Here is a 64,146-nt window from a genome sequence, read left to right as displayed (position 1 = left end):
ATTTGTTATGAAGGATGCAACTGGTCGTTTATTTCTGTATTTATGGAGGGCTGGGCATCCCCTTCGTTGGTCGTGGCCCCTAGTTGTTTCACAGAACAATCTATCAAGGGTACGTGATAAACAATCGATAGTTTGCATGATGAATACACTGCAAGTTGTCATCTTAAATAGGTAATCCTATCCAGTTATGTTTCGGATGGATGTTACTTTGAAAGCTCGCTAGAAGCACGGGTGATTTAGAACTAATGTTCTTGGTGCGCATTATCATAATCATGGCAAAATGTTAAATTGTCGACAGCAATGTTTAAGAACTGAAAGTGTCAACAGGACCTCATTTTAATGCTCTACCCGGGTAATCTACAGAACCGCGTGGCTCCTCTTAAACAGGGTACGAAAACCGGTGCATATCATTCCTCGTTCTAGACAAGGGACGTAGTCCCAAAACCCCTTTCCCTCTAATGCCCAATTGTGTCTTTAACTCCCCGTGACTCCCCGTGACCTAGTGTTATAATGCCTCCTGGGGGCACGGGTGGCCCAGTCGACTAAGGCGGCGCAATTCGCTGTGCAGAATTGCGCCCCTTTGGCACACCAAAAACTTATATTTGTGGTTCGAATCTCGGTCCGCCCCGATTATGATAACATTGTTGTAGTATTCACATATATACCCTGGACCTATTCGTCACCGTACCTTAACAAATAGTGACTTTTTTGCTGCATCTCTCTTGGCAGGGTTATCGTTCGATTTCAAAACTCTGGACAACCCAGGTGAATCCGTGTTGACCGAGGTATGACCCAAGCTGACCTTGGTTGGCTAGTATCTGCACATGTTAACTGATTCACGTCATACGTCGGTTGCCAAATATTGCACTGAACCCCGGGGATACGGTTCTCTGGTCAGCAGCCTCAATGTGACGTCATCGTTAATGTTGTTTATTTATTTATTTATTTATTTATTTATTCATTTATTTATTCAATCATGAATATAGTACTTATTGATAGTGGGTATGTCTTCTGATATAATTCAGGGAAATTTTCGGCTCCACCTAATAAGCATACCACATGACGTGCTACTCAATGTATAACTCTCTAATATCATATACTGAATTGTATAAAATAAATAATTAAAAAAAACATTCGGCTGCTGATATACATACCTTAAAATCGACAATGAAGCTTTGATGTCACTAAAAGGTGAAATTTGCCAATATAGAAAGCTACTTTGTTGAGATAATGGTAAAATTATATGCATGTTTACGGAGATAAAAATTGTCGTGGACAAGAGGGCGAAAACATTTGCAGTGAAAAAAGCAGACTGCGTGTGCACTGTGCTTTTATTGCATAGATAAACGAGATGAGGGGAAACATGAAACACAGTCATCGGGAATTAGGCATTTTCCCCGTGAGAACAATTTAACAATTGATTGGACGTCTATCTATAGCGTCATGTCATTCGAACCGGACTCAAAACAAGGCTATGGTGGCGATGGGTCCAGGGTATTTATCGGAATAGCATGGAGATATATTAACCTGGATTGTCGAGGATGTATCGACCCTACTGCAAGGCTTTAAGACATTGTTTAAATGGATTGTATTGATGGGTAAAATATCAAATCCTTGTCCACTGGATATAACAGCTTAATATTCTAAATCATGAGGTGTCAATGTAGAATTTCTTCGGTTTCACGGTTTCAATATACATGCAGCAAAACCCTATTAATTTGTATGGAACCATTATCAGTCTTAAGTAGAGTCAATGTCACTCTAGTGAGTAATTGCCCAGATGACGGATATTCCGGACTAACGAGGTTTCACTGTATGAAATAATATGAAATGAAATGTCTCGTTTAGGGAGTTGCAAGTGGCTGTGAGATGCGTTTGCGAGAGATGCGTTGGTACCGCTCTGCATAATTGAGTCACTAACAGCATCGTCGTTTCGATTCCCAGACTCAACCTCGGTCTTTCTGTTGTTACGACCTGAGACCCACTGGGCTTTTCTTCGACATTGAGCGGGCACTTGGTCATGTAACTCAACTACTGTGACGCTTAACGCAACTCATCTCTGTAGGAGACTACAGATAATCCGTGTCACCGTCATTAAGTGAAGACACGGATGTTAGAATTTTATTGCCACAGTGCACGTCTATGAAATTATTTATTTGTACATTCCTTTAAATTATTTCATCTCGTTTAAATAAATCAATGCTTTGTACACATCAACTTGTTTGTTTTTACATCGATGCAGCACAGGCATGCTACTAGCTACAAATATAGTCGTCCTGATTCATATACCCACTCTATCATATGTCCGTTTCCCTCTACTGTCTCTCTCACTGTCTCTCTTGCTCTATTTTTGTTTCTCGTACTCTGTCTGTCTGTATGCTTGTCTATGTCCGTCCATCTCTCTTTCCAGTCTCTCTCACTGTATTTATTTTTATCAAATTTCTGGGGTTTTAAAATTATTTTCTCGCAATAACAATTTTTTCTCGTTGCTTCGATTATTTTCTCGCTGCTTAAATTATTTTCTCGTTATTTGAAATATTTTCTCCTTGCCTCGAGTTTTTCTCTCGTAATTTCGAATATTTTGTCGTTATTTCAAGTTTATTTTAAAAGAAACCTCGTAAATTCGATATTTTTCTCGTCGCTTCGATTATGATCTCGTATAAATTAATTTCGAGTATTTTATCGTTATTTCAAGTGTATTTCAAAACTCGAAATTTCGATTTTTTTTCTCGATGCTTTGATAATTTTCTCCTTGCTTCAATTATTTACTCGTAATTTCGAGTTTTTTCTCGTTACACGTAATTTCAAGATTAATTCAAAACTTCTTAGAGAGACATTTACAAGTTGGACTGCAAAGTAAGGATAAGATATATGGATGAACAACTTGTTAATTACAATTAGTAGCAACGTTTAGGGGTAGATCATAACATGGTTCTCAAGCAAGTGAAGTTCAGAGTATGGTTTACAATCAGATATGCAGGTATGAGTCAAAGTTTAAACAGTTGAAAAGATTGGGATGTATACTAGCCACATAAAGAAACTGTGCACGGAGAAAATATATTCTGGATTGAAATACAACACAGCAAGAACAAAATGATGCAGACGCTGTAGCAGCTGAATGATCGGACCATAAGAAAATGTCAACGGGACCTGAACAACATCTGTTACGATGACGTCAGAAGATCAAAATGGAGTAGGGGGTCAAACGACAAAATCAGAAAGTCAATAACGGGTATGACCACCCTGTGCGAGAATCACAGCAGTGCATCGGCGACGCATGGAGTCCACCAAATGGGCATGGAAGGCCTAGGGAATGGCCTGCCATATCCTCCTCAAATCCTGTGCCAAGTCACGGACGTTATCTGGAGGACGTGGAAGACGACGCAGACGGCGCTCCATTTCATCCCTCACATGCTCTATTGGGGAGAGATCTGGAGAATTTGCAGGCCATGGCAGTAACATGACATTGTTATGGTGAAGGAAATCCATTGCGACCCTAGCCGTGTGAGGACGAGCGTTGTCCTGTTGAAATGTCAATCCCGGACCATGACGTTGCAGGAAAAGAATGACCACAGGCCTCAGAATCTGATCTCTGTAGCCGGTGAGATTGCCCTGAACAACCACCAAAGGGGTTCGGTGCCGTGCTGTTATCCCACCCCAAATCATCACAGAGCCACCTCCAAAACGATTCCTCTCCACAATACAGTTGCGTGCATAACGTTCTCCCAAACGCCGGTAGACACGTTGGCGCCCTTGGGAAATGTTGAACCTCGATTCATCTGTAAAGACAACATTTCTCCACCATATTCGAGGTTGGCGAACATGATTTCGACACCATCTTAGACTGTTGACTCGATGACGGTGTGTCAGGATGGGACGTATGGCAGGGCGTCGTGTTCGAAACCCCTACTGACGTAAACGATTCCTGACAGTGTTGGGATGGATACGGCGCAGTCCAGGAATTGTCTGGGACGTCGTTACTGCCGTTTGGAACCTGTGTCGGAGGTGTGTAACTCGAATCCATCTGTCCTGTCTTGGCGTCGTTACTCGGGGACGTCCTGAACGTGGGTGGTCGGCAACGTCATTTGTGGTCTGATAACGCCTCACCAATGCCGATATCGTGTTACGATGGCATTGGAAATGTGTTGCCACCTGTTGTTGCCCCATTCCCGCTCGGATCATTTCAACGGCTTCATGACGCTGGGCAGCTGTGAATCTTGGCATGATTTGCTTGTGATATGCTTGTGTCTGCGCCTGAGAAGTTTTGAATTTTTGAAGGATCACAGATCATGCTTTCCAAAGTGACAGCGAATTTTGAGTTGCACATGCTGTGTACGGCTGCACAGGATGCACGTGCAGTAACACATTGCACGTCCATAGGCCCCATCAATGACGTCATATCGCATGGCACGTGCATGAGCGTTTGAATGTCTCCAATAATTGCTGTGTTCAAACCTATGTTTCATATGTGGACGGTGTGCCCTTATATCTATATTTTCTCCGTGCACAGTTTCTTTATGTGGCTAGTATAGTTACACTGGATTGGAGAAGCCTGTGAGGTACGCAAACAGGGTGATATAAGGTAAATATCTTAACAGGCGAAACCAGTAGTATATGAACAAAACGATTATGACTGATTGGGGTCTTTGAGAGAGTTGAGAGAAAAATCGAGTTTTTGAAATAAAATTCAAATAACGAGAAAATAATCGAAATTACAAGAAAATAATCGAAGCAACGGGAAAATATTCGAAATACAAGAACATAATGAAATCCACGAGAGAAAAAAATGAAATCTCAAGTTTTTGAGAGAAACTTGAAATGACGAGAACATATTCGAAGTCACGAGAAAAAACTCGTTATTGCGAGAAAATAATTTAAATAATAGAAATTTCGATAAAAATAAATAGATAAATGCCACCACAATGGCACCATTGGGCTTTCGAACGCCCCTGCTTCTTAGTCTCCCAGTTTCTCACACACTTATCTTTCTATGTCTCTATCCCTTTGGGGGCGGTCGGGTAGCCTAGTGGTTAAAGCGTTCGCTTGTCACGCCGAAGACCAGGATTCGATTCCCGACATGGGTACAATGTGTGAAGCCCATTTCTGGTGTCCCCGCCGTGATATTGCTGGAATATTTCTAAAAGCGGCGTAAAACCATACTCACCTTCTCATTCACTCTATCCGTTTGTATAATTCCCTTCCCCGATCGAATACAAAGCCATTATTCCCCTTACTTTGACTGATCTGATCCACAAATGACAGGTCCCACTTATCAAATGTTTTATTTTCTATGTTCTAGAACTGTGACCTTCTTGTACTTTCTAACCTTGCGATCGTAAAAGCCTGTGATCGGCGTCCAATGACCCTTCACTGTTCCTGCGTTGCCTCGACCTGGAGGTGTCAACACGTCGTCTAACGGAACAAATTCATTATCACATGTTTAGATCTGAGACCTGACAGATATATTCCCACCAAGTGTCCCATGTGTCTCGTGAAAAACCAAGTGTTTTTCACAGCATGTGACATTTTCGAAGGCATATATATATACAAATATATGTGTGTGTGTGCATGCGTGCATGCGAGCGAGCGTGCGTGCGTTCGTGCGTGTGTGTGTATGTGTGTCTGTGTGTCCATGTGGCATCCAGGGAATTAAGAGGGCTAAAGTACAAATTTTGAGACGTTTTCATTTAAAAATATAAAGAAGTTAACGATCGCCCGATTTTTTCATTTGACTCTAGTTAAGCATTACAGTAACTCTGTAGTTAGAAAATAATTTAAATAACGAGTTAATAATTGAAGCAATGAGAAAATAATTGAAATAACGAGAGAATGTAGTTTTTGAAATAAACTTCAAATAACGAGAAAATAATCGAAATTACAAGAAAATAATCAAAATACAAGAACATAATCGAAGCAACGAGAGAAAAATCGAAATCTCAAGTTTTTGAGAGAAACTTGAAATGACGAGAACATATTCGAAGTCACGAGAAGAAAAATGTTATTGCGAGAAAATAATAGAAATAAGAGAAATGTCGATAAAAAATAAATAAATAAATGCCACTAAAATGGCACTATTGGGCTTTCGAACGCCCCTGCTTCTTAGTCTCCCAGTTTCTCACACACTTATCTTTCTATGTCTCTATCCCTTTGGGGGCGGTCGGGTAGCCTAGTGGTTAAAGCGTTAGCTTGTCACGCCGAAGACCAGGATTCGATTCCCGACATGGGTACAATGTGTGAAGCCCATTTCTGGTGTCCACGCCGTGATATTGCTGGAATATTTCTTAAAGCGGCGTAAAACCATACTCACCTTCTCATTCTCAAACTCTATCCGTTTGTATAATTCTCTCCCCCGGGCGAATACAAAGCCATTATTCCCCTTACTTTGACTGATCTGATCCACAAATGACAGGTCCTACTTATCAAATGTTTTATTTTCTATGTTCTAGAACTGTGACCTTCTTGTACTTTCTAACCTTGCGATCGTAAAAGCCTGTGATCGGCGTCCCATGACCCTTCACTGTTCCTGCGTTGCCTCGACCTGGAGGTGTCAACACGTCGTCTAACGGAACAAATTCATTATCACATGTTTAGATCTGAGACCTGACAGATATATTCCCACCAAGTGTCCCATGTGTCTCGTGAAAAACCAAGTGTTTTTCACAGCATGTACCATTTTCGAAGGCATATATATATACAAATATATGTGTGTGCATGCGTGCGTGCGTGCGTGCGAGCGAGCGAGCGAGCGTGCGTGCGTGCGTGCGTGTGTGTGCGTCTGTGTGTCCCTGTGGCATCCAGGGAATTAAGAGGGCTAAAGTACAAATTTTGAGACGTTTTCATTTAAAAATATAAAGAAGTTAACGATCGCCCGATTTTTTCATTTGACTCTAGTTAAGCATTACAGTAACTCTGTAGTTAGAAAATAATTTAGATAACGAGTTAATAATTGAAGCAATGAGAAAATAATTGAAATAACGAGAGAAAAATGTAGTTTTTGAAATAAACTTCAAATAACGAGAAAATAATCGAAATTACAAGAAAATAATCGATGCAACGAGAAAATAATCAAAATACAAGAACATAATCGAAGCAACGAGAGAAAAATCGAAATCTCAAGTTTTTGAGAGAAACTTGAAATGACGAGAACATATTCGAAGTCACGAGAAGAAAAATGTTATTGCGAGAAAATAATAGAAATAAGAGAAATGTCGATAAAAAATAAATAAATAAATGCCACTAAAATGGCACCATTGGGCTTTCGAACGCCCCTGCTTCTTAGTCTCCCAGTTTCTCACACACTTATCTTTCTATGTCTCTATCCCTTTGGGGGCGGTCGGGTAGCCTAGTGGTTAAAGCGTTAGCTTGTCACGCCGAAGACCAGGATTCGATTCCCGACATGGGTACAATGTGTGAAGCCCATTTCTGGTGTCCCCGCCGTGATATTGCTGGAATATTGCTAAAAGCGGCGTAAAACCATACTCACTTACTCATTCACTCTATCCGTTAGTATATTTCTCTCCCCCGGGCGAATACAAAGCCATTATTCCCCTTACTTTGTCTGATCTGATCCACAAATGACAGGTCCCACTAATCAAATGTTTTATTTTCTATGTTCTAGAACTGTGACCTTCTTGTACTTTCTAACCTTGCGATCGTAAAAGCCTGTGATCGGCGTCCCATGACCCTTCACTGTTCCTGCGTTGCCTCGACCTGGAGGTGTCAACACGTCGTCTAACGGAACAAATTCATTATCACATGTTTAGATCTGAGACCTGACAGATATATTCCCACCAAGTGTCCCATGTGTCTCGTGAAAAACCAAGTGTTTTTCACAGCATGTACCATTTTCGAAGGCATATATATATACAAATATATGTGTGTGCATGCGTGCGTGCGTGCGTGCGAGCGAGCGAGCGAGCGTGCGTGCGTGCGTGCGTGTGTGTGCGTCTGTGTGTCCCTGTGGCATCCAGGGAATTAAGAGGGCTAAAGTACAAATTTTGAGACGTTTTCATTTAAAAATATAAAGAAGTTAACGATCGCCCGATTTTTTCATTTGACTCTAGTTAAGCATTACAGTAACTCTGTAGTTAGAAAATAATTTAGATAACGAGTTAATAATTGAAGCAATGAGAAAATAATTGAAATAACGAGAGAAAAATGTAGTTTTTGAAATAAACTTCAAATAACGAGAAAATAATCGAAATTACAAGAAAATAATCGATGCAACGAGAAAATAATCAAAATACAAGAACATAATCGAAGCAACGAGAGAAAAATCGAAATCTCAAGTTTTTGAGAGAAACTTGAAATGACGAGAACATATTCGAAGTCACGAGAAGAAAAATGTTATTGCGAGAAAATAATAGAAATAAGAGAAATGTCGATAAAAAATAAATAAATAAATGCCACTAAAATGGCACCATTGGGCTTTCGAACGCCCCTGCTTCTTAGTCTCCCAGTTTCTCACACACTTATCTTTCTATGTCTCTATCCCTTTGGGGGCGGTCGGGTAGCCTAGTGGTTAAAGCGTTAGCTTGTCACGCCGAAGACCAGGATTCGATTCCCGACATGGGTACAATGTGTGAAGCCCATTTCTGGTGTCCCCGCCGTGATATTGCTGGAATATTGCTAAAAGCGGCGTAAAACCATACTCACTTACTCATTCACTCTATCCGTTAGTATATTTCTCTCCCCCGGGCGAATACAAAGCCATTATTCCCCTTACTTTGTCTGATCTGATCCACAAATGACAGGTCCCACTAATCAAATGTTTTATTTTCTATGTTCTAGAACTGTGACCTTCTTGTACTTTCTAACCTTGCGATCGTAAAAGCCTGTGATCGGCGTCCCATGACCCTTCACTGTTCCTGCGTTGCCTCGACCTGGAGGTGTCAACACGTCGTCTAACGGAACAAATTCATTATCACATGTTTAGATCTGAGACCTGACAGATATATTCCCACCAAGTGTCCCATGTGTCTCGTGAAAAACCAAGTGTTTTTCACAGCATGTACCATTTTCGAAGGCATATATATATACAAATATATGTGTGTGCATGCGTGCGTGCGTGCGTGCGAGCGAGCGAGCGAGCGTGCGTGCGTGCGTGCGTGTGTGTGCGTCTGTGTGTCCCTGTGGCATCCAGGGAATTAAGAGGGCTAAAGTACAAATTTTGAGACGTTTTCATTTAAAAATATAAAGAAGTTAACGATCGCCCGATTTTTTCATTTGACTCTAGTTAAGCATTACAGTAACTCTGTAGTTAGAAAATAATTTAGATAACGAGTTAATAATTGAAGCAATGAGAAAATAATTGAAATAACGAGAGAAAAATGTAGTTTTTGAAATAAACTTCAAATAACGAGAAAATAATCGAAATTACAAGAAAATAATCGATGCAACGAGAAAATAATCAAAATACAAGAACATAATCGAAGCAACGAGAGAAAAATCGAAATCTCAAGTTTTTGAGAGAAACTTGAAATGACGAGAACATATTCGAAGTCACGAGAAGAAAAATGTTATTGCGAGAAAATAATAGAAATAAGAGAAATGTCGATAAAAAATAAATAAATAAATGCCCCTGCTTCTTAGTCTCCCAGTTTCTCACACACTTATCTTTCTATGTCTCTATCCCTTTGGGGGCGGTCGGGTAGCCTAGTGGTTAAAGCGTTAGCTTGTCACGCCGAAGACCAGGATTCGATTCCCGACATGGGTACAATGTGTGAAGCCCATTTCTGGTGTCCCCGCCGTGATATTGCTGGAATATTGCTAAAAGCGGCGTAAAACCATACTCACTTACTCATTCACTCTATCCGTTAGTATATTTCTCTCCCCCGGGCGAATACAAAGCCATTATTCCCCTTACTTTGTCTGATCTGATCCACAAATGACAGGTCCCACTAATCAAATGTTTTATTTTCTATGTTCTAGAACTGTGACCTTCTTGTACTTTCTAACCTTGCGATCGTAAAAGCCTGTGATCGGCGTCCCATGATCCTTCACTGTTCCTGCGTTGCCTCGACCTGAAGGTGTCAACACGTCGTCTAACGGAACAAATTCATTATCACATGTTTAGATCTGAGACCTGACAGATATATTCCCACCAAGTGTCCCATGTGTCTCGTGAAATATCATATATACATACATATATATATGTGTGTGTGTGTGTGTGTGTGTATGTATGTATGTGTGTATATATATATATATTCCCACCAAGTTTTTCACAGCATGTACCATTTTTGAAGGCATATATATATACATATATATATATATATATATATATATATGTGTGTGTGTGTGCGTGCGTGCGTGCGTGCGTGTGTGTGTCCATGACACTGTGGCATCCAGGGGGTTAAGAGGACTAAAGTACAAATTTTGAGACGTTTTCATGTAAAAATATAAAGAAGTTAAGGATCGCCCGATTTTTTCATTTGACTCTAGTTAAGCATTACAGTAACTCAAACAGGGCTAGGCCTGATCAAACTGTGAGTCAATATATTGGGTTATTATCATCACATGTGACTGACTGAAGCTTTAAACATGTGTTTATAAACGAGCAAGACTACATCTTATTCAATTTTTAATCTAAATATCTTTATTTGACATCACAAATGAGATCTGGAACACAGAACAGGAAACATAACTTAATACAAAACACACTTGTATTATGTAATTTATGTAAATGTACATAATCCTCTTTATCATATAATGGGTAGGTTTCTCGACAGGATAAAGCCATATAAAAACGATATCCGTTGAGGTCTTATGCAGATAGAGATGCAAATATCAAAGGTCAAGTAGGGACTTTCACTGTTTATAAACAAACATGGCGTCGCCCTTGTCATTCGTCGATCGAGTCAGAATTAACCATCGGGAATCTGGATAAACTACAGGGATAATTCCTATCACTATCAAAAGCACAGTCTAATAAACTGAAAATCGGTATCTAACTGTGACGTAGCTAAGGCATTTTATAAGTTTTGGCAGCTTTGGAGATATTAATTTCGAAACAATTTTGCGAGGGCACGAGGCCTAGCCAAGCGGGATCAGTAGCCATATCTGTGCTTGTTGACCTCTGCGGCTTGAAACCTTCTCCACAATTAAAATAGCTGGATTTGGCCGAAATATGTTTGAATTGTTACCTTGTTTGGTTTTTTCGCTGTGTGTACATCTGACTACACTTCTTAACGTTATGACATGACAGACCGACTGTCAACAACGTCTGACCGTGGCCGTGACGTCTCATAGACTAGGGTTAGAGTAGCTTCCCTTTGACAAAGGGCAGTTACTCTAGCGGACAAACCAATGGATTGCCGCGAAAGGCAATTAAAAACATATTGTTGTTTTGCGTTGATGTTGCTTCGCCAGTGTATAAGAAACAGATTTCAGCAGGAACTATTGGCTACTGTCGCTGTCCGAGTGACACATCACTTACCCTGTGACGTAAGAAATACTAACATAACGTCAAGGCTCGCTAAATACAATGTCACTAAGCCACGAGGATGCAATCTGTCTCCGAGTAGAATGTCTAGGTTCAACGTCCACTGGGGCAGGACATGGGGGTGATAGTATTTTTGTATTTGGTGTTGTTGTCAACGACGGTGCGACAGGTTGTTGAAGAGCAGTAGTCTTGTGTTGAAAGCCGGGTAGTTCCGATGACAGGTCTGAGGGACTCACAGTAGTCGTTGCTGGCACGGCTGAGGATGATGGTTCCATCAAGTTTAATTTCTTCTGCGAGGGGGCAACAGGCTGATTACTGTTGGCATTGCTGGGCATGGATGACCATTGAGACCAGATGTGATTTTGAATCAGAAAGGCACTTGTCTTGGGGCATTTCCAATGTTTTTGGAATAGCCAAAATCCAATTCAACCTTTTGACCAGTCTGTAGCAAGGCACGGGGGCTTGCGTTTGTCAAATATTCCTAGACCCTCCTCAATCTCAATGAGTGCCTTTGATTCCTGAAACAACATGTCTAAGTGATCATCCCATCAAAAAGGTGTCCAAGTCAATAGCTGACAGTATAGTTGCATCATTTCTGCCATGGTTGATTAGGCCAAACCGTGACCACATGTCTGTTATATCTTTCGGTGTGTGAAAGTCCAAAATGTCTTGCAGGTACTTTTTACAGGGCCGAACACAGTCATGTGTTCTCTCAAAGCCTGCAAATTCAACCGCATCCCGAGCAAAGACACACTTCTTAGGGTTCAGTGTGATGCCGTTTCTACCACAGATGTCAAGCCATGCACAAGCTTGAAAGCAGCACCCTGAAATGTCATCAGAGGAGTGCATCATCTACGCACTTGGTTTTGTCAGGTACATCAGCAACAATCTTATCGAAACGCCAGGTGTAATCATCTCCTGAGGCAATGTATCCTTGGGGGGCAGTTAGATATCTGTTTCTTCCCAAGGGTGTGGTGAATGTTGTCAGATGTTTGTCTTCATCCCGAATTGGTACGCTATGGTAACCATTCCAAGCATCAAATACAGTCTTCTTTTTGCCTCACGTTACAGATCTGGCTTGGTGGAATGGGGACTGTGTGTGGTGTGTTTCTCTGATTGCTTGTGTGCGTTAAAAGCTTGGAAGTCAACAGTGCGTCTTGGTTTACCATTCTTCTTTGGACAAACAGCCATTCTAGGGCACCATGTGACAGGTTCACATATTGGTACTGGCTCGATCACACCTAGTCGGACGTCTTGATTCAAAGCCAGGCCAGTGGAGAGGGACTGGTACAGGTGTGTGGTAAGCAACTGGTGCAGTATCGGGGTCAGCCATAAGCTTCATTGGAGGGCCCTCCATGAGGGGGAGTGGTTGGTGCTCACAAGGGTTGAATGTGCTTGACTTGTAAAGGTCAAGAAGGTGCTGCTCTAATTTGTCTCTGTTTGCTTCGGTTGCAGGATAGGGCAGTTTAGTCAGAATGGGGGATGGCGTCTGGGACACTCACACTCTACTCTAAGGCAGTTCTCAATGTGTGCCTTGGTCGCAATGCCCTCAGAAGAGTCAACAGCTTCACTCATGCTTCCTCTAACTTCACCGATCATGGGGAGGTTTCTGGTAATCATGGCGAGTGCAATGCAAGCCTCTCTGTTAAGGAAGAATTTGTCCGAGTTGTCTGTAATGTACACAAACTGGCGGGTCTCAACTGAATTACAACAGATCCTTCCCTGTGACCTTGGTATCCTCCACAAAGTCTTTCCACCTGAAGTATGACCAGTCCTCGCTTGAGCCGGCAGAGGATACAGTTGGTCGCTTTACTTTCTCGACTTTGGCTGAGCTACTTGCATATGTGGTCATGGTGTGGAACGTTGCATGTGTATTCAGGAGTGCAGCAATCACCACAGAGTCAAGGTTTTCTGTTACAAAGTCACATGATGGGACCAGGCACTGTACTATTGGCATCTTGTTGAGTTTTGCTCTAACTCTGAAGCTCTAGTCTTTAGCTGTCCATCATGAATGAGTTGGTGTTATACTGTTTTGAAATATCTTTATTCGGCATCACAAATGATGGAGATCTGGAACACAGAACAGGAAACATAACTTCATACAACACATGATTGTATAACGTAAATGTACATAATCCTCTAGAACCATCAGGAATACGTTCACTTGTGATTCATGTAACGTTAAATAGTGGTGGAAAATAATCAAGTTTATTGGTGTTAATCGGTTATCTACATGTATTGGCTAAACATGGCATCACTTTATGAATATTTTGGATATTATGGAATGTCGGACTGACTGACCTTGAAATAAAACAACATATCCCCTAAACCCTATCGTGTGTGTGTGAGCTGGGTTTAACGCCGCTTTTAACAGTATTCCAGTTATATCACGGCGTGCCAGCTTAATGTGGGAGGAAAGCCCGAAGTGATGCAGGTCTCAGACGTTTACCACTTCGGTGAAACCCACGAGCACGGGTATGGTGCTGACAAACCTAGAAACATAATTGGGGCGAACCGGGATTCGACCCCACAATCATAGGTTTCTGGCGTGCCCAAGGGACGCAACTCTGCACAGCAAATCGCGGCGCCTTAGACGACAGGGCCACCCGTGCCCCCTTGTGGATCTAGAGGGACAGTCAGGTGGTCAGTAGTGCACAGGTCAAGCAAAAGCACAGAAGCACAATCATAGGCTTCTGGCGTGCCCAAGGGACGTAGCTGTGTTTTTAGCCTAGTAACGTTTTGATAACGTTAGTAATGTGACATTCAGTTGCCAAGTGTAATACTTCTTTTGCCCGGCACTGAATGTGGTTTTTCTTGCTTTATCATTCAAAAAAGGAACTCAGTCTGTTATTTGTTGAACAGCTGAGCTTTATTTTCTTTTAATTATGACAACATATGAAAACGTGATTGATATGCTTACTTCCCCGTGGACATTTAATACTTAATTATTACCATTTGTCATATTTTTATTTGTTCATAATCCAGCAAACGAGGGTGACTATAAGTTCATCTGACATCATTGTGTATTTTTCATGATATGTCAGGGTCTTTTTTTTTACCTCCCCTCCCCCCCCCCCCCGCGCCCGAAGGTTGTAGATGAATGCAGTATTGTTTGAATGATCGATCATTGCTTAGATTCCCGATTAATTCGAGCCCAGTCATCTTTTAAGCCAACACGATTATATCATTTTTTGTAAAGTTATATTTTTTATCTTTTTTCATCATTTTGTAACATAACCAAGGTCGCCTGCTCAATGTATTAGAAGTATGGTGTCAATTTCGAGTTAAAGACTTTGGTACGTCTTTACAAATAAAATGTACTGAAACAATAAGTAGGGAATAGGTTCACGCCTTTCGGACCGCCTCCGTGATCTAATGGTAGAGCAACCTCGGAAGAGCGGAAGTTCCGGGGTTCGATCCCCGGCTGCGTCATACCCTGCCTGACACTCGGCATTAAGGGGCTAAACAAGGACTGGTCTCAGTGGGCTAGCACTATAAATCGGCATCAGTACGGACTGGTACAACCAGTCACACACACACACACGCACGCACGCACGCACGCACAAACACACGTGCATGCACATCGCTATATAAGTGCAATAATCTTGGACGCGACGCTAAACCCCATTTCACCTTACGCCTTCGGTAGTTCCCTGCAGTGGTATACCCGCTTCGATGTAAGAGCACATTTTTCAAATATTTGATATAATTTTACGACAGAATATCGCTCGCGATCAAGAAATGATCATTTGTTCTTTGTGTCTATTTGATCTAAATGAGGACATTTATTTAGTTGGTTGAAGTAGCTGGCGTCGTAAAAAACGTCAAAAACGTATGAAAACGACACTTAGTCGGGATGAATAATTTTAGGTTTGTTCAGATACGGCTCTTTACCTCTTTCCGTAGACACTGGGCGTTTTATCAAACCACCAACTCCTCTTCCACATAAAATTTGCCCACAATATTTTAAACAGTTTAATAATTATTGAAGATGAATTAGAATTTCTTAATAACATGACTTTTTTATGAAGACGTACAAGGTAAACAATTATTTAATTCATGAACATTATGTTAACTATGAATATTACCATGTATAATAATGTTTTGTGCATGATACGAACAGAATCCTTCTTATGTTTTATACATACATGTATTTATTGTTTTATTGTGTCTCATGAGCCTAATGTCTTGGCGTTACTTTAATATTATATGTCCATTTTCTTTAGTATACACAGCTTATGTAACGCGTGACACATAAATAAACTCTCTCTCTCTCTCTCTCTCTCTCTCTCTCTCTGGGTGCGAGAGCGATGTGATTGAAGAGGCGTTGCATAAAGGTAACTTCGACAGACTCTACATGTAACCTCATTGCACTGATTAAGGAAGGACGTTTGTGGCTACAAGTTCATTTGCAAGAACTGACGTTCACAGAATATTTATAGATAAAAATCACGCCCTGTCACGTAAAAATTATATCTATCGCATTGGTTAATCAGCTGTCAAAAAAAAGGAAAGTATGCCATATGTTATAAGGTGTAGCAGGAGGAGAACATGGGGTTTTATGCGTCCCGCGTTAGGTTTTATACCACGAGCCTCAGGCTCAAGCTTAACCCCATAAGCCTTGAGTGATCATGCTACAACGATTTTATCTTTCCGACATGTTTTAATATGACATTGTAATATAAATCAAGCAATTTCAACATTGATAGATAACTGAAACACGTGTATCAAATAGCCGAAACACATATGCTGAAAAACTAAGACACGTTTGCTAAATACCCAGGACACGAATGCTGGATATGTGAGACGTTTATGCTAAATAACTGAGACATGCATGCTGAATAACTGAGACACGTTTGCTGAATACCCGAGACACGTTTGCTAAATACCTAGGACACGAATGCTGGATATGTGAGACATGTATGCTGAATAACTGAGACATGCATGCTAAATAACTGAGACACGTTTGCTGAATACCCGAGACACGTTTGCTGAATACCCGAGACACGTTTGCTAAATACCTAGGACACGAATGCTGGATATGTGAGACATGTATGCTGAATAACTGAGACATGCATGCTAAATAACTGAGACACGTTTGCTGAATACCCGAGACACGTTTGCTGAATACCCGAGACACGAATGTTGGATATGTGAGACATGTGTGCTGAATAACTGAGACATGCATGCTGAATACCCGAGACACGTTTGCTGAATACCCGAGACACGTTTGCTGAATAACTGAGACACGTTTGCTGAATACCCGAGACACGTTTGCTAAATACCTAGGACACGAATGCTGGATATGTGAGACATGTATGCTGAATAACTGAGACATGCATGCTGAATAACTGAGACACGTTTGCTGAATACCCGAGACACGTTTGCTAAATACCCGAGACACGAATGCTGGATATGTGAGACATGTATGCTGAATAACTGAGACATGCATGCTGAATATCTGAGACACGTTTGCTGAAAACCCGAGACACGTTTGCTAAATACATAGGACACGAATGCTGGATATGTGACACATGTATGCTGAATAAATGCGACATGTATGCTGAATAACTGCGACATGTATGCTGAGTAACTGCGACACGTATTCTGAATAACTTCGACACGTGTCACAATAACGTAAACATACTCTGAATTATCGAGATTCATATATGAATCAATCCGGGAACTGTTTCCGTTATCCCCCTCGCGTGTTCCGGCTGCAGCCTGATGCTAAGGTTTGACCCTCAAGGTATCCGAACCCACACTGTTCTGAAAACTCGCTTCATGGGCCGTATATTAACAAAGTGGGTCTATGAAATCTATTATTCATGAATAAAGCTGTGAAAACCCGATTCGTTACATTTGAAGCAAACATACGCAGGACATATAAGTCGAGTCATCTTCTACTGATGACGAATTGAACCAAAATAGTATGGCCTTGTTTGATATGTACTTATATAATTTATGCATAAAGGTGAATGCTATGGTTTAGAATATGAGGACAGTAGTACTGTACACCCTTTAAATTCAATGACATTTTATCCGAAAATACGATACACATACATCAATGTCAGCTAACGTCAAACCTCTCCCAGTTCAGAGTGGGAGAAAGAAAGCAAAATGTCTATACGAGGGCCTCTGGCAATGAATTCACAATACGCTGACTCATTTTCTGTATCCATCGATCAACCTGATTCAGCACAACCGTCCTCATACGCCCATCCATCTACCCGGCAATCAACCTGGCCGACATCTCATTCATCCCTCAATAAGTCCATCCACCAGTGCATCCGTCCCATCACGCCATCCATTCCCGCAATCAACCTGACCGACATCTCATTCATACCTCAATCAGTCCGTCCACCAGTGCATCCGCCCCATCACCCCATCCATTCCCGCAATCAACCTGGCCGACATCTTATTCATACCTCAATCAGTCCATCCACCGGTGCATCCGTCCCATCACGCCATCCATTCCCGCAATCAACCTGACCGACATCTCATTCATACCTCAATCAGTCCATCCACCGGTGCATCCGTCCCATCACGCCATCCATTCCCGCAATCAACCTGGCCGACATCTCATTCATCCTTCAATCAGTCCGTCCACCAGTGCATCCGTCCCATCACGCCATCCGTTCCCGGCAATCAACCTGGCCGACATCTCATTCATCCCTCAATCAGTCCATCCACCAGTGCATCCGTCCAATCACGCCATCCATCTACCCGGTAATCAACCTGGCCAACATCTTATTCATCCCTCAATCAGTCCGTCCACCAGTGCATCCGCCCCATCACGCCATCCATTCCCAGCAATCAACCTGGCCGACATCTCTTTCATACCTCAATCAGTCCGTCCACCAGTGCATCCGTCCCATCACGCCATCCATTCCCGCAATCAACCTGACCGACATCTCATTCATACCTCAATCAGTCCGTCCACCAGTGCATCCGCCCCATCACCCCATCCATTCCCGCAATCAACCTGGCCGACATCTTATTCATACCTCAATCAGTCCATCCACCGGTGCATCCGTCCCATCACGCCATCCATTCCCGCAATCAACCTGACCGACATCTCATTCATACCTCAATCAGTCCATCCACCGGTGCATCCGTCCCATCACGCCATCCATTCCCGCAATCAACCTGGCCGACATCTCATTCATCCTTCAATCAGTCCGTCCACCAGTGCATCCGTCCCATCACGCCATCCGTTCCCGGCAATCAACCTGGCCGACATCTCATTCATCCCTCAATCAGTCCATCCACCAGTGCATCCGTCCAATCACGCCATCCATCTACCCGGTAATCAACCTGGCCAACATCTTATTCATCCCTCAATCAGTCCGTCCACCAGTGCATCCGCCCCATCACGCCATCCATTCCCAGCAATCAACCTGGCCGACATCTCTTTCATACCTCAATCAGTCCGTCCACCAGTGCATCCGTCCCATCACGCCATCCATTCCCGCAATCAACCTGGCCGACATCTCATTCATCCCTCAATCAGTCCGTCCACCAGTGAATCCGCCCCATCACGCCATCCATTCCCGGCAATCAACCTGGCCGACATCTCATTCATCCCTCAATCAGTCCATCCACCAGTGCATCCGTCCAATCACGCCATCCATCTACCCGGTAATCAACCTGGCCAACATCTTATTCATCCCTCAATCAGTCCGTCCACCAGTGCATCCGTCCCATCACGCCATCCATTCCCGCAATCAACCTGGCCGACATCTCATTCATACCTCAATCAGTCATCCACCAGTGTATCCGTCCCATCACGCCATCCATTCCCGGCAATCAACCTGGCCGACATATCATTCATCCCTCAATCAGTCCATCCACCAGTGCATCCGTCCCATCACGCCATCCACTCCCGGCAATCAACCTGACCGACATTCATTTCTCCATCAATCGGTCCGTCCATCCAGTCCATCCTATCCGGGAGGCACGGGTGGCCCAGTCGTCTAAGGCGCCGCGATTCGCTGTGCACAGTTGCGTCCCTTGTGCACGCCAGATACCATTTATTGTGGGTTCGAATCCCGGTTCGCCTCGATTATGTTTCTAGGTTTGTCAGCACCATACCCGTGCTCGTGGAATACTGCAGTTAAACTCAACTCACTCACCATCCTACTCACCACACTTATAAGCATCATCCAATCCACCAACTCAATAATTCTCTACTTATCATACAATCTTAAGGAGAACACACACACCCATGGTCTCATGTTTCCTGATAACGGGCATTCCCCTAGCAGCCCGTAAGTGATCTCTCCTATCAACACACGATACACTGGTCATTGTGACACTTCTCCGTGTCACATTGACCGCTCAGATATCAAGTATAAAGGTCAGTACTGGAGGTCACGAATACACCATGCATAAGATTACAAATGAAAGTAACGGTTAGGCATTCTAGGAGAAAACATACAACTTTATTTTTTTCACGATGTAGATTCTTACACCGTTATGAAGCTATTTTCTTAACAACTTATGGTTGTGCATCAACTTGAACTCGTGTTGTAAAAACACAAATGGATTTTACTCTTTTTGCGCGACATGCAAACTACTTATATAATAACGACGTTAAATATCCCCTACTTCTTAGAAGAAGAAAACTAATGCTACACTTAAGGATTGACTGTATTTTTTTCGGTTTTTTTTATCGATCTCATTTTTGTCTGTTTTGATACATACAGCTACGCGGATTCATACAGTTTGCACATCGGTTTTTCGATTCATACCTCAATGAACCGAAGACAAACATGACGAGATTGATAAACATTCCAGGTGTAGGAATACATACTGTGGGGTGACATGAATCAGGTGATCGTTTAATTTATGCACATAACTTGACATGCCTATACACAGTCAGTAGCCAATCAACGAAGAGCAGGATCAAAACAATGTTCATTGGACCTGTCAGTTAAGACAAGAGGCGAAAAGAACTGCAACAGTCAGACTGTAACGAACCGGAAGAAATATGCCCGGGAGAAGGCGGCTGTTTCAAATAACATGGTCAGTTACCGCCAGCTTCAAACATTACTTCACTGATTACGGTAAAATACAGTTTGAAAAATGCTAGTTAGAAATGAAACCCGAAGACATGAAAGTTGAACCGAGCAGAGCAGGAAAAAAAACCGGGCGAGCCTGCACGTTTGCTGTTTCATTCATTCTCGGCCTTCGGTTTCGAAGGTTTGTTTTGACAATGAATATGCACGAAAGTCGCTAAATGCCCTGTGCATGACGATACACGTGAGCAGAAAGGGAATTCCCTCGACTGTAATATTGGGATAACCCGACATTCCGAAGTAATAAAAGTAGTGCGCCTCGGTGGGCGTGTTTTAATTATTTACATTCATTTGAAGGCAATAACACGTGACCAATTCAGCTAATCAGAATACAGGAATTTCAATGAACACAACGAAAATTTAATTATAACACATTAAATTAATTTTTATCAGACCATCAGAGCATCTAACACCGTATTCCTTCACAATCCCAGCTTGATAACGAACTTCCATTGGAGGATATAAAGTAAACTGTTGTTCTCCCGTGGTTGAATGCCTGATATCCAGATATGTAGAGTATAAATCTCTGATGTATGGAGCCGAATAGCCTCATACCACCACGTGATCCTCTGATACGCCCGTGATCACCTGCACCATGGACCCTGGGCAGACCACACGATGTCGGACGCAGCTGTGAGTTGTTACTGCTCTTCTTGTTATAGGGCGAGTTTACTGTTATCAGTTCTAACCATATGTCTGACTTCATTGCATCCGACTGGGTTGTTGATGTAATAGTAGAGGCAGAAGTTGTAGTTCGTGCCGCAGAGGTTGAAGCAGCTGTAGTAGAGGCAGCAGAGACACTTGCTGAAGCAATATAGCGATTGAGGGAGATTGGCTTAACTCCGCTTTGAATTTCGAATAGTATTTCAGTTACGATGGTTGAAGATTAAGTCCTGGGTCCACTTGCACAAAGCGATCTTAGCGCTAAGATGATCTTAACTCCCATACTTTAACATAGGCTTACAGTAGCGCTAAGATCGCTTTGTGCAAGTGGGCCCTGATCCTAACATAGGAGTGGGTGAGTGAGTGTGGTTTTACGCCGATTTTAACAATGTTCTAGCAAAATCAACCTGGAGACACTAGAAATAGGCTTCACGCATTTCACCCATGTGGGGAATCGAACCCGGGTCATCGGCGTTGCAAGCGAACGCTTTAACCACTAGGCTACCCCACGCCCGCACATAGAACGTATTGCGTAATAATATTGTTGACATTATGTGATGTTAAGGAGGTATATCCACACACAAAATTAAAAAATTGAGCAAATTGTTTCGCCGCGATAGGTCTTTAAAATAAGAATGGATCTGTGGCCTTTAGAAAATGGACACGCTTGAGGAACTTCCACTGATCAAGTCCTTCCACTGATCATCAATGTAGTTATAAGTAAAACAGCAAAGAGGGATGCCCCTGTCTATGCCACTGCGATGTGGTCCACAGCAGAGTTTAGGCATGGCAGGGAGAGCCTTGACGTCGATCCCCGTCCTGGAAAGTCTGTCACGTGACCGATCAGAGTGAGTGAGTGAGTGGGTGTGGTTTTACGCCGCTTTTAGCAATATTCCAGCAATATCACGGCGGGGGACACCAGAAATGGGCTTCACACATTGTACCCATGTCGGAAATCGAACCCAGGTCTTCGGCGTGACGAGCGAACGCTTTAACCACTAGGCTACCCGACCGCCCCTTGACCGAGTGTCATGTCGTTAGCTCGGTAGGCATTTTCCACGAGAGAGTTCATTCCATTGTCAAAGAGGCTTTGGCAATAAGAAAATATCAGCTCGTTAGGCCCCAAATATTATGACATCAGATTAAAAACGCACCAGGCACAACCTTTCTCGTGATAATGTAGCTGTTTGAAGCTGATCCACAAAGGTTCTTGCAACGAATTGTGATTGTGGAAGAAGGCAAATACTGTCCCATGAGCTGTATAGGTTATGGTGTCCTTGTTCTAGGGTGCCGAGGGTGTCATCATTGTCTTCCAAATGGTCAGCCAATAAACGGAAGCATAATTTGCTGCACTTGAAATTAAGACACCGAGGCGTCTCAAGCAGAGGAAAGGTACGCTCTTCCATCAGGACAATGAGCCAGAGGTGAAATGGGGTTTAACGTCGCGTCCAAGATTATTGCACATATATAGCAACGTACATGCACGTGTGTGTGTGTGTGTGGCTGCTTGTACTAGACCGGACTGATGCCGATTTATAGTGCTTGCTCACTGAGATACCATGCCGCAGTTTAACATGAATACCCCACTCAGACACAGTATACTGACTCCGAGCCGACCAGTCCTTGTTTTAGCCCCTTAATGACGAGCGCCAGACAGGGTAACAACAAGTACCATCATTTAACGTCTTTTGGTATGACCCGGCCGGGGATCGAACTCCGGACCTTCCGCTCTCCGGGCGGACGCTCTACCACTAGACCACGGAGGCGGTCCGATGAGCCAGAGCACATATCAGTCATTGTTATAGCTGCAATTCACGAGTGTGTCCATGAATTCATTCAGGACCCATGAAGACATCTTTAGCCGGATTCCATTTCGACCTGAACGATAACGCTACAAGGTGTGGAGAGCTTTTGGGACAGCCAAGAAAAGGACATCTATGAAACAGAGATAAAAGCCCTCCAACACCGTTGGCAAAATTATATCCTCGTGCAAAGAGACTGCTTTGAAAAATTATCATTTTAATGTCTTTAAGTCAAACCTCTACATGTGAGGCGGAGACCCAGGTATATCAAGGCGTGTGCGCTTGGTGAGGCGAATCGTGGCGAATCTTTGATTTGAACCAGCACGCCCAAGGGACGCAACTCTGCACAGCGAATTGTGGCGCCTTAGGCGAATTGGCCACCTGCGCCCCTTCAAGGCAATAGTTAGGGTAGCAGTGGTTGAATAATTATCATAACAACAGTAGAAACAATAATAGTAACATCAGTTTTTGACAGATAATTTTCTTTTTAATTGAGGTGTAAAGGACTTATTTGTATCGATAAAATAGCTTTCATTTTGATATGTATCATGCCTATGTGTCATAATAACAAACTTAAGACTGTTAGCTTTTAAAAATATGGCCGACAGCGGATGAGAAATGGCGGCCAAATTGATACCAAAACATCAAATGTTCGTGGAAAACTTGCAACATAATTTTTCCCTGATCAGTATTTTGCTTATTGCTAAAATTCAACCCCAAAACTTGTTATTTTTCACTTAGACCATATACTATTGGACATTCGTCTGAACCGTGATATCAAATGAAGTTGCTGATGGTGCTGAGGGAATATATTATAGTGATGATGACGATGAACAAGATGATAAGAGTTTAGAATAATAATATGAATGGGTAAAAATGGAAACATTGTGATATCGTTTTCAATACTGAAAAGTCGAAATGGTAACTCTATACTTAAGTAGATGGGCTTTTAGAAATAGAGACGATGCGCCCTAGAGACGACACAGACACAGATGGTATTTATCGACCCTTGACCTTTACGTATGTGTTCTTATACGACACAGGTACAAGTTGGACACAGTTTTCGTCAAGCGACTATGGCGGCTGTTGAAAACCATGTTTCCGACATGGAAACACATCACCACACTACTTACTGTCACCCTTCTCGTCCTCTCAATTCTAGGTAAGAACATTTCCACATCAACAGGACAATAAACATAAAACGAGTTTTAAAAGATGCATTTCAAAGGCTCGATTATACAGTTGTTATTCGTATGGATAATATATACAGAAGCACACTGGGTTAATATGTACGTGTATTTGTATTTCTGCTCAGAGCAAGTCATCATCAACAAGGTTGGGTTCATTGCTAGCGGATACTACGAAGTTCTGGGAAAAAGAGATGGCAGTGGCTTTGCTTCAGAGACGGCCAAATCTGTAGGCTTCATCCTGGCCGAATGTCTGGTACGTGACACAGGATGACCTAGCTATCATTACAGTGAGGAAGGGCACCCACATGTATCGACAAATTTGTCAAAGTCAATTGTTCCTAATACTGAGATATTTGTCAAAGTGGACAGTTGCAGATATCAAGATTTTTTTCAAAGCGATTTGTTGCAAATATCGAGATATTTGTGAAAGTGACCAAACACTTTTGTAATGGTTACCTTTTGTACAGGGTTGGACCGCCAACGTGGTCTAATGGTAGAGTGTCCGCCCGGAGAGCGGAAGCGTCATAGCAAAAGACCTTTAAAGATGGTACTTGTTGTTACCCTGTCTGGCGCTCGGCATTAAGGGGCTGAAACAAGGACTGGTCTGCTCGGAGTCGGTATACTGTGTCTGAGTGGGGTATTCATGTTAAGCTGCGTCATGGTATCTCAGTGAGCTAGCACTATAAATATTCATAGTCCGGAGTAGGACAAGCAGCCACACAAACACATGTCCATGCACGTCGCTATATCAGTGCAATAATCTTGGACACGACCTTAAACCCCATTTCACCTCACCTCACAATGTACAGGGTTACAAACTGTTAATAAAATACCTGGAAATTGTTGTATATGTATTTTCGAAGTACCAAATACACATTGAGTGAGTGAGTGAGTATGGTTTTACGCCGCTTTTAGCAATATTCCAGCAATATCACGGCGGGGGACACCAGAAATGGGCTTCACACATTGTACCCACGTCGGGAATCGAACCCGGGTCTTCAGCGTGACGAGCGAACGCTTTAACCACCAGGCTACCCGACCGCCCAAATACACATTGAACACACCTTTTCCATTTCAGATCTACAGCAGTAAGACATTCGTAGGTTCGTATCTGTACGTAACGTGGCGAGAACTCGTCGGGCGCAACCTACATATGCAGTACTTCCAGGACATCAAATACTACCACGTGGGCATAGGAAGAACACTCATAGATAACCCGTACGTAGCTGTCCACTCCATTGTTAAGTCGTTAGCACAGACTCGTCCTTACCAAGCAACTGACACATCGGAACTCGCTACTGTTCTACTGTCGGATAGCCACAATGGCTAGACTTGACCCTCGTGGAATGGTTCATGCCATAAAAATCCAGCAACCGAACACTAATTAAGACTGGTCGACCTTGTGTTCATGGTCTGGTGAACACAGGTCAATGGCCGCTCATTAACTCAAGATTCACATCTCACTGATTTGATTTATATTATCTCAGTATCCATTTGATATATTTTCTAACTTCAACTGAAACCCGGTCCCGTGATACACGCGTGGCACACGCGTGTGCAACGAGTGACTCACGCGTGCTCAACGGGTTGCACACGCGTGTTCAACAGGTGCTCAACCCATGTGCAACCCGTGTCACATGCGTGTTACACGCGTTCTCAACGCGTGTTAGAGGAATGAACTTTTAGGCAGTAGTGTACGTCCGATGCTGCAAGTATACATTTGGTTCGAATCCTCGATAAAACCCGTTTGTTTTCCTTTGTCGTCCAACTATTTGATTTAATTTGGTACTGGAAAATTCATTACGGCTCAAGATTTACAGCAATAATTGTTCACGGGATATCCTGCAACATGTACAGTAAACTACGGTTATAACGAACTTTAAGGGACTGCTTATTTTAGTTCGTTATAACCGTAGTTCGTTATAAGCATATATACAGCATAACTACAGCAAATAGTCGGGACCAAAAAAGTAAGTTCGTTATATCCGTCAGTTCGTTATAAACGTGTTCGTTATAACCGTAGTTTACTGTATGTCCGAACACCATCATTCGTCTCCGCCTTTCAGAGGAAAACATTGTATTCCTTGCAGCAGTGACCGTAAAATATTTTGTACCCTTTATAAAATACAATGGGAAGCTTTTGGAAGAGAGTCTGACCACAATCCTCAACCATGGATGATCATATGATTGACTATTATTGGTCTCTCAATATTCAGGGACCCGTGGAGATGCGTGGTGGGATAGGTCTTCAGCAACCCATGTTTGCCGTAAAAGGCGACTACGCTTGTCGTAAGAGGCGACTAACGGGATCGGATGGTCAGGCTCGCTGATTTGGTTGATGCATGTCATCGTATCCCAATTGCGTGGATCGATGCTCATGATGTCAATCACTGGATTGTCTAGTCCAGACTCGATTATTTACAGACCGCCGTCATATAGCTGGAATATTGCTGAGTGCGGCGTTAGAAAACAAACAAACAAACAATATTAAGGAGATGACAGTATATCATAGCTTCTCAATAGACTTACGTGGTATCTATAGACTACAGAGTAGAGCTTCTGAATGAAGGTAGGGGCGGTCAGGTAGCCTAGTGGTTAAAGCGTTCGCTCGTCACGCCGAATACCCGGGTTCTATTCCCGATATGGGTACAATGTGTGAAGCCCATTTCTGGTGTCCCCCGCCGTGATATTGCTGGAATATTTCTAAAAGCGGCATAAAACCATACTCACTCACAATTCTGAATGAAGGCAATGCATATTTAAATTATAACAAATCACGTGTTTATTCGTAACATACGTCCAGAAGAATGCCTCAAGGTTTGGCATGCGTCCTTGTATCTTTGTGACTGTTGTCTCTGTTAGTTAAGTAAACTCCATCTTACAACAGCGAGTTCAGACTAGACAGACGTTTGTTTTGTTTGTTGTTTAAAGCCGCTCTCAGCAATATTCCAGCTAATGACGACGGTCTGTAAATATTCGAGTCTGGATCAGACAATCCTGTGATTGAAATAATGAGCTTCGATCCACGCAATTGGGATACGATAACATCTATCAACCAAGTCAGCAAGCCTGACCACCCGATCCCGTTAGTCGCCTCTTACGACAAGCATGGGTTGCTGAAGACCAATTATAACCCGGAATCTTCACGGGACACCCGACATATGTGATTTATGGCATGACAAATGACCAACGCCGTCGGGATACAAGGCACGTCAAGTCAGGTCACCACCCAAGTCACCACCCAAGTCACCACTCAAGTCACCACTCGTCACCATCCAAGTCACCACTCAAGTCACCACCCTAAATTGTCTGGCCCAGACTCAATTATTGACAAACCGCCGTCATATAGCTAGAATATATCTTTGGATGGAGTTAAACAACAAACAAGCAAAACAAACATGACGTATTGGGTCCTGCAAGTGACGACTTGGGTAATTGCTAATCCCAGCCATGTACGTCATGCATGTATTTTTTGTTTCCTTATTGTTCATGTCAATGCAGCTACCGCTATAATACAACCCGTGAAGATCCAGAGAAGAATAGGTCTTCAGCTTGTCAACCCATGCTTGTCGTATGAGGCGACTAACGGGATCGGGTGGTCAGACTCGCTGACTTGGTTGTTGCATGTCACCGTATCCCAGTTGCGTGTCAATCACTGGATTGTCTGGTCCAGACTCGATCATTCACAGACGACCGCAGCTGGAATATTGCTGAGTGCGGCGTTAAACAAAAAAACCCAAAAAACTACTGTGATACAACCGTTGCATTGCTTAATGGTATATACTCACTCACTCACTCACTCATTCACTCACTCACTCTCTATTCTATAGTGACCAGCGGCTGACCCAGGATACTGACCGTCTATGTAACCTCTTCAGTCATATTTTCATTAACATCGTCATCACCCCTGCCGTCATCATCTACTACACTTACGACGCTGCGAAAAGGTCAGTTTATGAAGATTCACTAGTTAGCTTACCAGTTAGTTATTGCCCAGTCGTCTAAGACTCCCATATTCGCTGTGCAGAGTTGCGTTCCAGAAACCTATGGTCGTAGTTTCTAGGTTTGTCAGCTGCCAGGCGGCGATATGACTGAAATACTGCTCGGATTCAGAAGGGTGTATCACCACTCACTCACTATTTAGAGAACGACTGACGAGCGGGAGACTTTTAACCATATTTCACGAAGATAGTATGTCAAAATGAGAAATATACCCATGGTAACCGTGTGTCAAAATGAGAACCGTACCATGGTAGCCTTATTTTAAAATGAGAAACGTATCTAGATAACCGTGTGTCAAAATCGGAACAATAAAATGGTAACCGCGTGTCCAAATAAGAAACATACCCATGGTAGCCGAGTGTGAACAATTGCAAACATACTCAGAAAAGTAGTTACCCAAATCAGAAACATACCATGGTAACCGTATGTCCAAATCAGAAACATGGTTACCCAGGTAACCGTGTGTCCAAATCAGAAACATGGCTGCCCAGGTAACCGTGTGTATAAGTCAGAACAATAGTTACCTAGGTAACCGTGTGTATAAGTCAGAACCATAGTTACCCAGGTAACCGTGTGTATAAATCAGAACCATAGTTACCCAGGTAACCGTGTGTATAAATCAGAAACATAGCTGCCCAGGTAACCGTGTGTATAAGTCAGAACCATAGTTACCCAGGTAACCGTGTGTATAAATCAGAATCATAGTTACCCAGGTAACCGTGTGTATAAATCAGAACCATAGTTACCCAGGTAACCGTGTGTATAAATCAGAACCATAGTTACCCAGGTAACCGTGTGTATAAATCAGAAACATAGCTGCCCAGGTAACCGTGTGTATAAGTCAGAACCATAGTTACCCAGGTAACCGTGTGTATAAATCAGAACCATAGTTACCCAGGTAACCGTGTGTATAAATCAGAACCATAGTTACCCAGGTAACCGTGTGTATAAATCAGAACCATAGTTACCCAGGTAACCGTGTGTATAAATCAGAAACATATTTGAAATAACGAGGAATTAATCGAAGTAATGAGAAAACACTTTATTTTAAGGATAAGGATCCATCTTGGCCCACTTAAAATGTCCCATTTTAAACTGACGGGAAACTTCTGTCAAGTACTTAAGAATAACTAAAAAATACGAAATTCTAATGGTGCCACTTTGGTAGCATAAATTTATTTTAAGTCGAAGTTTCTTTTCACTTCAATTATTTGTTTATGTTTTCGCTATTTCAAGGTGGTTTTTTTTGTTAATTCGATTATATTGTAATTTCAATTATTTTCTTGTTACTTCGATTATTTTCTCGTTACTGCGATTATTTTCTCGTAATTTTGCGAATCATTTGTCGTTATTTCAAGTTTATCTAAACAACAATAACAATAATAATATGATATATATGATAATGTCTATTCCTAATTCTGTGTGGCAGCACTGGGTACAGTGGACCTGTGGGTGTGATAATACTGTTTGCAGCAACGACGACAGTCAACTACTTCCTCATGACCCCTATTGTCAACATCTTCTACCAGCAGGAGAAGCGAGAAGGGGACTTCAGGTGAGGTGCACAGTAGTAAAAACAAGGCGGAGACACCGATTGTAACCATCACAAACACATGCCTTTGCAAGTCAGTTGTTCACCTGAAAAAACATAGGAACATATAGTTCAAGTCAAGATAGAAAATTGCGTCGGATATCAGTCTTGTGTCACTAATGCGTCAAATTGCGAAATGTCATCCACATGTCTACCATAACACTCTTTGGAAGTGTAGCAGGGCGTGGAGTCATCCCTAACGGGGTTAACCTCTTTGGTCATGTGGACAAGGCGTCCGACCTCGGATCAGAAGATCCGTGGTTCGAATCCCATTACGGGACTCGGAAATTTTATGGCCGTTACATTGGCGCTCAACGTGGGGCTGAGCACGTTCATATTAGATTTGAGCAAAATAAGCCTCTGTTCCCTACTATGCGGCCCCATGTACCCCGAAGGATAATGCTACAACTTAAATTGTCACTCTGAATCTTTATGCATAGATCTAAATATGGAACAGACGAGGCGGTCTCACTGGCCTCCTCGATTTTTAGTTCTGGTGGGTAAATCCACCAAAGGAAATTGGCTATTTGATGGTAATGGAACAATCAATATGGTTGAAGCTTTGGTTAAACTTCTTGGCCCCATTACCTTCTTTTGACTTTGCCAGTCTGAGCAGAAATTCCAATTCATAAGCATTAAGAAACAGATCAGCAAGGAGGGAAGCACAGTTAGTGACCATGGGGATGCTCGCGTTTTGCCTTAATGTCTTATGTTTTCTCAAAAATGAATCAGTTCAGCAGTTGTATTTTGTTCAGGTTCGATCTTAAAGCAGCTCTCACACTTTGCCGAGGTGGTTGCCGAGCTCTTCCGAGCCTAAGTCGGTGAGGACTCGGGAAGAGACTATATATGTACGAGTATCATACGAGTACGCTACGAGTGTGTTACGAGCGCCATAGGAGTCCAACAGGAGTCCAATTAAGAGTTGCATACGAGCACAATGATCTCGATACGAGCTGTACGAGTTTGGTACGACTTTGGTAGGAGGTGGCTACGAGCTGCTAAATAATTCGGCGGGAATAACACTCGTATAGTTCGTATTAGACTCGGTCAACTCGGCAATATATTTTGCAGACGATCCTCATACGAGTTTTGTAAGAGCACCACGAGGTCGCCACGGAGGTACTACGAGTAGGACGAGTGTGTAACGAGTTTCGTAGGAGTTGGCTTGCGGCCTGACTGTTTTGAGCAGTTCCAAAACGCTCGTAGATCAGTACGAGTTATCCCGAGTTACCCCGAGTTTAGGACGACCTCGCTACGAGCTCCATACGAGTACCCCCGAGTCAGCTCGGGTCCATACTTGGGACGCAACTAGGCAAAGTGCGAGAGCCCCTTAAATCATCGTGTCTGGCCATAGATACAAAAATGTCCTTGGTGCAAAAACAGGTTTACTCATTTGTATGTAATAAACCAATGCGTTTGTATCATTGCTTGTTCCGTCTAATTTCTTCAGGTTTAAGCATATGCATATCCGCATTAACTCGGAACCGGTTGCGTTCTACAAAAGTGGAGAGCTGGAGCGGGAGCGAGCGGACAACAGACTGAGGAAACTTCTGAACACCCAGTCCTCTCTAATAAGGAGGCAATATGCCCTCAACGGTTAGTGAGACTATGGTGTAAGAATCTGCATAGAGGTGAGGTGAGGTGAGGTGAGGTGAGGTGAAATGGGGTTTAACGTCGCGTCCAAGATTGTTGCACTTATGTTGCGACGTGCATGTGTAAGAGTGAATATTATCCTACCCTCATTTTTATCCCGGGGATGAAATTCCCCCGAGATAATATTTAGGTAGGATATAATCCTTGCTTACACATGCACAGTGTGTGTGTTTGTGAGTTTGTGCGTGCGTGTGTGCGTGTGTGTATGCGTGCGTGCGTGCATGTGTGTGTGTCTGTGGCTGCTTGTACTAGTCGGGACTGATGCCGATTTACAGTGCTAGCCCACTGAGATACCATGCCGCTTAATACCCCACTCAGACACAGTATACTGACTCCGAGCCGACCAGTCCTTGTTTTAGCCCCTTGATGCCAGGCGCCAGACAGGGTAACAACAAGTACCACCTTTTAACGTCCTTTAGGCTAATACTACTCCCTAATAGCGCTTTGAGCATGCCCATGAGCGGTGGGGAAATATGTGCAATATAAATAGCCTACTATTATTATTATTATTATTATTATTATTATTATTTTAACTCCTGTTATATCTATTCTTCGCCAAAAGAAACGTGAACCATAGAAACATATCGAAAAGTATGTACGTAAAAAAGAGATGTTTCCAGTGAGTACCAATTAATGACAAAATCAGTCTCGTGTTATTCTTTATTCTTATCAGGATATACTACACGTGATTTCCAAACTTTACACGCTAATCCTGTACGAGACAAATAGTGGATTTCAAGTCATGGATCTATGACCTCACATGTGATGCGTTTCATGAGCGTCGGTTTACACAACATACCAGTATGTTCGTTTGTACAATCTAAAATCTCTTGAATATGAGTGATACTTGATACATTAGTCAACATGAATGGTATTCGCGTTTCTTTTGTCGGTGAGTATAGATATTACACATCGATTCCTTATTCACCACCTGCTATATAGATATAACACATCGACTCCCTATTCACCACCTGCTATTAGATATAATACATCGACTCCTTATTCACCACCTGCTATTTAGATACAATACATCGAGTCTATAATCACCACCTGCTATTTAGATACAATACATCGGGTCAATAATCACCACCTGCTATTTAGATATAATACATCGACTCTATAATCACCAGCTGCTATTTAGATATTACACATCGACTCCCCATTCACCACCTGCTATATAGATACAATACATCGACTCCCCATTCACCACCTGCTATATAGATACAATACATCGACTCCTTACTCATCAACTGCAATATAGATATAGCACATCAACTCCTTACTCACCACCTGCTATATAGATATAGCACATCAACTCCTTACTCACCAACTGCTATATAGATATAGCACATCAACTCCTTACTCACCAACTGCTATATAGATATAGCACATCAACTCCATACTCACCAACTGCTATGTAGATATAGCACATCAACTCCTTACTCACCACCTGCTATATAGATATAGCACATCAACTCCTTACTCACCAACTGCTATGTAGATATAGCACATTCACTCCTTACTCACCACCTGCTATATAGATATAGCACATCAACTCCTTACTCACCAACTGCTATGTAGATATAGCACATCAACTCCTTACTCACCAACTGCTATGTAGATATAGCACATCAACTCCTTACTCACCACCTGATATATAGATATAGCACATCAACTCCTTACTCACCAACTGCTATGTAGATATAGCACATCAACTCCATACTCACCAACTGCTATGTAGATATAGCACATTCACTCCTTACTCACCAACTGCTATATAGATATAGCACATCAACTCCTTACTCACCAACTGCTATATAGATATAGCACATCAACTCCATACTCACCAACTGCTATGTAGATATAGCACATCAACTCCTTACTCACCACCTGCTATATAGATATAGCACATCAACTCCTTACTCACCAACTGCTATGTAGATATAGCACATTCACTCCTTACTCACCACCTGCTATATAGATATAGCACATCAACTCCTTACTCACCAACTGCTATGTAGATATAGCACATCAACTCCTTACTCACCACCTGCTATATAGATATAGCACATCAACTCCTTACTCACCACCTGCTATATAGATATAGCACATCAACTCCTTACTCACCAACTGCTATGTAGATATAGCACATTCACTCCTTACTCACCACCTGCTATATAGATATAGCACATCAACTCCTTACTCACCAACTGCTATGTAGATACAATACATCGACTCCTTATTTACCATCTGCTATTTAGATATAACACATTGACTCCTTACCTACCACCTGCTATTTAGATATAACACATCGACTCCTTATTTACCATCTGCTATATAGATATAACACATCGACTCCTTATTTACCACCTGCTATTTAGATATAACACATCGACTCCTTATTTACCATCTGCTATATAGATATTACACATCGACTCCTTACTCACCACCCGCTATTTAGATATAACACATCGACTCCTTATTTACCATCTGCTATATAGATATAACACATCGACTCCTTATTTACCACCTGCTATTTAGATATAACACATCGACTCCTTATTTACCATCTGCTATATAGATATAACACATCGACTCCTTATTTACCACCTGCTATATAGATATAACACATCGACTCCTTATTTACCATCTGCTATATAGATATAACACATCGACTCCTTATTTACCATCTGCTATTTAGATATAACACATCGACTCCTTACCTACCACCTGCTATTTAGATATAACACATCGACTCCTTATTTACCATCTGATATATAGATATTACACATCGACTCCTTACTCACCACCCGCTATTTAGATATAACACATCGACTCCTTATTTACCATCTGCTATTAAGATATAAAAATCGACCCCTTACCTACCACCTCCTATTTGGATCTTTTACAGATACTACTCTTTTATCATATAATAGGTAGGTTTCTCGGCAGGATAAAGCCAACGGATAAAAACGATATCCATTGGGGTCATATGCGGATAGAGATGCAAATATCAAAGGTCAAGTAGGGTCTACTTTCACTGTTTATAAACAAACATGGCGTCGCCCTCGTCATTCGGGGATCGTGTCAGAATTAAACCATCGGCAATCGGGATAAACTACAGGGATAATTGCTATCATTATTAAGACACAGTCTTATATACTGTAAAATCAGTGTCTAACTGTGACGTAGATAAGGTATTTTATAAGTTTTGGCGACTTTGGAGATATAAATTTCGAAACAATTTTGCGAGGGCACGAGGCCTAGCCAAGCGGGATCAGTAGCCATGTCTGTGCTTGTAGACCTCTGCGGCTTGAAACCTTCTCCACAAATTAAAATAGTTGGATTTGGCCGAAATATATGTGAATTGTTACCTTGTTTCGTTTTGTCGCTGTGTGTACATCTGACTACACTTCTTACGTTATGACAGGACAGACCGACTGTCAACAAGGTCTGAACGTGGCCGTGACGTCTCAGAGACTAGGGTTAGAGTACCTTCCCTTTGACAAAGGGCAGTTACTCTAGCGAACAGACCGATGGATTGCCACAAAAGGCAATTAAAAACAATTGTTGTTTTGCGTTTATGTTGCTTCGGCTCTGTATAAGAAATAGATTTCAGTTGGAACTATATTGGCTGCTGTCACTGTCCGACTGACACGTCACTTACCCTCTGACGTAATAAATATTAATGCGCGCATTGCAGGAAAACTCGCAATGTTTCGGTTATGTTTGTGAGAGAGGGAAAGCGATTTTTAAGCACAGAATTAAAGAATGACAATATATGATAAAGAGGTTATCACGCTCGTGTGTTTGGGGATGGTAAATATCCTGTATTAGGAATAAACACTATGTATTTAGCTCGCCAAGGCTCGCTAAATACAATGTTTATTCCTAATGCAGGATACTTACCATCCCCAAACACACTCTCGTGAAAACCTCTATTGCTCAGCTCCCGCTAGTTAGATATAACACATCAACGTCTTTATCGTGCACAGACACATATGTATTACCAACGCCTTGATAAATATCTATCTCATATCAATAAAGCACCAACATGCAGAAATGTCGAACATTGTGTGAGGTTGCTACGAAATGGTAAATACGGTTGCAGTTCCCATCTCCATCTTCGACAACATGTACCTATCCACCATCCTCAGCTACATCGCCATCTGGTTCCCCATCTTCCACGGCGTCTACGACAACCTCTCCGCCGTCGACCTCTCATCATTTATCAGCAAGGTAGGGGGATGCTCTTTGTGTGGACATGCGTTTAACGTAATCTATTGTGTCTGCCCCTTCCTGACTCAACTGACCCTGTTTTCTTTATGCATATGGATATGGAATTTCTTCTTGACAAAATCAAAGACAAGGGAATTTAGCCAAGAATTGCAACTTTAGCTTCAGGTATTTATCAATGATCTGATGTCGTTCAATAATGGTGAAACATGATTTACCCACCCACCTAGTTAGTAATAAAAGAAACCAGTGAAAACACCTCATCTGTTTTATATTTAGATCTATGCATAAACATTCAGAGTGCCAAATATCTAGCCTCATACGACTCTTGCTGAAAAGTGGCTTGACAACATTCAAGGCCTTAGACTCAAGGTTTTCAAAACTTAGACGCATCAGTGAGAAAAATGATGTCCGATGCAATTATCTATTTTGACTTGTGATATGTATCCCTATGTTTTTGAAGGTGAAACGTTGACTTGCCTTTGCATGTGTTTGTGAAGGAGTGCCACCGGTGAGACACCTTTTCGCGAACACCTGGTATCAACACTATTTGATAGTGATTCAGAAACGCATGCTTGTGATAAAGTTGGAATCGTACAATGGTTTTGTCGCTTTTAATCAAGAGTTAACTCAAAACAAGGTTTATTTGATGCCTAATTATGAGTGTTTTCTAAACACATGCTTATGATATGGACAGAATCGTACAATGGATTTTGTGTGAGGTATTTTAGTAAAATATTCATATGGGGAGGGTCACTTTGTTGTGTCCTTATTTGGTACTGGTAGGATGTAAATGTGACCTCGTGTTTACATCGACATCCATGTTATTAGTAGATCATGCTGATGATCATTCTGTTTGCAGATGGTCGTAAGAAAAACGCACGACATTCTGTTTGCAGATGGTCGTAAGAAAAACGCACGACATTCTGTCTGCAGATGGTCGTAAGAAAAACGCAAGACATTCTGTTTGCAGATGGTCGTAAGAAAAACGACGACATTCTGTTTGCAGATGGTCGTAAGAAAAACACAAGACATTCTGTTTGCAGATGGTCGTAAGAAAAACATAAGACATTCTGTTTGCAGATGGTCGTAAGAAAAACGCAAGAAATTCTGTTTGCAGATGGCCGCGAGGAAAACACTAGACATTCTGTTTGCAGATGGTCGTAAGAAAAACGCAAGACATTCTGTTTGCAGATGGCCGCGAGGAAAACACTAGACATTCTGTTTGCAGATGGTCGTAAGAAAAACACAAGACATTCTGTTTGCAGATGGCCGCGAGGAAAACACCAGACATTCTGTTTGCAGATGGTCGTAAGAAAAACGCAAGACATTCTGTTTGCAGATGGCCGCGAGGAAAACACTAGACATTCTGTTTGCAGATGGTCGTAAGAAAAACGCAAGACATTCTGTTTGCAGATGGCCGCGAGGAAAACACTAGACATTCTGCTTGCAGATGGTCGTAAGAAAAACGCAAGACATTCTGTTTGCAGATGAACGTAAGAAAAACACAAGACATTCTGTTTGAAGATGGTTGTAAGAAAAACACAAGACATTCTGTTTGCAGATGGTCGTAAGAAAAACGCAAGTCATTCTGCTGCAGATGGCCGCGAGGAAAACACTAAACATTCTGTTTGCAGATGGTCGTAAGAAAAACACCAGACATTCTGTTTGCAGATGGTCGTAAGAAAAACGCAAGACATTCTGTTTGCAGATGGCCGCGAGGAAAACACTAGACATTCTGTTTGCAGATGGTCGTAAGAAAAACGCAAGACATTCTGTTTGCAGATGGCCGCGAGGAAGACACTAGACATTCTGTTTGCAGATGGTCGTAAGAAAAACGCAAGACATTCTGTTTGCAGATGGCCGCGAGGAAAACACTAGACATTCTGTTTGCAGATGGTCGTAAGAAAAACGCAAGACATTCTGTTTGCAGATGGCCGCGAGGAAAACACTAGACATTCTGTTTGCAGATGGTCGTAAGAAAAACGCAAGACATTCTGTTTGCAGATGGCCGCGAGGAAAACACTAGACATTCTGTTTGCAGATGGTCGTAAGAAAAACGCAAGACATTCTGTTTGCAGATGGTGGCACGGAAAACACTAGACATTCTGTTTGCAGATGGTCGTAAGACAAACACAAGACATTCTGTTTGCAGATGGCCGCGAGGAAGACACTAGACATTCTGTTTGCAGATGGTGGCACGGAAAACACAAGACATTCTGTTTGTAGATGCTGGCACGGAAAACAAGACATTCTGTTTACAGATGGTCGCACGGAAAACACAAGATATTCTGTTTGCAGATGGACGTAAGAAAAACACAAGACATTCTGTTTGAAGATGGTCGTAAGGAAAACACCAGACATTTTGTTTGCAGATGCTGGCACGGAAAACACAAGACATTATGTTTGCAGAAAGTCACATGGTAACAGAATGTAACTGCTGATGATATAGTATAAATAACCTGATTCGCGTGTGATGTTATCAATACGTTTATGGAATCGTTGGCAGTTTATGGGATCCGACTACGAAACATGTTGATCTTTGTAGACTCAAACAATATCAAATAATCTATTAACATTGCCCATTTTATCCAAATGCAATTGTCTTTGTTAGTCTGACATGTGGGGTCACATGAATATGCTTGTTTGTCTGGTAAACACTTCCTTTGAAGGAATATGCACATTATATCAAATTACAAATACATGTATTACTATAGTGACGACCTTTAATATCTTTAGATTATATCATTCATATCTGGGGCACTCTTTGTTTCTGGGGGGGGGTGTCGGGTAGCCTAGTGGTTAAAGCGTTCGCTCGTCACGCCGAAGACCCGGGTTCGATTCCCGACATGGGTACAATGTGTGAAGCCCATTTCTTGTGTCCCCCGCCGTGATATTGCTGGAATATTTCTAAAATCGGCGTAAAACCATACTCACTCACTCAATCACTCTGTGGGGCGGTCGGGTAGCCTAGTGGTTAAAGCGTTCGCTCGTCACGCCGAAGACCCGGGTTCGATTCCCGACATGGGTACAATGTGTGAAGCCCATTTCTTGTGTCCCCCGGCGGGATCTTGCTGGAATATTGCTAAAATCGGTGTAAAACCATACTCACTCACTCTTTGTTTCTGTATTTCTAGAATGCCTTTGTCGTTGGTTACATGGTAAGCAGTTTCCAGAGTCTTGTTGACATCTCTGCCAAGATGGCGGATCTCGCGGGAGTCACACACAGGTACGACTCATAATGTTTTATGCCAGACTACGTCACAGGGGTGGTGGGGTTAAAGCGTTCGCTCGTCGCGCCGGAGGCCCGGGTTCGACTCCCAACATGGGTACAATGTTTGAAGCCCCTATCTGGTGTCCCCCCAGCCGTGATATTGCTGGAATATTTCTAAAAGCGGCGTAAAACCATACTCACTTACTCCTTACGTCACAAACCCAGGAATGAATGTATTTTGTAACATTGTCTACAAATACCAGATATATAAACATGACTACACACACAAGATATAAACAAAAACATTTCTTAGTCGAAAGAGACATTGTGTAAATATTTTATCGGTAACAAAATTAGGTGCATGTTAATAAACACTTAATAAGGCTTAATGTTATGTATAATTGTTGCAATCTAAATGAATCGATATTTTTGCTTCGCCCTAATTATATTTTATTAGTTATTTCATTTTGTTTTGTAACAAAAAGATAATGAAATTATGAAAACATTTACAACAATCATTTAAAAAACAATATTATTATTATGTTTATTTTTACTATAAATTAAATATTTTATATCATCTCTTTTAAATACAATGTTGAACTCATTTTAGCAGTTACTATATTCTTTATTTCTGAGTTAAGTTTTGTTCATCCTCGACAGGCAAAACAGTCCAAAACAACTGGTTATACCACACATACATATCCCCAAATAAATGAGTTAGTGAATGAGCGAGTTTGAGTTTACGCCGCTTTTAGCAATATACCAGCAATATCACGGCGGGGGACACCAGAAATGGGCTTCACACATTGTACCCATGTCGGGAATCGAACCCGGGTTTTCAGCGTGACGAGCGAACGCTTTAACCACTAGGCTACCCGACCGCCCCCACATATAAATGAAACCGCAACATGCTAACACCTGTGCCTTGTAGTGACAATAGTAACAACATTGTGGTGGCGTCCTGGTTCATACCTCTGTCTATTACATACATTCCGAAGTAATAGTACGTAAATGGTTTGGTTTGGTTTGTTGTTTTACGCCGCTCTCAGCAATGACCCAGCTATATGACGGAGGTCTGTATATAATAATGCAATTGGGATTGATGCCACGCATCAACCAAGTCAGCGAGCCTGACCACCTGATCCCGTTAGTCGCCTTTTACTACAAGCATAGTCGTCTTTTACGGCAAGTATGGGTTGCTGAAGACCTATTCTACCCCGGATCTTCACGGGCCAATCCGTGAATGAATAGACGAAGATGGACAACATATGTTAATGGTCAACTCTGAAGATATTTCTTTTTAATTAGATTTTGATTAATATAGCTCCAGACTAGGTAAGAAATTTAGTAAGTGTAAGAAAAGAACTGATAGATGAAACTATATCTACGTGTTTGTCATCAGATATATCGGAATTGCTGCATTCATGTTTAAACTAGAGACGTAGCAATATAGTCATTGATCAATTGTTCTGAATAAATGCCACAGACAATTAAAGTGCATGAAGAGATCTGTCATCGTTAATATGATTCCATGTATTAGAAACTATTGGTTTGCTTCTAACTTGTCAATAGACTGTTTTACAAACTTAAACTACGCAAATTCAACGGTCAACCAAGGTCAAAGTAGACACAATTTATGGATAACAACGTCTTTAAGATTATTTATTTTTTGTTGCTGCATATTAACCCCGGGTTTGCACATTATAACATTTATTATGTAAATTGCAAAATGATATAAAGATAAAACATAACATTAGATAGTAAATAGTTTATGACACAATGAAAAATTTATATAATAGTAAATTCTGGAACTTCAGATGGCTGTAAACGTTGTACGGTCATTGTTGCAAAGATACGTTGACAGATGAAAGCATCAAGCCGGCGGTAAATGACGCCATTAGCACGTTATTAAAGGGTTCAGTGCGTGTTTGGGGACAAATGTTCTAAAAAGAGCATTGTATTCAAGGTAAGCGTTAAGTGCAAATTCGGTGACGGTTAACTGACACTTTCAGGTCGGTATATCATTCGCTAAAACAAGACAACTGACGTTTTACATGAGAACGCGACCTATACTTTACGTATGCAGTTTTTTTTGCAGTTCGTGTCAACTTTTTTCACAGAAGTTGACACCGAACAGGTATCTGGCACAGGTAATTAGATGTTATTAAAATAGATACGAAGTACTGCTTTAGGGTGCATGTAATCATTAATGATTGCTAACTTTTGGCCCCATCATTTATATTTTTCTGACATTAATGATAATATGTCTGTTCAAAATACCAGATTTCTGTTTTAAAGTGTTATTTCTGAACATGCAATGTTAATCACCTGTCAAAACTCTTTTTTAACCGTTACAGCAAAAACAAAAAACATCAGGTGCCACATTCTGAACAGTAGCCACTTCTTTTGATGTTAAACCTTCAGGAACACATAACTGTCTATGGAACACATTTGAAACGCCTCAGGTCATCCCCAAAGGGGATACGTACTGAAAATTGCCTTCAAAATCATTTCGAGGTTTTGTGATGACTGTAATGTGATTTGAGATATATATATAAGTACACATAGGGTTAGATCCATCAATATATTTTCAACACATTTCCTTTTTACGCTATGGAATTTGTTTCGGCAGATAATCGAGATTGATTATTATATGGCGTTTGAACTTTCTGCACTTAACATGACGAGTTTACGTAAGAAATTATGTATGAGTTCAGGATATTTCTCTTTGAATGGGTGCAGATCGCTCCATGTGTTCATAATCGTGTCACGGTAAAAGGAAAAGGTCCCCAGAACTCTACGAAACACGCTTAATCATATGTTTCAGTATAAAACACGCTTAATCATATGCCGAAGACCGAAGAAAAGAAAACGCATAATTATATCCTGAATATGAAACACGCATTATCATATTTTTCAGCATGAAGCACGCTTTATCGTACGTTGAAGTATGTAACACACTTTATCATTTGCTGAACGAAACATACTTATCATATGCTGAAGTATGAAATGCGCTTTATCATATGCTAAAGTATGAAACATGCTTGGTCATATGCCGAAGTATGAAACATACTTTATCATATGTTGAAATGTGAAACATGTTTTATCATATGCTAAAGTATGAAATATGCTTGATCATATGCTAAAATATGAAACATGCTTTATCATATGCTAAAGTATGAAACATGCTTTATCATATGCTGAAGTATGAAACATGCTTTATCATATGCTGAAGTATGAAAGATGCTTTCTCAAATGCTGATGTAATGAACACGCTTTATTATATGCTGAAGTATGAGACTTGCTTTATCACATGCTGTAGTATGAAACATGTTTTATCATATGCTGAAGTATGAAACATGTTGTATCATATGCTGAAGTATGAAACATGTTTTACAATATGCTGCAGTATGAAACACGCTTTCTCATATGCTGAAGTATCAAAACATGCGTATCACATGCAGCAGTATGAAACGTGTTTTATCATATGCCCAAGTATGAAACATGTTTTATCATATGCTGAAGTATGAAACATGTTGTATCATATGCTGAAGTATGAAACATGTTTTACAATATGCTGCAGTATGAAACACGCTTTCTCATATGCTGAAGTATGAAACATGCTTGGTCATATGCCGAAGTATGAAACATACTTTATCATATGTTGAAATGTGAAACATGTTTTATCTTATGCTAAAGTATGAAATATGCTTGATCATATGCTAAAATATGAAACATGCTTTGTCATATTCTGAAGTATGAAATACGCTTTGTCATATGCTGAAGTATGAAACATGCTTTATCATATGCTGAAGTATGAAAGATGCTTTCTCAAATGCTGATGTAATGAACACGCTTTATTATATGCTGAAGTATGAGACTTGCTTTATCACATGCTGTAGTATGAAACATGTTTTATCATATGCTGAAGTATGAAACATGTTGTATCATATGCTGAAGTATGAAACATGTTTTACAATATGCTGCAGTATGAAACACGCTTTCTCATATGCTGAAGTATCAAACATGCGTATCACATGCAGCAGTATGAAACGTGTTTTATCACATGCTGTAGTATGAAACATGTTTTATCATATGCCCAAGTATGAAACATGTTGTATCATATGCTGAAGTATGAAACATGTTTTACAATATGCTGCAGTATGAAACACGCTTTCTCATATGCTGAAGTATCAAAACATGCGTATCACATGCAGCAGTATGAAACGTGTTTTATCATATGCCCAAGTATGAAACATGTTTTATCATATGCTGCAGTATGAAACATGCTTCATCATATGTTGAAGGTGAGGTGAGGTGAAATTGGGTTTAACGTCGCGTCCAAGATTATTGTACTTATATAGCGACGTGCATGTACGTGTGTGTGTTTGTTTGGCTGCTTGTACTAGTCCGGACTGATGCCGATTTATAGTGCTAGCTCACTGAGATACCATGCCGCAGTTTAACATGAATACCCGATTCAGACACAGAATACTGACTCCGAGCCGACCAGTCCTCGTTTAAGCCCCTTTATGCCGAGCGCCAGACAGGGAAACAACAAGTACTATCTTTTAACGTCTTTTGATATGACGCACTCGGGGATCGAACCCCGGACCTTCCGCTATCCAGGTGGACGCTCTACCACTAGACCAGGGAGGCGGTCGTCATCATATGTTGAAATACGAAAACATGCTTTATTATGTTGAAGTATGAAACATGCGTTATCATATGTTGATATATGAAACATATTTTATCATATGTTGAAGTATGAAAACCTGTTTCTCATATGCTGAAGTGTGAAACATGCTTTATCATATGCTGAAGTATGAAACATGCTTTATCAAATGCTGAAGTATGAAACATGTCTTATCAAATGTTGAAGTATGAAACATGTCTTATCAAATGTTGAAGTATGAAAACATGCTTTATCATATACTGAAGTATAAAACATGCTTTATCATATGCTGAAGTATATAACCCACTTTATCATGTCCTAAATATGAAACACGCTTTACAATTTGCTGAAATATGTAACATGCTGAAAATGAAACATGCTTCAATGTTCGCTGAGGTTTGACATGAAAGGTCAAGTATTGCAGTATGACACACATGTGATCAAATATTGAGGTATGATACGCCTTATTTGGACGTTGTATCTCATGCTGATGTATCATATGAGTATATTACCTTCAGCAGGAGGCTGTTATCTTCCCTTCTTATCTTCTTCATCAGGATCGGACAACTCACAGAAAAACTCCAGTCCATTAAAGACCTGGCGACCGAGCAGAGTGACGGGGAGCACGCCAGTTCAAGCAGGTAGCAGATTCAGGTTGCTTTGATCAGTTCAAAGGTCGGTATCGGACACACAAAAATCGATGAATAGTGGAATTGAGTGGAATTATATTTGAATGATGTTTTTTACCTGCCGTGGAACCTTTTATTTGCGTTATAAAGTGTAGTAATGCCAGAAGGACCACGTGTTAATTCTGACGGCAGTTTCACATTAAGTTAGAGTTATTCACTTGTATATACATTTATGCTAAACGTCGGGGCGCACAGGTCACAAGCCAGGCGAAGTTCAGTTGAGGTGCAATGGGTTCAACGTCGCGTCCAAGATTATTTTACTTATATAGCGATGTGCATGCACGTGTATGTGTATGTGTGGCTGCTTGTACTAGTCCGGACTGATGCCGATTTATAGTGCTTGCTCACTGAGATACCACGCCCCAGTTTAACATGAATACCCCACTCAGACAGATGTTACTGACTCCGAGCCGACCAGTCCTTGTTTTAGCCCTTTTAATGCCGAGCGCCAGACAGGGTAACAACAAGTGCCATCTTTTAACGTCATTTGGTATGACGCGGTCGGGGATCGAACCCCAGACCTTCCGCTCTCCGGGCGGACGCTCTACCACTAGACCACAGAGGCGGTCGCGAAGTTGGGCAACGTTGGCCAACGTTGGCCAAAGAAATTAGATGTGCTTCTAGGGCACATGGTACATGTGGTGTCTCCTCGGGCAAGTGACTTTGTTTGCAAGAGGCCTCCTCACCCAGCAGAGGTGGTAATGTGATTGTTAAACTTCTACTGCCTAGCTACTAGAAGACCAACCTGTAGGTCCCGTGACCAAATCATGGAAACAAAGGTTTGAAAGTGTTTTTGAGTTTCCTGATGTATACTGAACAATTTTGACTTGGGCTGCCCGGTTGAAAATCCCGGGCATTTTGGGGAAGGGTCAACAAAGGTCACACAGGGGTAAAAATTCAAATTGTGTCGATATGTATATCAAATTACTCGTCCAGTCATAAGAAACCTAGAAATATATAGTTTGTTATACTTCCGACCTTAAATGGGGTAGCTATGGCCAAAAACGTTGAAAGATCAACGCACTTTTGGCAGTCGGTGAAATTCACAAACACAGTTAACATTGTCCGATAGTCATGATTTTAGTGTCTAATAATATGTTTTCTGACATGACAAATTCAACCAAGCAACTTTTAAAAGTAAAAAGGGTTACCTTGGCCTTGAAAATCGAAAATTTCAGTATACATCAGGAAACTCAAAAACACTTTCAAACCTTTGTTTCCATGATTTGGTCACGGGACCTACATGTTGGTCCTTGACTAAACATGCAGCTTTGATAGTAAACTCCCAATGGAGCTGAAAATGAATATCGAGTGCACACTGATCAATTGACTGGGGTGATAATGTAACGCTATTTTAGAAGTCATATTATTGTTTATTTTTTTTTTGTTTATTCATTATTATTATTAGGCCGATTTGATATGGCACTTCGATTGGTTGACACTCATTTATGTACCGTCCAGCAGTACAGAACCATCAACAAAATCAACAACGACATTTAGATTATGTCCTACATCCTTGGCTCGTTTAAGGTAACTTTGGAATGCCTTTTTTTCATAATGAGTCTTGACATGCTTCACAAGAGGATCATCAGACAAATAAATGTGTGCAAAAGTGCACAGTACAATTCTATCATGAAGGTCCTTCACGTTAATCAAACCACTCCCTCCCGTCATAACTGGTAAATATAAGCGATTGAGGGAAGAGCGAGGGTGGTGGGATCTATTGTCTGAAATGATTCTTCGGGTACAGCTATATATATAAAAAGTATTTGTGGCTTTGACTTTATTGCGAGCGTTCAGCTCTGAATTTATTTATTTATGTATTGAATTTATTTAGTTCATGAATGAATGAATGAATGAATGAATGAATGAATGAATGAATTTGTTTGTTTGTTTGTTTGTTTGTTTGTTTGTTTGTTTCATTTTCTTACTTACTAATATCAAAACATACACCTTTGTAGTTCTCACTGCGACTGACCAATGACTAAAAGTGAAACATTATTACACAGTCTGTTGGACGTATCCAAACTCAGCGCTCCTTAAACTCCTAATGAATATTCATTAAGCGCATGTCTCATGTGTTTCAGATCGGGGAGTATTGAAATGACGAACTACACTCGGTGAGTGACAAGGGTAATTGACATTAGTCGGAAAATGGAAACAGTGATCATACAAAAAGAATGGTCACTTGCCAAAACAGTATCTCGTGCCACGAGCAGAATGCATCAATATAAACGGCCGGGCGAAAGAAAGTATACATCCCTGTTTGACGTGGCTTAAACCTGAAACAAACAATAAATTGTTAATCGATGGTGACACAGATATCATATTGTGTTTTGGTTTTTTAACTTGCAGTGTTTCGGCGACTGTTTTCAGCCTAGGCGAAACGTTGTGATAACGTTTGTAATTGTTTGGAACAATCCAATTTTCAAGAGTATAGTTCTTTTTGCCCTACAGTTTATAAGCCATGAGACAAATTCACAGCAAATCCCGTATCTGTCATCTATATGATCACTCAATGACCCCAAAGGACAATGGTTGCCGTACCGAGTCAACTCAAATGTGAGTGCACACCTCAATACAATTGCCTTGTTTAAACGTCATTCATTTGATTTGTGAGCTCTTTGCCTATTGTACGCCAAACGGCTGTCATCTCTATGGCCGTTATGTCATGACACGTGTCAGCCTTTGATGCCATTAAGTACTGAATGCTTAATGCATGAAGTTTTTTTTAATATGTTCTAAGGTCATCTTATATGTTTAGAATTTGTTTTCGTGTTTTCTTTCTTGACATTCTTAACCCCATGTTATAGTTGTTGACCGAACAGTTATCAAAATGGCACTGGTGACAAGAAAGAGTCGCTATAAAACTATAGTCGCCATATTTGAATTTGCATCTTGGCTTTCTCAAAAGCAGTGTAAACTCGTGTTAGAGAGCGATGATTTTGAATCGGTTATTACCACGAACCAATGCATGTGCAAAGTCTTTGGTTTGTATGATCCTGAAAAGATTCATGTAACTAAGTCTGTGGCAGACGAGAATCGGTGGGAATTGGCCACAGGAGGTCATAATTCGAAACGAAGGGTCGCGTTGCTTAGCCACAAATGGCCGACTTGGGGTCGAATCCCAGAATCTCTCGGTTCGTCTACATCAGATCAGTCTTCATCTGTGTGAGCGACATTTCTATAGTCCCTGCCACTTGAAATGGAATCACGAAATATCGCGATGATTAATTAATATCCTTATAAAATTAAAATAAGCCATTCCGCAGATAAGCAACATTATTGATAAAAATGCTTTTGTGTTTGACATTTTCGTTTTGTTTTTTGACATTTCCATTTTAGTTTTTGACATTTACGCTTCACATTTCAGCGACTCAATAGCTACTTGAAAGTACATTTTCCATGTTTTCGGTTGTTTTTATACATTATTTACCGCATATTTGTATGACAAATTGTGTTAATTTGCAAAAGGTTACGATAAAAGTAAGTGAAACATCAAAATATTGAAAAACAGACTCCATGTCCCTTATGGGCCACCGTAGTTTGCCATTTTATGAGTAAATAGTCATGTTAGGCTCATTTCCTTGTACATAATAGGTAAAATATTAATCTACAGTCACTATTTTTCTAAATGTTTAACCAGCGTTTGAAGCGAAGTGTTAATCTGAAATACGGTAAGTATGTTCCGCTCAAGCTGAACTTGTACACGAGTTTGTCAAATGATTTTTAATTCTCCGATCGCTTCCGGTTCCATAACATTTGGATAGTAGCGTATTTTGTCCCTTTGAATATTTTCTTCTTGGCTTTAAAGGAGCTGAGATGGACAACAAGCGGCATTATTTGTGACTTGAATATGAAAACATTTACTAGTATTTTAGAAACGAAGTTGAAATCTCCCCCGTTCTTACAATTCAAATTTTCTCAGCAATTGCTACTGAAACTGTAAACTTGTTTTGTAAACACCAACTCTATCGCAATGTGTTGTTAGGTGTTCTCTCGCTTTAAAACCGTGCGATCTATACTACTACCGCTGAAACAGCTTCAAATCTCACTTTCACTTTAAGTATTTATTATTATCTTGTTGCCTTGACAACTGCGCTAAGTAAGTGAGTATGAGTTTACGCCGAACCTTTTAATTGCTTTATAAAGTGTAGTAATGCCAGAAGGACCACGTGTTAATTCTGACGGCAGTTTCACATTAAGTTAGAGTTATTCACTTGTATATACATTTATGCTAAACGTCAGGGCGCACAGGTCACAAGCCAGGCGAAGTTAAGTTGAGGTGCAATGGGTTCAACGTCGCGTCCAAGATTATTGTACTTATATAGCGACGTGCATGCACGTGTATGTGTATGTGTGGCTGCTTGTACTAGTCCGGACCGATGCCGATTTATAGTGCTAGCTCACTGAGATACCATGCCGCAGTTTAACATGAATACCCCACTCAGACAGATGTTACTGACTCCGAGCCGACCAGTCCTTGTTTTAGCCCCTTTAATGCCGAGCGCCAGACAGGGTAACAACAAGTGCCATCTTTTAACGTCATTTGGTATGACGCGGTCGGGGATCGAACCCCAGACCTTCCGCTCTCCGGGCGGACGCTCTACCACTAGACCACGGAGGCGGTCGCGAAGTTGGGCAACGTTGGTCAAAGAGATTAGATGTGCTTCTAGGGCACATGGTACATGTGGTGTCTCCTGGGGCAAGTGACTTTGTTTGCAAGAGGCCTCTGTTCACCCAGCAGAGGTGGTAATGTGATTGTTAAACTTCTACTGCCTAACTACTAGAAGACCAACCTGTAGGTTCCGTGACCAAATTTATGGAAACAAAGGTTTGAAAGTGTTTTTGAGTTTCCTGATGTATACTGAACAATTTTGACTTGGGCTGCCCGGTTGAAAATCCCGAGCATTATGGGGAAGGGTCAACAAAGGTCACACAGGGTCAAAATTCAAATTGTGTCGATATGCATATCAAATTACCTGTCCAGTCATAAGAAACCTAGAAATATATAGTTTGTTATACTTCCGACCTTAAATGGGGTAGCTATGGCCAAAAACCTTGAAAGGTCAACGCACTTTTGTCATGTCAGAAAACATATTATTAGATGTTGGAGCTAAACCTGGCCCAGTAATCAAAGCTAGGAAATAGATGAAATGATTGTGTAATGCAGGCAGACAGAGAGGCGGCAAAAGGCTTTCCAGTGTCACGATGTGACGTATGCACCCCCGGACGTCGATGTCATGCTGTGTAAAAGTAAGACCAAGTTCCGATAGCACTTCATACTATAGTCTTAAAACCAGAAATGCACAGTGGTGTTGATGTACGTATGAAAGCCACGGTTCATAAAGCACAAGGGAAGCATGAGTGTGATGTCATCAGGTATGAGAGGCTGGGGCGTGATGTGGGAACTGTTGGAGTTTGGTGGTGGCAAGAGTGGTTCTGGCATGGAGAGGGAAACTGTGGTATGGTGGTGGGTGGGGCGTGGGGCGTGGTGTGGACACGGAAACTGTGGTGTGGTGCTTGGTGGGGCGTGGTGTGAATACGGAAACTATGGTATGGTGGTTTGTGGGGCGTGGTGTTGACACGGAAACTGATTGGTGGTGGTAGGTGGGGCGTGGTGTGAAGACAGAAACTGATTGGTGGTGCTGGGTGGGGCGTGGTGTGAAAACGGAAACTGTGGTATGGTGCTGGGTGGGGCGTGGTGTGAAAACGGAAACTGATTGGTGATGCTGGGTGGGGCGTGGTGTGAAAACGGAAACTGTGGTATGGTGCTGGGTGGGGCGTGGTATGAAAACGGAAACTGATTGGTGGTGCTGGGTGGGGCGTGGTGTGAACACGGAAACTGTGGTATGGTGGTGTGTGGGGTGTGGTGTTGACACGGAAACTGATTGGTGGTGCTGGGTGGGGCGTGGTGTGAATACGGAAACTGTGGTATGGTGGTGTGTAGGGCGTGGTGTGAACACGGAAACTGTGGTGTGGTGCTTGGTGGGGCGTGGTGTGAACACGGAAACTGTGGTGTGGTGCTTGGTGTGGCGTGGTGTGAACACGGAAACTGATTGGTGGTGCTGGGTGGGGCGTGTTGTGAAAACGGAAACTGATTGGTGGTGCTGGGTGGGGCGTGGTGTGAAGACAGAAACTGATTGGTGATGCTGGGTGGGGCGTGGTGTGAAAACGGAAACTGTGGTATGGTGCTGGGTGGGGCGTGGTATGAAAACGGAAACTGATTGGTGGTGCTGGGTGGGGCGTGGTGTGAACACGGAAACTGTGGTATGGTGGTGTGTGGGGCGTGGTGTTGACACGGACACTGATTGGTGGTGCTGGGTGGGGCGTGGTGTGAATACGGAAACTGTGGTATGGTGGTGTGTAGGGCGTGGTGTTGACACGGAAACTGTGGTGTAGTGCTTGTTTGGCGTGGTGTGAAAACGGAAATTGATTGGTGGTGCTGGGTGGGTCGTGGTGTGAACACGGAAACTGTGGTGTGGTGCTTGGTGGGGCGTGGTGTGAACACGGAAACTGTGGTGTGGTGCTTGATGGGGTGTGGTGTGAACACGGAAACTGATTGGTGGTGCTGGGTTGGGCGTGGTGTGAACACGGAAACTGTGATGTGGTGGTGCTGGGCGTAGTGTGGACACGTAAACTGATGTGGTGTGCTGGGCGTGGCGTAGTGTTAACACGTAAACTGTGGTTGTGCTGGGCATGGTTTGAACACGGAAACTCGAGTGTGGTTCTGCTGGGCATGGTGTGAACACGGAAACTCTGGTGTGGTGGTGCTGGGCATGGTGTGAACACGTAAACTGTGGTGGTGCTGGGCATGGTGTAAACACGGAAGCTCGAGTGTGTTGTTGCTTTGGGGGCGTGGTGTGAACACGGAGAATATGGAGTGGCGTGGCGTGGCGTGGCGTGGCGTGGCGTGGGGTGGCGTGGCGTGGCGTGGCGTGTGATGGGACGATATTAGTCGTGTAATGGCCCATATACTCATACGTTCAACAAATTTTGTCCCGTTTAATGTTTAACGCTTCTGCCACTATTGCCTTAAGAGTCATTAACAAAAGTGGTTTCTTCCAGATATAAGTTTCCAGTTGGAGAGTGGAGTCAACGTCCTAGTTACAGGAAAGAGCGGCTGTGGGAAGAGTGCCCTCCTACGAGTCATCAATGGCGTGTGGACAAATGCTACAGGTATGTGAAGTAACTAAACCCCAACCCCTAGTGAATATTATATCAGTTTCCACACATATTCCCGAAGCAAGAGAGTTAACTGACTGTAAAAGTCCAGTTTCCATCATTGCCGAACTAGCCTGGGATTTCCAAGCTCGGTCATAGCGCCAGCAGTGGCTAGTACGAGTTATGTCCCTTCTATGTCCCTCCTATTGACCAATCAGATTCTACCTCTCATATCACTTGCATTTGCTTCAGACAAAATGGTGGCACTCAATCAAGACGATCTGAGTGATAATGAATGTAAACACTTTCCCCCACATTGTAACGATATCAGTGGTCGGTTGAAGTGATGTCGTTAGCCATAGTTGAGATCAATATGAGTGAGTGAGTTGGGTTTAACGCCGCTTTTTACAGTATATCAGTTATATCACGGCGTGGCAGCTTAATGTGGGAGGAAAGCCCGAAGTGATGCAGGTCTCAGACGTTTACCACTTCGGTGAAACCAACGAGCACGGGTATGGTGCTGACAAACCTAGAAACATAATCGGGGCGAACCGGGATTCGAACCCACAATCATAGGTTTCTGGCGTGCCCAAGGAACGCAACTGTGCACAGCGAATCGGGGCGCCTTAGACGACTGGGCCACCCGTGCCCCCGAGATCAATATGATATAACTGGTACTCGTTGACTTCCACAGAAAGGGTCGGTGGGGTAGCCTAGTGGTTAAAGCGTATTCTCGTCACGACGAAAACCCGGGTTCGATTCACCACATGGGTAAAATGTGTGAAGCCCATTTTCCGGTATCCTCCGCCGTGATATTGCTGAAATATTGCTAAAAGCGGCGTAAAACCACACCCTTGTCACCCTTGTCACCCTTGTCACCCTTGGATTCCGGTCAATGTTTACTGGTTAGGACTTGTTGAAAGACTTGTTGGTCATGGGTCACCCAGTCAATGTTTACTGTAGTATGGGGTTATTGAAAGACCTGTCAACCTTGTGTTATCCAGTCAATGTTTACTGGTTAGGGGTTGTTGAAAGACTTGTTGGTCATGGGTCATCCAATCAATGTTTACTGGTTAGGGGTTATTGAAAGACTTGTCGGTCATGGGCCATCCAGTCAATGTTTACTGGTTAGGGGTTATTGAAAGACTTGTTGGTCATGGGTCATCCAGTCAATGTTTACTGGTTAGGGGTTGTTGAAAGACTTGTTGGTCATGGGTCATCCAATCAATGTTTACTGGTTAGGGGTTGTTGAAAGACTTGTTGGTCATGGGTCATCCAATCAATGTTTACTGGTTAGGGGTTGTTGAAAGACTTGTTGGTCATGGGTCATCCAATCAATGTTTACTGGTTAGGGGTTGTTGAAAGACTTGTTGGTCATGGGTCATCCAATCAATGTTTACTTGTTAGGGGTTATTGAAAGACTTGTTGGTCATGGGCCATCCAGTCAATGTTTACTGTTTAGGGGCTGTTGAAAGACTTGTTGGTCATGGGCCATCCAATCAATGTTTACTGGTTAGGGGTTGTTGAAAGACTTGTTGATCATGGGTCATCCAGTCAATGTTTACTGGTTAGGGGTCGTTGAAAGACTTGTTGGTCATGGGTCATCCAGTCAATGTTTACTGTTTAGGGGTTGTTGAAAGACTTGTTGGTCATGGGTCATCCAGTCAATGTTTACTGGTTAGGGGTTGTTGAAAGACTTGTTGGTCATGGGCCATCCAATCAATGTTTACTGGTTAGGGGTTGTTGAAAGACTTGTTGGTCATGGGTCATCCAATCAATGTTTACTGGTTAGGGGTTGTTGAAAGACTTGTTGGTCATGGGTCATCCAATCAATGTTTACTGGTTAGGGGTTGTTGAAAGACTTGTTGGTCATGGGTCATCCAATCAATGTTTACGGTTTAGGGGTTGTTGAAAGACTTGTTGGTCATGGGCCATCCAATCAATGTTTACTGGTTAGGGGTTATTGAAAGACTTGTTGGTCATGGGTCATCCAATCAATGTTTACTGGTTAGGGGTTGTTGAAAGACTTGTTGGTCATGGGTCACCCAGTCAATGTTTACGGTTTAGGGGTTGTTGAAAGACTTGTTGGTCATGGGTTATCCAGTCAATGTTTACGGTTTAGGGGTTGTTGAAAGACTTGTTGGTCATGGGCCATCCAATCAATGTTTACTGGTAGGGGGTTGTTGAAAATGGTCAATGTTTGGCACATCGATGTGGGGAGAGCTCCTGTTCAATGGCTGCAGACAGACCCGAAGGACATTCAGTCTTACTCCTCTTGATAAACACATGTGTTTACGCTTAAATCTGAACAAATTTGCTAACGTAACATATACATCTTTGTTATATCTGTCGATCTTGCCTATTCGTGTAGGTCGCGTAGACCGGTATCTGAAGAATGGTCGACATGGCATCTTCTACCTTCCACAGAAACCATACTTCACGAGCGGCTCAATCAGAGAACAGGTGGTACCTTGCACAGCTGTGGACCATAGTTCGTAACGATAACACTTTTAACGAAGGAAACAATTGAGAAGAACATCATTTGTTAGGTTTTATGAGAAGGATAAAACACGTCATATATATATAAGATTTATTACCCTCAGCAGAAGGTTAATACCGACAATAGCGATAAGTCGACCTTTGCTTTAAAACACTTAATGTTTTGAATCTTTGTGTTCTTGTACATCATTTCGTGAACGAGAAACGACGATTTGTTCTTACCGAATCATCTTTTTATTACCCAATCTCTTTTCTATTCTCAGGGGTTCATAATCACAAACAGAATTGTGTTTTACCCTGTTTTGAAACAAAAGAAAAACTATCAAATACTACAAAATAGATTGACAATGTTTGTCAAATTTCGAGCATGTACAACTGCTTGTGTTGTTTGTCTATACGTAAGGCCTTAGCGGTCGAATTGGTGTCGAACTCGAAATAAAATACTTAAATTCCCAAAGGTATATGTGTTCGGATACCTAAATGAAAATTGAATAGGAAAATTTATAACAAGTATGACAAGTTGCTATATTTGATGTACAGCAGGCCTCAAAGTTTACATTTTTACCAAGTAGCCATATGGCTACAAGTATTTTTTTTCCAGGGAGCCAGTGGTAAAATCAAGAAGTTAAGCCAATATTGTAGGTAGCCAAAAGTATTTGAAATTTTGTCTTTAATCAAATAACTATCATAATATGTACAAGTCATAGCACTAGTCTTGGAATTGTATATAAGTGGAAACTGTACATGCTGTACTTGAGTTTTGTTATTTGTGACTCGAGCAATGATGCAGTTTATGTTAGTAGATTATATAGGTATATCCTTGCTTATCCAATAAACTATCAACAAAAATAAAATACTAATTACATTAATATTTATGCATTTCGGTTCCTTGTTGACTTTAGGAGGAATTATTTGCAAGTACAATCAGTACATTTTTGTGTGTGTCTGTATATGTGTAGCAATAGAATTTAGTCGCCACAAGATAATTTTGAAGGTAGTCATTTGGCTACCTCAGAATTTTAGACAGTAGACAAGTTGAATTTAGGTCGCATTGGCCACCGTTTCAATCGCAACTTTGAGGCCTGGTACATCGTTTCTTTAAGTCATAAAGATCTTTGTAACGACCTTTTCAGCAGATTTCGTGTCATTTATGCTTGTTAGGAAACAGTCAAGCAACGTGCACTGTCGAACCAGACAATATGCATCATTGTATAGAGGTTTTATGGTAATCTCATAAATCTCGGAAAACAACAGATGACGTCACAGTAGTTTCTTATTTCAGATACTTCACCCGTCAACTGAAGATGAGGGATTTGTTGGTACGTTATTGGATGTTCTAAGACATCATGGGCTGTTGATCCAGAAAATGACTCATTTTTTCAAATAGTTGTTCACTTATGTGAATATGCAACGTTTCATTACTTTCCCAGAGATTTTTAATTTAATTAGATATACTGCTTGGCTGATATCTAGGGCAGATTTGCTCACCTGTCAGAGCTAGTCATGAATCAGTTTATTTCAGTCCTCAGGTCTTTGTGTACCAAATTTATATCACAGGCGGAATTATAGTTAACGGTACATTTCTTTCCATATGTGCACAGTACAAATATTTTGCAAAATTTGTAATGACTCTATAGAGTTAAATGTTGAAGAGTGAGTGAGTGAGTGAACAGTATTCCAGTTATATCGTGGCGTGGCAGCTTAATGTGGTAGGAAAGCCCGAAGTGATGCAGGTCTCAGACGTTTACCACTTCGGTGAAACCCACTAGCACGGGTATGGTGCTGACAAACCTAGAAACATAATCGGGGCGAACCGGGATTCGACGGGATTCAATCATAGGTTTCTGGCGTGCCCAAGGGACGCAACTCTGCACAGCGAATCGCGGCGCCTTAGACGACTGGGCCACCTGGTCCACCCGTGCCCCCCAAATGTTGAAGAGAGAACTTAGTGTTAATATATAGTCGTCTTAAATGTACGTATTCTGGACACACTAAAATAAACTGGAATTCCGAGCTGGTATACAACGAATGTATTGCTTGTGGCTTGAAATAAACGTTGTAAAATATTGATCGAAGTGTAAAAAAAATACTCCGCCGTTTATTTCGACGTGTGGTTACAGGCGTGGAGAGGATGCATGACGTTTTGTCCCTGGTGGGTCTGACGGGTCTAGTGGCAAGGGCAGGGGGTCTGGACACAGATCCAGAGTGGAACTGGTGAGGACAATGTTAGACATTGTGTTAATTCTCGTGATTCTGAATGTGTTGTGTTACACATGATTAACATAAACGTGTCTGCACCATGAGGTGAGGTGAGGTGAAATGTGATTGAACGTCGCGTCCAAGATTATTGCACTTATATAGCGACGTGCATGTACGTGTGTTTGTGTGGCTGCTTGTACTAGTCCGGACTGACGCCGATTTATAGTGCTAGCTCACAGTGATACCATACCCCAGTTTAACATGAATACCCCACTCAGACACAGTATACTGACTCCGAGCCGACCAGTCCTTGTTTTAGCCCCTTATGCCGAGCGCCAGACAGAGTAAAAACAAGTACCATCTTTTAACGTCTTTTGGTATGACGCGGTCGGGGATCGAATCCCGGACCTTCCGCTCTCCGGGAGGACGCTCTACCACTAGACCACGGAGGCGGTCTCTGCACCATGATGAATCGGTTTGGTTTTAGTTTGGTTTGTTAACGCCGCACTCAGCAATATTCCAGCTATATGACGGCGGTCTGTAAATAATCGAGTCTGGTCCATACAATCTAGTGACTGACATCATGAGCATCGATCCACGCAATTGGGATCGATGACAAGCATCAACCAAGTCAGCGAACCTGACCACCCGATCCCATTAGTCGCCTTTTACGACAAGCATAGTCGCCTTTTACGGCAAGCATGGGTAGCTGAAGACCTATTCTACCCCGGATCTTCACGGGCACCATGATGAACCGGACAGGGCCTCGTTCCTCAAAACGATCTTAGCTACAATGATCGTAAGCCTATGTTAAAATATGGGACTTACGACCACTTTAGCGCTAACATTGCTTTGAGGAAGGGTCCCAGGTGTGGCCGCTGACTGATAAACTGTGTATAGATCCAGCCCTCTTTTGGAGACGGAGTCCGGTGAGTTTTCTGTTGATGCAAATGTGTGTGTATTGTTTTATACACTGCAGTCAAACCAGTGGTTGATATTAGCAACGTCCAACGCCGTCTGCGTGCGTGACACGAACCGAGGATGACAACTCGATCTAATTGTGTTGCTTGTTACGAGTGAAGAATAGGTCTTCAGCAACCCAGGAGTGTCGCAAAAGGCGGCTGACGGGATCGGGTGGTCAGTCTCCCTGACTTGCTTGATGATCATGATATCAACCACTACCAGACTCGATTATTTATAGACCGCTGTCATATAGCTGGAATATTGCTGATTAGGGCGTAAAGCAACAAACAAACAAAAAGTAAATGAGAAAGATAGGCAGGTGGTGTGCCAATAGCTTGGCTTCAGTTATAAAGCGAAGGCTCGCTAAATACAATGTTTATTCCTAATACAGAATATTTACCATCCCCAAACACACAAGCGTGACAACCTCTTTATCATAAAATGTCATTCTTCAATTCTGTGCTCTTCCCATCTCTCACAATCATTACCTAAACATTGCAATTTCCCTGGAATGCTGCGCATTAATATAAATTACGTCAGAGGGTAAGTGATGTGACAGTGACAGCATCCAATATAGTTCCAACAGAAACCTGTTTCTCATACAGCGGCGAAACTCCATACAGGCAAAACAATTGGCAACACAAATTGTTTTTACTTGCCTTTCGCGGCAATCCATCGATCTGTTCGCTAGAGTAACTGCTCTTTATCAAAGGGAAGCTACTCTAACCCTAGTGTATGAAACGTCACGGCCAAGTTCTGACGTTGTTGACAGTGGGCCTGTCCTGTCACAACGTTGCGAAGTGCAGTCAGATGTACACACAGCGACAAAACGAAACAAGACAACAATTCGAACATATTTCGGCCAAATCCAATTGTTTCAATTTGTGGAAAAGGTTCCATGCCGCAGAGGTCTACAGGCACAGATATGTAATGTGATCCCGCTTGGCTAGTGCCCTCGCTAAATGGTCGCTATTATGAGCACACTGTCGTCATGCTATTAGTAGTGAGGCCACTTCAGTCCTCCCTATGCTCATAAGGTTGTTTATAACAAGAATGTTTATATCTGATGAATGTATATGGCCTAATGGCGAATATGAGGACTAACTATTTGTTTTATGACAGGTATGATGAACTTTCGCAGGGAGAAATGCAGAAACTGGCATTTGCTAAATTGTTCTATCACCAACCAGCGTTTGCAGGTGAGTGAGTGTTTTGTTTGTTTGTTTGTTGTGTAATGCCGCACTCAGCAATATTCCAGCTATATGACGGTGGTCTGTAAACAATTGAGTCTGAACCAGACAATCCAGTGATTGATATCATGAGCATCGATTCACGCAATTGGGATCGATGACATGCATCAACCAAGTCAGCGAGCCTGACCACCCGATCCTGTTAGTCGCCTCTTACGACAAGCATGGTCGCCTTTTACAGCAAGCATGGGTAGCTGAAGATCTATAGGTGAGTGATTGAGTGAGGGGGTAGTGAATGATATGGTGGATGGGAAACTGTAATGAAACACTCATTGACTAATTGTCAATTAGTGGAGTAAGGAGTGAGTGAGTGAGGAGAGTTTAACACGCTTTGAACACTATGCCTGTCAGCTTAATGAGGGAAGAAAGCCCCAAGTGATGCAGGTCTCAGACATTTACCACTTCCTTAAAACCCACGCACAGGCATGGTGCCGACAAAACTAGAAATTCGAACCCACAATCATAGCATAGGTTTCTGGTGTCCCCATGGGACACAACTCTGCACAGCAAATTGATGCTCCTTAGACGACAGGGCCACCGGTGCCGCGAATAGAGAAATGAGCTGTTGTGATTCCGCCTGTCTGTTTGTTTCCAGTGTTGGACGAGTCTACCAGTCAGCTGGGTATCCGTGACGAGAACACTATGTATGAAGCATGTAGCAGACTGGGAATGACGGTGGTCAGTGTGAGTCACCGGCCTAGTGTCAGGGAGTTCCACCAGATGGAGCTCCACCTGGATGGCGAGGGTGGGTGGCACATGGCTGCCATTGTTGACCCACATACAAGGATAGAGGAATCTCAAGCTTGAGACATAACATCTTACACCTTCTTAAATTTAATGCTGTATATCCACAGGTTTTCCAAGCAGATGTATACTTTAGATCGTGATTGACAACAGTACTGCATCTTGACATCCTTCCTGTAATATTGGTTTATGTAAAAGAATGAAAATGGCAAAAGAAAAACAAATAAATATTCAACTTTTCAAACAATTTATTTAATTTATAGTGTAAAAACAGGTCTTTGCAAAATATGACTCTGTATGAACATGCAATCCAATCTTTCTACCACATGATCCTAAACACAGCATACAAAAAACACCCTTCTAGCATACAAGAAGCCACCAAATCATCTGCTACTGTTTTGTTCACCAACACAACACTGCAGTTTACATTAACACACATTCAAACTAAAATGTTAGACTAGGTTGGCAGGGTGGAATGAGAATATGTATATTCCCTTCTGTCTTTTTAGCCCCTGGTAATTCCAGGTTTAGCATTGGTCCCCACAACCTATGCTGGTCGTTTATGGGGACACCTAGTTAGAATTGGTTCCCAGTAACCTACGCGGGTCCTACAATGGGGACTCCTAGTTAGAATTGGTCCCCAGTGACCTACGCTGGTCCTACAATGGGAACTCCTAGTTGGAATTGGTCCCCAACGACCTACGTTGGTCGTACCATGGGGACTCCTAGTTAGAATTGGTTCCAAGTAACCTACGCTGGTCCTACAATGGGGACTCCTAGTTGGAATTGGTCCCCAGCGACCTACGCTGATCGTAAGAGGCAACTTAATAGATTAAGACTCAGTGACATGGTTGATAGCGTGTCACCATACACCGATGGCGTGGATCGTTGCTCACAATATCGACCACTGGAATGTCTGGTCTGGACTCCATGATTTACAGGCTGCCGTCATATCGCTGGAATATTGATGAGTGCGGTGTTAAACAAGAAGCACACACATTGTCTATGTTTACTTTGTGGAGCCAGATCATGTCGTAGAACGAAACATAGGAATAAAATCTGAAGCAGATGTAATAATGTTTAAATCAAACCAGGACGACACAACGCGTACACACGTCCATCAGTTAGCTGCACTTATTAACCTTAGCAAATATACATAGCATATAAATTGTATATGAACATATTCAGGAAAATGAACACAAATTAGGGCTGGGACGGACAACTCGTGGGTCCCCGGGTCAGGTGGGTACTGAGAAGGACCCGGATACCCACAGGACTACCCGAACCCATGGTTAGTCACGTGATATATTGTTTAATGACAAACAATATCTAGAACTCTATGGTTACACTACAAGTCACTAATGTTCACATTTTTTTCTGACTGTGCACCTATTCCTTCTGACCTTAATAGGTCTGAATAAAGATGAAACTTCAGTCAAGTTCAGTGTATGCATGACCAGATCGTTTTACACATGCATCTTAATACATTTTGTCAGGGCTACAGTCAAACTATTCCCAATCGGATATTTTGAACCCAATTCTTGAGATCTGCAGCGGGTACGGGGGTATGGTCAGGTAATAGCAGGGTGGCTACCCAGGTTTTAAATCTTTACTCATCTCAGCCCTAAAACCAATGAAACCAGAGAACACAATTCCCTTCTTAGTATCAGTGTAACCTCGTGCATCGTGACCCTCACCTGACAAAACATCAACTCAAACAAAAACACATTCTGTCAGACAAGAGCTGATGCTAAATCTATACAACACATTTTCCTGTTTGATCACTGATTCCATCTATGGGCCTGATCTTAGCGCTAAGATGATCACAACTCCCATACTTTAACATAGGCTTACGTAGTGCTAAGATCACTTTGTGGAACCGGGTCGGTAATATCAAGCTGAGGAAGAACTGCAATTGTTACCTGACTCTGTACTAAGACATGTGGCTATCCTTTCAGAACCTGTTCATAAACATATATCAGACAATAATATCTTGCTTCCCTTAACACCCTAGTACCTCCCTGGTATGCTACTGAACCTTGACACCCAAGAAGATCCGGGGTCTTCAGCAACCCATACCTGTCGTAAAAGGTGACTATACTTTTCGTAAGAGGCATCTAACGGAATCGGGTGGTCAGGCTTGCTGACTTGGTTAATGCATATCATCGTATCCCAATTGCCTGGATCGATGCTCATGATGTCAATCACTGGATTGTCTGGTCCAGACTCAATTATTTCCAGACCGTTGTCATATAGCTGGAATATTGCTGAGTGCAGTGTTAAGCAACAAACAAACAAAATGAACCTAGAAATACAGGATATGTCAGGGTTTGTTGTGTCTAATAATGCTCCAAATCTACATCTCGGGAAGGTAGTACTGGTGCAATGATAACAATAGTATGGCTATAGCGTTTTTACTAATGCTACTACCCCAAAATTTTAATGCCCGGCAAGTCATTGTTTTTATTTACCAAACACACTTTTTTCAAACTGATGGACAGTGGATTAATATACTAATTTTCATATGCATAACAAATTATAACCTCTTTTGCCCTTCACAAAACACATGCACACAAGTCGTAGTTCCACAGCAGCTAATGACAGTATACTACTCAACTCCTGATAAGGATACTAATATACTTCATACAGAAATCACACCCAAATACGCAGATTGCTGTTCATGATGTTGATCACTGAATTGTCTGGTCCAGACTCAATTATTTACAGAATGCCGTCACATAGCTGGAATATTACTGAGTGTGATCTAAAACAACAAACGAATCTTATTAAATCAAATTAACCCAAACAAATCAAATTAATTATCTCCAATTATCTTAAACAACAAACATTATGAGTAATGACACATTAAGTTTGGTACAACAGAGACCTTATACTGACATGGTCTCTTGGTAAACAAACTAAATAAACAAGATATCCCCATGAGTTGTTTACAATAAAATGTTTACCTGTCAGTTCGATCCAACATTTGTTGTGGCAGGATTTAAACTGGAATCTCTTTACACAAAAAATACACAGGCATTAGTTAGCCCGAATTTATTTCAACATGCAGAGCCTACGAATAATTGATTTTTAGACAGGTACAGATTGTGAATTATTATAAATTATGCACATCAGAATTCAGGATATTCAGATACTTGATAATGCAGATGACAATATGATTTGAATAAAAATACACCCTTTCAAATAGGGGTTGTATGAAAATAAACATACTTTCAATGGAATACAGGAATCTCATGGGTGACTGTGTGAAACTTAGGGCAATTCTTTGTAAAACTTGAAATATAACAGGCCTTAAATTGAGTTGGAATGTATAGTTGAACACAATGGAGGAGATTATGGTATGACTGAAAACACTATAGCCTTGCTGTTTGCAAGATGTTCCTTAGTGCATCTGGAGGAATATACAGTAAACCATTTATATAGCGAACACGCTCATACTGAACTGACACTTATAACAAACTGTTGTTTTTTTGTTCTGGCCATTTGCTGTATATATGCTGAATACAGTCAAGTCCTGTTAATCCCACATGGCTGGTTGCATATGATTATGTCTGATAAATGAGTATGTCAGATAAACAAAATTAAGTAGTGCCAACGTTTGTCGGTCATAGTTCGTGAAAGGTTCTTCTGACGTGACCTGTAATGGGATGTCCTCTGCGATAGCGAGAACTTGTATCTGATTTTAATGAGATTGTTGTAATCTAAGCATGTGATTAATCCTGTTTTCTTTATTTAAAGCATTAATTGTTTATTGTTAAGCAAGTTTATCTCTGCAGCTGTTGTAATATGCATCCACCAGCCGACTCGTCTCGCATCGAAACAGGCGCTCTGTACTTGCAGGCAGATAACCACTGAGTATGCTGATCACTGTGTCAGATTAACGAGACTGATTAATGAGTGATTTCAGTAATTCGTTGCAAATTAGGTGTGTCGGAGTCGGAGTGCGAGACTGTCGGATTAAGGGGTCTATATAGCACTGATTTAATCGGCTCCCATCATTAGTGTCGGATATAGCTGATTGTCGGATTAACGAGTGTCGGATTAATGAGACTTGCCTGTATATGCTCTTAAGATACAAAAGTTAGTGGTCCCTTTGAGTTCGTAGCCATAGTTTACTGTATTGGCACAAGAGTTGGATCACCCCCAACTTCATCCTGTGTCAATGGCTACCAACACGGAGTTGTTCCCAAAGCATAACGAGTCACCAGGATCAGGCTGAGTGGACAGTGTTTGACCTTCATCTTGCCCTTCTTACTCCCTAATGTTAATGACCCTTGTGTATAGATGGTATGAGAGTGAGTATTTGGTATAGACTGACATATTGCACCCCCCAGTCACTGACATACAGTGAGATCCATTCACCACCATCTTCCAGCCACATCATCAGGATCAACTAATTTAATATCTGAACACATGTTGTTGTCAGTTAACAAGGTTACAGTAGATCCATAATTAGAAGATAAATACTATGTGTGTGTCTATTTCCGCGATTTTATCGAGTATTTGCATCTTGGAAATTCATCTCGAGACCCGGGCTCGAATGAAATTTTCCAAGATGCATATACTCGATAAAATCCCGGAAATAGACACACACATAGTATTTATCCATATTGTAAACCTATTGTTTAATTAGTATGTTAATACCATGTTAATTAATATGCAAAAGATGCTGAGTAATTATGTATTCCTACACAGTGATTCGGTCACTTGCTTCAGGGAATGCAAATCATATTTCACCCTTTGACAATTGGTCATGTGACCCAAATTAGCCAATCACAACATAGAACACACTTTCTATAGGTTTACAATACAAAGTGTCCTACATCAAGTAATTATATTCTTAGTGTTAAACATCTCCCTGATGCAAGGGAGTTAAATGACCAGTTTGAACTCTTACCGCACTAGGCTGAAATTTCTGCAATATATTTTGGCTGGACTAATGAGTCTAACAGTCTAATCAAAATCACATAACAACATTAACATCCTGTTTGTAAACAACATGGCAACTGCCATACAGATTTGGGGTGACTGCAATGCAGATTTCAGTTGACTGCTGGATTTGCAAAAAATG

General features: G+C 41.8%; 2 protein-coding genes across 2 annotated transcripts; both read left to right on the top strand.

The window, feature by feature from the left end:
• Nucleotides 1-17,167: 17,167 nt before the first annotated feature.
• On the top strand, nucleotides 17,168-19,341 carry LOC139442334 (proline-rich protein 36-like). Its single transcript, XM_071223130.1, has 2 exons — nucleotides 17,168-17,189; nucleotides 17,726-19,341. Exons 1-2 carry the CDS (start codon nucleotides 17,168-17,170, stop codon nucleotides 19,339-19,341), a joined length of 1,638 nt encoding a protein of 545 aa, XP_071079231.1.
• Nucleotides 19,342-21,115: 1,774 nt separating this feature from the next.
• On the top strand, nucleotides 21,116-59,258 carry LOC139443904 (lysosomal cobalamin transporter ABCD4-like). The gene is made up of 18 exons (XM_071224795.1): nucleotides 21,116-21,153; nucleotides 24,029-24,147; nucleotides 24,301-24,428; nucleotides 25,254-25,393; nucleotides 28,006-28,122; nucleotides 29,607-29,732; nucleotides 31,219-31,364; nucleotides 35,533-35,660; nucleotides 38,795-38,886; nucleotides 44,104-44,187; nucleotides 46,323-46,355; nucleotides 49,409-49,491; nucleotides 51,304-51,414; nucleotides 53,771-53,862; nucleotides 55,181-55,217; nucleotides 56,019-56,112; nucleotides 58,183-58,259; nucleotides 58,906-59,258. The coding sequence occupies exons 1-18, from the start codon at nucleotides 21,116-21,118 to the stop codon at nucleotides 59,115-59,117; spliced, it is 1,857 nt and encodes a 618-aa protein (XP_071080896.1). The 3' UTR covers nucleotides 59,118-59,258.
• Nucleotides 59,259-64,146: the final 4,888 nt, after the last annotated feature.

Source organism: Haliotis cracherodii, unplaced genomic scaffold (genome assembly GCF_022045235.1).
Source record: "Haliotis cracherodii isolate W230 unplaced genomic scaffold, xgHalCrac1.p SCAF_5, whole genome shotgun sequence".
NCBI lineage: Eukaryota > Metazoa > Mollusca > Gastropoda > Lepetellida > Haliotidae > Haliotis > Haliotis cracherodii.
The sequence above is the reverse complement of the archived record's forward strand: the minus strand, read 5'-3'. Positions and strand labels throughout refer to the sequence as shown.

Bases quoted from the DNA above. Each gene is read 5' to 3' on its own strand.
- LOC139443904 (XM_071224795.1), top strand. From the start codon at position 21,116: ATGGACCCTGGGCAGACCACACGATGTCGGACGCAGCT. The intron at 29,733-31,218 runs GTGAGGTGCACA...TAATTTCTTCAG, and splicing joins AAGCGAGAAGGGGACTTCAG to GTTTAAGCATATGCATATCC. The intron at 46,356-49,408 runs GTGAGTGACAAG...TGTGTAATGCAG, and splicing joins GAAATGACGAACTACACTCG to GCAGACAGAGAGGCGGCAAA.
- LOC139442334 (XM_071223130.1), top strand. From the start codon at position 17,168: ATGCTAAGGTTTGACCCTCAAG. The intron at 17,190-17,725 runs GTATCCGAACCC...TCCATCCACCAG, and splicing joins GCTAAGGTTTGACCCTCAAG to TGCATCCGTCCCATCACGCC.